At 43.5% G+C, this 72,089-nt stretch overlaps 1 protein-coding gene, 1 long non-coding RNA gene, 8 other non-coding genes and 2 pseudogenes across 11 annotated transcripts; all 12 read left to right on the top strand.

Annotated features, from left to right (window-relative positions):
- Nucleotides 1–31,391: 31,391 nt before the first annotated feature.
- LOC123108294 (transcription factor bHLH52-like) lies at nucleotides 31,392–32,745 on the top strand. Of its 2 annotated transcripts, none has more exons than XM_044530117.1 (2): nucleotides 31,392–32,149; nucleotides 32,219–32,745. In XM_044530117.1, exons 1-2 carry the CDS (start codon nucleotides 31,544–31,546, stop codon nucleotides 32,420–32,422), a joined length of 810 nt encoding a protein of 269 aa, XP_044386052.1. In that variant the 5' UTR covers nucleotides 31,392–31,543; the 3' UTR covers nucleotides 32,423–32,745. The 2 variants fall into 2 exon arrangements, with proteins under 2 accessions (XP_044386052.1, XP_044386051.1); XM_044530116.1 differs by having other exon boundaries at nucleotides 32,216–32,745.
- A 1,141-nt stretch (nucleotides 32,746–33,886) lies between these two features.
- Nucleotides 33,887–37,354, top strand: LOC123105795 (uncharacterized). The gene is made up of 2 exons (XR_006451004.1): nucleotides 33,887–34,614; nucleotides 34,697–37,354. It is a non-coding gene; the product is annotated as an uncharacterized lncRNA (long non-coding RNA).
- LOC123109189 (small nucleolar RNA Z103) lies at nucleotides 34,093–34,191 on the top strand. The gene has a single exon (XR_006452487.1). It is a non-coding gene; the product is annotated as a small nucleolar RNA Z103 (small nucleolar RNA).
- LOC123109195 (small nucleolar RNA Z103) lies at nucleotides 34,264–34,358 on the top strand. The gene has a single exon (XR_006452495.1). It is a non-coding gene; the product is annotated as a small nucleolar RNA Z103 (small nucleolar RNA).
- Nucleotides 34,424–34,518, top strand: LOC123109196 (small nucleolar RNA Z103). Its single transcript, XR_006452497.1, has one exon. It is a non-coding gene; the product is annotated as a small nucleolar RNA Z103 (small nucleolar RNA).
- On the top strand, nucleotides 34,559–34,647 carry LOC123109198 (uncharacterized; annotated as a pseudogene).
- LOC123109312 (small nucleolar RNA Z152/R70/R12) lies at nucleotides 36,103–36,197 on the top strand. The gene has a single exon (XR_006452556.1). It is a non-coding gene; the product is annotated as a small nucleolar RNA Z152/R70/R12 (small nucleolar RNA).
- LOC123109306 (small nucleolar RNA Z112) lies at nucleotides 36,237–36,417 on the top strand. Its single transcript, XR_006452551.1, has one exon. It is a non-coding gene; the product is annotated as a small nucleolar RNA Z112 (small nucleolar RNA).
- LOC123109392 (uncharacterized) lies at nucleotides 36,470–36,606 on the top strand (annotated as a pseudogene).
- Nucleotides 36,651–36,771, top strand: LOC123109117 (small nucleolar RNA SNORD14). Its single transcript, XR_006452411.1, has one exon. It is a non-coding gene; the product is annotated as a small nucleolar RNA SNORD14 (small nucleolar RNA).
- Nucleotides 37,067–37,156, top strand: LOC123109318 (small nucleolar RNA R44/J54/Z268 family). Its single transcript, XR_006452559.1, has one exon. It is a non-coding gene; the product is annotated as a small nucleolar RNA R44/J54/Z268 family (small nucleolar RNA).
- On the top strand, nucleotides 37,301–37,374 carry LOC123109309 (small nucleolar RNA Z267). The gene has a single exon (XR_006452554.1). It is a non-coding gene; the product is annotated as a small nucleolar RNA Z267 (small nucleolar RNA).
- The last annotated feature ends 34,715 nt before the right edge of the window (nucleotides 37,375–72,089 follow it).

Genomic DNA, 72,089 nt, shown 5'->3' with positions numbered 1-72,089 from the left:
CGAGGAATCACCCCCGGTGAATCCCACTCGATGTTATCATCAAGGTGAACGTAAGAGGATCCACCCTCGAGGTTCACATTTGATGGGTGCACGACAGAGCCGTAACGGAAGTGGTGAAGGAGGAAATCACCCTCGATGACCTCGACCGTATAGCTACACTACAGAGATCTCATCAGGAGTGATGTAAGAGGTTCCACCCTCGGCAATCGATGATAACTCCGCAGAGTCGTACAACTAGGGGTGTCGGGGATATACCCCGCGGCTTAAACCGACCGGAACTTTAACCGGCCGGACTTGGCGGTTTACTTGAGACCCGGCTGAAAACTTGATGATTCACTGGTGACCCGTTTGGACCTGGCGGTTTATGATTCATTGGTAATCCGGCAGGCGGGTCAGAGGAGCGACAAGACCCGGTGGCCCAACGGGCGGTTCATGAAGGCCGGTTCATACTATGGTGGGCCGGTTTAAGGAGAAAGGCATGACGAATATTTACGTTACAAGGAGTTAAGACCAGGACTTGTATCCGGTTATATTAGAGATAGACTAGTCCTAATCCTAATAGGACTCCACATGTAACCCGCCCCTTCAACATATATAAGGAGGGGCAGGGCTCCCAAAAGAGGACGGGCTACAAGCAAGAAACAATCTTAGGGCTAGACACAAAGAGGATGCCGGTTTACGGCGACTCCCTCGTGATGATAATGAGACCTAGCCTCAAACAACATGTAGGGTTGTTACCGGATGATGTTTCCCGGGGCCCGAAGCTGTCTAAATCCCTGTCTTGTGTTGCGTCTCTCGATTCCGCTCAACCCCTCTCAAGCTATCACATAGATGCGTTGGCCTCGTGACTAAGTCCTGACACTAAGGACATCTGCCGTGACAATTCCACGACAGTTGGCGCCCACTGTGGGGCCTGCGCACGGTGGTGATGAGTTCTTGAAGGGATCTCTTCAAAGGATCGAGAAATTAACGATCTGCCGGATCAGGAAGAACCGGCTCGAAAGTACATTGACTATGAGTTCATCAATCAAGATTGAAAGGTTAAACTTCAGTAGCAGTCACGATGACGTGAACAAGTTTTAAGTTCGATGGGATCTAGGGTTTGGATATTCTTCGGCTTATTGAGACGACCGTTTCGTTGAATCTGAATAAAGATCAGTTTTATGTGCTATTATTACGTGTCGCCGAGACCAAGATGAAGCTTTCCACTGTAGTTTTTCTTTCTCGCATTGCGGGACGGATATACCAAGGCCGACTCGAAGCAATCCTGCGCTATTGTCAAGTCGCCGTAGTCCTTTATATTTCTCCAGCAGGCCAAGCTAGGCACGTGTACAGGGGCCAGTCCTGCTGCGGTGTCTTCACGAGAAGCCTGAAGACGCCTCTGTTCGTACGAGGCAACAGTGACAATCAAACTGCTTCAATTAGTACTTTGCCACGCATTGGTCAGGTTGTTCTACAACTCCAAATTGTTTACTTACCAAAAGCTGCTGCATGGGGAGGCAACCAAGACAATCCATCATGGTGCTGGACTAGTAAAGTCAGATGATGGGATTTGATCTTCACAGCCTCGCCTTACCACCCGCTTCAGACCGTAAGGCCTCAAGTCTCTGTCTCGTTTTCTATGTCAAGTAGCCGCCGTTTGTCATCTCACCGAGCTACCGAAGAGCGATTTGTTTTTCCGTAGTTTCAACTCGGCCCCTATTGCCGCTGAGCTGCCTCAGCTGTCCCTGCGAGACCCTGCCGGGTTGCTTCCGGTTGTGTCCGGCCACGGGCCGCCCTGCTCTAGGCCCGCGCCGGTCGACGGTGTCACTCCCGCACTACTCCTCTGTGCGCTCAAATCCGCTCACCCACGGGCCTACGGATCTTCGAGGCGGCTTGTTACCGTGAGCTTTGACTCGGCTTCGCTGCCTCTACCTGAGCTGCTGTTCCTACGCCTGTGACTCGCCATCACTGAGCCGGCCAGTTTCGTCAAGTCACCACCATCACGCCCGTGAGCCGCCCTGAGTGCGTCCGCTACCGCGTCCGAGAACCGCCGCTGCTCATCTCCCACTTCCAAGCCGCCGCCGGACCGGTGCCGGGCCGCCCCGGACTCGCCTTTGTTGCCCTGAGACGCCTTGCTCCTCCGAGCCACCTCGAGTCGCTGTATACGCGGCCAAACCACCCCGGCCTCGCTCAAACCGGCTTCACCTTCACCTCCACCGTTGGGCCGCATGCTCGTCACTTAGCTGTCGCGCGCTGAACCACCATTGCGCTGCTACTTTGAACCAGATGAAAAATCCACGACAGTTGGCCTAGCCCTGCCTCCGGGCTACTGCCGTGGATCGACGGCCGGTTTGACCCCCGCTTGGCCTCTGTTTCTGGGTCGTTGCTGCAGCTTCGAAGCGCCTCTGTGGCTGCTATTCCTTCAAGCCACCTCGGTTCCGGGTCACTTTGCCTCCACACAGTGCTGCTAGTCGTCGTCATCGTCTTCATCTCCGAGCCGCCCTGGTCGCGCCCCGCGATTTGGTAGCGCTGCCTCTCCTACGCCGCCTCGCGCGGTTCTGCACCGCCGGGTCACGACCCGTGGCTCTCTCCATAAGCCGGTCATCCAGCAAAAACATCAGGTGATACCCATCTTATCTGTTTCATCTGTATACAGTATCTGTCTGCGAAACAGTTACTCTGTCTTGTAGTATTTTACGCAGGACAAAATCCACTACGAAGTGGTATTATGCCACAGAGATGGAGGCATGCCGACATCATTTCAGTACAGCTGGTTGTTGTTACTCAACGGACTCCCGCACCGGTTTACAACGCCGTGGCCGTCACTCGCGACCGCGCCGGTTTACAAACGCCGTGGCCGTCTGCCGCGGCTGACTCGGCCATGATTGATTTCAGCTTCACGACGGTGATCATCAACTCCACGGTGGATAACCCCTGGCATGATATATCAGGTGAAACCCATCCAATATATTTTATATTGCCTTCTTTAAAAGAGCAATTACTCCGGTTTGCAAAGTTGTTTAATGCAGGACCCTAAATCGCCATATTGGTGCAAATTTAAAGGCCGTCAGAAAATTTCCAGCTGAAAATGAAGATTCCGGTTTAAAATCCGGTTCAAGGGAAAGATGTCTCCCACAAAGTTTTGAAGCTCTCAATATCCGGTTCAAGATCCCGGTTCAAGAAGAATTTATCTCTTGCAAAAAGTTAAAAATTGCCAAAGAGGACCTGCTGCCATGATGCGCGGTTCAAACATGGGTATCCTGCCTTATTGGCTTATCATATTATTGATCACTTGGGGGCTTGGTTGTATCCTAACCATAGTCACACCTTTTGATCGGTTCAAAGCCAAATCAATCTGGGGCCAAAGAGAGTGTTGTAAAACAACAACTCAAACATAGGCACCCAATGAGCACAGCTCAAAACGTTACTTGGGGATTCTTTGCTATCGAAATGAACTTAGAATCTACACTTGTAATGGGCTATCAAGCCATGGCTTGGAAGCCTGGTGTATACACCTAAAACCCCGGGTTAACCTGCCTATTTAAGTAAGTCACTCCGCCCAGGTAAATCTGGTATGACCCTTCGAACTTTGACAAGTTACTCTAAAATGAAGACCCTGAACTTGTCAAGTTAAAACGATGATTGGTTAAGGATTGATGACCATCTTAAAAGGCTTTGCAAAAATGGTTTAACTCAGTGGCCTGGCAGCCCATGAAAAGCCTCGAATTTGGGGCCTGGCAGCCCGTGAAAAGCCTCAACTACAACGGTTTTATTTCTTTTTGCTAAGTTTTGCTTTCTTTTGATAAGATTTGTGATGCTTTAAAACCGGCGTTTATCAACCCGGTTAGGCTATCAACTACAAGTTGTCAGTACATGATCAAGTTATAATTCGGAGACTATCAACCCGGTCTGGTTTCACTACGAGTCGCCAGTATTATATGTGGTTAAACCGGTGTTTATCACAACCCGGTATGGTTTTATCTTAAACCGGCACAATATGGAAGGAGTTATCAGTACTCAAGATTGGGGTTATCACCTTTACTACAAAAAAGTTGGTAAAACCAACAATGTGATTCAATGTCACAGGTATGATATATTTCATATTTGATTATTCTTAAGTGCAGCCTTGGGTATAAACCCGGGGTATATGTTGGGCCTTATGACCCGTCCGGCGGTAAACCGCCAGGACACTTTAAACTTGTTGTATGCAGAAACAAGTTTGTTAAACCGGCCTGGCTTTGGACTATAAGTCGCCAGTATATATATTTGGATTGCGCCATTGGAATTATGCGCTTATAAATCATTGGGTTATATTATTCAAATAGCCAAACTTGGCTGAATTTTCATTATGATATTGAATGAATAAGGTTTTCATACCAGATTATATTATCTTTAATAGCCAACATGGCTGGATTTTTATGGTTATTAATAACCGGTATTATTGAATTTTCAAAGTCGCTTTAGCGCAATGGCTATTATTTTATCAAAGGATATGATTTATTCTATAATGGAAGGAATAGTCCCGAGTCGCTGCAGGCTTACAACCCGGCACTTGGGGGCTACATTATTCAAATTGAGATTACATGCAAGTCTCATGTCGCTGCAAGCATGCACCATGACACTTGGGGGCTAATGCAAAGTCATTTTTACTAGTCTTATTGAAGACCCGACTCATCATATTATAATGAGCCGGCCCTTGGGGGCTACCAATTGCTCCTGTCAACAATTCAAGGTACACAAGTTTTCGTCCATAATATTGAAGGATCCATTGCTCAGTTGGTAAAACACAAAGCTCTTAACCTTGTGGACGTGGGTTCAAGCCCTACAATGGAAGCTACATTATCAGATGTTATTTTCATTGAAGTATATATCAAGTCCCGGTTCATTATTATCTTACTAAGCCGGCCCTTGGGGGCTACACTGATTGAAGTTTTTATAAGCAATTGCAAGTCCCAGGTTGCTGCAAGCATGACAACCCGACACTTGGGGGCTACATATATGGAGTCTTCAGTTTTCACTAGTGACTGAGATGAGCAACATGGATTTCTTCAAAGTGGCAGTAATTATATGGAAGCAAGTCTCAAATCATCACTTTGTTCTGTTCAAAACTTGGGGGCTACAAGTAATATGGATATAAGGGGGAAATATCTTCTAAATTTCAGTTTTGAGCTAACCAGATTGACCTGGTGTCTGCAACAATCATGAACCAGTGTTGGCAACAATCATGAACCGGCGTTGGAAACAATCATGACCCGAAATTATCAGTTTTTATAACCCGACAATTTTGGTAATATTAAACCGGCAAGTTTTAGATCTTCAAACCGGCTGAATATCAGATGAGTATTTCAAGACCTATATTTCTTAAACCGGCGCTTTGGAAGCCGACTCAAGTGGATTATTCTTCACAATATTTTCCTATGAGAAACCAACGTCAGCAATTTGAGTATGAGGCTGGTTATTGATCCGAATTTTCTAGAAGGAGAAAATGACAAGGATTTAAGGATGATCAGGTGCCGGTCTACAAGAATTCTTAATCCGGGGCACAACCTGTCAAGTTGGTTCTTGTGTGTATTTTGCAGCATAAGTTTACCATGGATAAATCCAAGCTAAACTTGGGGGCTAATGTCGGGGATATACCCCGCGGCGTAAACCGGCCGGAACTTTAACCCGGCCGGACTTGGCGGTTTACTTGAGACCCGGCTGAAACTTGACGATTCACTGGTGACCCGTTTGGACCTGGCGGTTTATGATTCATTGGTAATCTGGCAGGCGGTTCAGAGGAGCGACAAGACCGGTGGCCCAACGGGCGGTTCATGAAGGTCGGTTCATACTATGGTGGGCTGGTTTAAGGAGAAAGGCATGACGAATATGTTGGGTTTCGTAGTAATTTCAAAAAAAATCCTACACACACGCAGGATCATGGTGATGCATAGCAACGAGAGGGGGAGAGTGTGATCTACGTACCCTTGTAGATCGACAATGGAAGCGTTAACTTGGTTGATGTAGTCGTACGTCTTCACGACCCGAACGATCAAGCACCGAAACTACGGCACCTCCGAGTTCTAGCACACATTCAGCTCGATGACGATCCCCGGACTCCGATCCAGCAAAGTGTCGGGGAAGAGTTCCGTCAGCACGACGGCGTGGTGACGATCTTGATATACTACTGTCGCAGGGCTTCGCCTAAGCACCGCTACAATATTATCGAGGACTATGGTGGAAGGGGGCACCGCACACGGCTAAGAATATGATCACGTGGATCAACTTATCTCTAGGGGGTGCCCCTACCTCCGTATATAAAGGTTCAAGTGAGGGGGCCGGCCGGCCAGGAGAGGCACGCCAGGAGGAGTCCTACTCCCAGAGGGAGTAGGACTCCCCCCCTTTCCTAGTTGGAATAGGATTCGTGGGGTGGGAAAAGAGAGAGAGAGAAGGAGGGGGCGCCGGCCCTCTCTCTCCTTGTCCTATTCGGACTAGGGGTGGAGGGGCGCGCGGCCCAGCCCTGGCTGCCTCTTCTCTTCTTCCACTAAGGCCCACTAAGGCCCATATACCTCCGGGGGGGTTCCGGTAACCTCCCGGTATTCCGGTAAAATCCCGATTTCACCTGGAACACTTCCGATATCCAAACATAGGCTTCCAATATATCAATCTTTATGTCTCGACCATTTCGAGACTCCTCGTCATGTCCGTGATCATATCCGGGACTCCGAACAACCTTCGGTACATCAAAATGCATAAACTCATAATATAACTGTCATCGTAACCTTAAGCGTGCGGACCCTACGGGTTCGAGAACAATGTAGACATGACCGAGACACGTCTCCGGTCAATAACCAATAGCGGAACCTGGATGCTCATATTGGCTCCTACATATTCTACGAAGATCTTTTATCGGTCAAACTGCATAACAACATACGTTGTTCCTTTTGTCATCGGTATGTTACTTGCCCGAGATTCGATCGTCGGTATCCCATACCTAGTTCAATCTCGTTACCAGCAAGTATCTTTACTCGTTCTGTAATACATCATCCCGCAACTAACTCATTAGTTGCAATGCTTGCAAGGCTTAAGTGATGTGCATTACCGAGAGGGCCCAGAGATACCTCTCCGACAATCAAAGTGACAAATCCTAATCTCAAAATACGCCAACCCAACATGTACCTTTGGAGACACCTGTAGAGCTCCTTTATAATCACCCAGTTACACTGTGACGTTTGGTAGCACACAAAGTGTTCCTCTGGCAAACGGGAGTTGCATAATCTCATAGTCATAGGAACATGTATAAGTCATGAAGAAAGCAATAGCAACATACTAAACGATTGGGTGCTAAGCTAATGGAACGGGTCATGTCAATCAGATCATTCAACTAATGATGTGATCCCGTTAATCAAATAACAACTCTTTGTCCATGGTTAGGAAACATAACCATCTTTGATTAACGAGCTAGTCAAGTAGAGGCATACTAGTGACACTCTGTTTGTCTATGTATTCACACATGTATTATGTTTCCGGTTAATACAATTCTAGCATGAATAATAAACTTTTATCATGATATAAGGAAATAAATAATAACTTTATTATTGCCTCTAGGGCATATTTCCTTCAGAATATTTACCTTACAAGGAGTTAAGACCAGGACTTGTATCCGGTTTATATTAGAGATAGACTAGTCCTAATCCTAATAGGACTCCACATGTAACCCGCCCCTTCAACATATATAAGGAGGGGCAGGGCTCCCAAAAGAGGACGGGCTACAAGCAAGAAACAATCTTAGGGCTAGACACAAAGAGGATGCCGGTTTACGGCGACTCCCTCGTGATGATAATGAGACCTAGCCTCAAATAGCATGTAGGGTTGTTACCGGATGATGTTTCCCGGGGCCCGAAGCTGTCTAAATCCCTGTCTTGTGTTGCGTCTCTTGATTCCGCTCAACCCCTCTCAAGCTACCACATAGATGCGTTGGCCTCGCGACTAAGTCCTGACACTAAGGACATCTGCCGTGACAATTCCATGACAAGGGGGTGATGTGCGGCGTCGGGGCCTGGACATCGATCCCGTTGATCGGGTCTTTGATGATGAAGCAGGGAAACAAGGACAAGGTGGGGGTCACTGATGGATCACTAACCAACCTATACTAAGAAGTTTAGGATAAGCATGTAAGGTATGAAAGCAGGTAACAACAATAGGCTATGCATCAGAGTGGGATCATACAGAAAGCAGTAGCAGTTCTAATGCAAGCATGAGAGGGAAAGAAATAGGCGATATCGGAATGCTCAAGGGGGGTTTGCTTGCCTGTTTGCTCTGGCAAGGAGGGGTCGTCGTCTACGTAGTCGATCACAGGGGCGACATCGGTCTCGGGGTCTACCGGAGAGAAGAGGGGGAAGAAACAGTAATTACAGAGCAAACAATGCATCACAAGGCATAACATGACGATAGGCAGAGCTAGGGTTGCCCTAACGTAGTACTACACGTTGCAGAGAGAGGGGATAAACATCCGAGGATGAATTCCCAACGTTAGTTGGATTCCGGACAGAGGAAAAGAGGGGGAAAGTTCCATGTTCAGCATGCTAGGGGTATGTGATAGATGAACTGACCGCGTATTCAAATTCGTTGTATTTTTCTGAGCAACTTTCATGTAGAAAATATTTTCATCGGAGTTACGGATTATTTTCTATGTTTTTTCAAAGATTAAAGCAATATTCTGGAATTATTTATATTAACAGAAAATGAATTATGACGTCAGCAAAGTGTCAGCATGACATCAGCAGGTCAACAGACCCGCTGACTGGTCAAACTGACTAGTGGGTCCCTACATGTCATAGACACAGGGCTAAAAGTGGGTTATTTTAATTAAACATGGTTAATTAGCAGCTGGGCCCCACATGTCAGTGAGTGATTAGTTTAACTAATTAGTTTTAATTATAAAATGTTTTAATTATCTTAATTATGCGGTGGGGCCCGCTTGTCAGGGACACGGGTCTGCCCAGTCAACTAGGGCCCATGGGGCCCACTAGTAGTGGCACTGGGGTGGCCCCGGGCCAACCACGTAGGTGGCGGCCGGCGTTTCGCCGCCGGCGACGTCAGAACGCGGCGGGGGGCACCCGGGCCTCGTCGGGATTTCGCTACACGGTGTCGTTCGTCGTGCGGCTTGGTCCATTCGAACGGCCACTCGATGCCGCGTCGAGTGGTGGTGGTGGTATGGCCGGACTTTGCCGGAAATGGCGGCGGCGAGCGACGGAGCGGACGCCGGAGTTCGGGCGTCGTCGGATACGACGCTGCATGGCACGGGAGAGCGAGCTAGCTAGCGCTACGGGGCCCTACGCGCGTGCTGAGCACGACTGCGAGCTCGGACGAGCTCATCGGCGAGCGTGGCCACGACGAGGAGCTCGACGGCGGCGCTGTGTTCGGCCATAGCAGAAGCGACGAGCTACGGGCGCAACAAGCTAAAGGAGGAAAGGGAAGAGGTGACGGAGCTCACCGAGCGGCTCAAGGTGGCCCGTGGAAGCTTTGTAGCGCAGTGGAGACGACGAATCGACGGCGGCGATTTGCGGTGGCCGAATATGCAGACGAAGGGGGAAACGGCGCTGCTGCGCCTCCGAGCTCCAGCTGAGGCCACCGGTCGAAGGAGTCGACCCCCGCGGAGCTCACCGACAGGGTCAGCGGGCGCGGGGCCGTGGGTGGCCGCGACAACGACGGAGGACGGCGGCGACCGCGCTCGGGCGTGGATGGGGAAACGGGGGAGAGGAAGCGAGCGGGGAACTGGTGGAGAGACGGAGAGGCAGAGAGAGAGAGGGAGCAAGTGGGAGAGATGGGTGGAGGCCGAGGCGTCGGGGCGGCCTTGTCCTCTCCCGCGTCGTCGACGAGGTGATGCGGCGCCGACCGTGGGCGAGAGCGCCCTGTAGCAGCCGAGTCCGAGAAACAGGAAGGAGGGGGAGGCAACCGGTGCAGGGAGTTGGGCCGTCGGGGGTAGGTGGGCTGGCTCGGGTGGAGGGGGGGCCGAGGCTCAGGGGGAGTGAGGGGCCTTCTCTCTCTCTCCCTTTTCTTTTTTTTCAGCAGCTTTTGCATTTTCCTTTTTGCTAAAAATGACTTTGCAAAATTATGCCACTGGACAAAACAAATTCCTAGAATTAAAGTGCACTGCCACCAAAAGGTTGGGAGGCTTTTGGAATAGTTGCCAATTTTATAAATTAAAAAGGGCATTTAATTTATTGCTTAGGTCACTGTCTTAAGTAGTGTAGGCCACTCAAACCATTTGCAAAAATGTTGGTCCACCACCAATATTAGTTGTGGAATATTTGGCACATGATGGACATTTTAATTTTCATGTTTGAGCATTTTGAATTTCACTCATAATTTAAAAATGAATTCAACTGGAATTTGAAAGAGTGAGGAGACAAAGATGATCAAACACTTGTTTAGCAAAATGATTAACTTAACCCAGAGGTTACTGTAGCATCATTACACCGGGGTGTTACGTATGCTGAAGTGATGTCGATGAAAGATGTTACTGTGATATGTCTAACTTTTTGTCCCTTTCGAGCCTTGCTGGATATGTGCTAATACCATGGAAATATTTTGTACGTGTGGTGGTCGGACCACAAGCTTAAGAGACTATTTTTAGTTGTTCATGCCTTATAGTATAGCCCACGTATAAAAACATATACTTTCTTTGATCCATATTAATTGTTAATATAGAGCGAAGGGGGTATTTCCTCTTTATGTATGTTGTTATATGAATTATGTCATATGTTGCATGAACTATGTCCTACTACATATGTAATTTGAACTATGTCTTTGTGTGTGATCTACGTCCTATGCATATGCGCATTGCATGAAGGAAGGAGAAATGGGGATTGCCGAGAGGAGAAATGAAGCTCACCCTCTGCTTTCCACGGACATATTCGAACATGTCCGCAGACATACGTGGGAGAATATATTTTTTTGTGTGTGACACACCCTTGGAGATGCCTTTAACTACGCGACCGGATATTCAACTGAGTGGCGAGCATGCAGAATGCCCATGGATCACGTGAAGCTAGTTAGCCGGGGAACGCAAACCTTTCCATCAATCTACATCAACGTAGAAATAAACCGACCAAACGGTCGCCGGTGTTCACACACCACAACGAGGCCGTGACCCGTGAGGCGTACGTACATATGTAGGCTATAGGCCAACGACGGTCGTGAGTTGTATGCATCGTCGCAGGTCCGCAACACATGATGTATACTTGCGCTCGTGATGGTCAACAGTCTACTCTTCTCCTCGTACAGTGCTAGTCCGGTCCGTTGTTCTTCCAGGTCCGCCCGGCGCGTACCTACTTGCGTGGTTACGGTCGCCGTCGCCGTCGCTTCCGGTGTCCTTCCAAACTCCCCGGTCGCCGTCGCATGAGGCGACAGCAGCTCGGCGTCATGGGCTGCATTTGGAAGGCCCACTTTGGTCTGTCAATTGGAAGCCGAACAAGAGTGCATGGCCCACGAGCTGATGGGCCTGGTTGATTTACACCATTCTGTAAGGGTGTTCCGGAAAGTGTCTGGGATGAGATCAAGCAAACACTCCAAGTCCCTAATGAATCTCTAAATGAGAAATATTTGGGTGTGCCTTCAGATGTGGGATCTTCAAAGAACGGTGCTTTTAAGTTCTTGAAGGACAGATTATGGAGTAACATACAAAGTTGGGTTGAGAAGACTCTATCCATAGCAGGCAAGGAAGTATTGGTAAAATCAGTGGCGCAAGCTATTCCTGTTTTCTCAATGTCTTGCTTTAAACTTCCTCGGGGATTATGTGAACATCTCAACATGCTGATAAGGAAGTTCTGGTGGGGTAGCAAAGAGGGGCACCGGAAGCCTAGCTGGGTTTCTTGGGAGGCGATGACACAACCCAAGGCTATGGGTGGATTAGGTTTCAAGGACTTTGAACTTTTTAATCTCGCAATGTTAGCTAAACAGGGCTGGAGGATCTTGCAACAGCCACACTCGTTGAGTGCTCGGATTCTAAAAAGTGTGTACTTCCCAAATTCAACAATACTTCAAGCCGAGCTGGGCTCTCGGCCAAGTCAAGTATGGAGAGCGCTTAAGGAAGGTGTTGATGTTTTGAAACTTGGACTGATAAAACGTATCGGTAATGGTAACGATACCGATGTATGGCTGGACAACTGGATACTCCGAGATGAAATGATGCGCTCTTATGGAAGCAAGATTGTTAATCCACCCAGGTTAGCTTCAGATTATTTCAACTTAAGCACGGCTTCATGGGATAAGCAAAAAGTTGAACAAACCTTTATGCCTATGGATATTGAAGCTATCCTAGCGATTCCTATATGCACCCGCAACTTTGATGATTACTGGGCTTGGCACTTTGAAATGAATGGTAAGTTCACAGTCCGGTCAGCGTATAGAATGATGGTGGCCATACGGAACAGAAGGGGCGCTTGGCTTGAAGGAGCGGCTGGACCCTCGACGGCATGTAATGAGGAGAAGTCATGGAAGCAGCTTTGGAATGTGTAGGTACCTGCAAAAATCAGGATGTTCCTATGGAGATTAGCAAGACAATCCCTCCCTACTGAGGATGTTCGAGCTCACCGCAATATGTCTACTACTAGCTCCTGTAGTTTCTGTGGCTCGCACGACTCGTGGAGACACTCCCTCCTTGAGTGTTCAGTAGCGCGGTGTGTATGGGCCTTGGAGGACGGCGAAACGGTGGATCGGATGATCTCTACGATGGAACCAAATGCAAAACAGTGGCTCTTTACTCTCATGGCATCCTTGAGTCATAGCAGCTTCGTTCGGGTGGCGGTGACTTTGTGGGCAATCTGGACGGCTCGGCGAAAATATATACACGAAGGAATCACCCAAAGCCCGCATGCTATCTTCTTGTTCGTCAGCAGTTTCATCCAAGAGCTAGAATTGGTTCAGGCAAAACCACAACGCAATTTACAGGGAACCCCTCGAACAATTCCAGTGGTACATGTAAGGCCAAAAGCACCTCCGGAGGGATTCGTGAAAATCCATGTGGACGGAGCGGTCTACCGAAATCGACGTGGGACGGCGGCGGCAGTATGCCGTGACCAGACAGGCAATTATCTGGGCAGTTCGGCGTTGGTCTTGCCAGGGATCACTGACCCACCCACATTGGAGGCGATTGCTTGCACAGAAGGATTGGCTTTGGCGGATGATTTTCTCTTGGGGAACCTAATAATCGCGTCCGACTGCAAGCAGGTTGTTGATGATATCAAGCTTCGTAACCAGGGTTCTTATGGTTCGGTGATTACAGAAATTTTACTTTGCTCTTCAGATTTTAATTGTAATTTCGTTTTTGAAAGCCGTTCTTCAAACGGTGACGCTCATAGGTTAGCTAAGCATGCACTGTCTCTCGGTGCGGGGCGCCACATTTGGTTGGCCAACTCTTACAATCCGAATTGTATACCACTCCATGTGGATTTTGATCAATAAAGCTTAGCTTTTGCCCTAAACAAAATTTACACCATTCTGTACAGTTTGTTTTGCCGATGGAGAAGAAAAAGGAACCCATAGCCGAAATACTCCTTTCAAAGATCACTCCCACATTTTCAGGTTGTGACAAGTGACACACTGCATGTGCTTCACTTCTCGCAATCTGGGAGTTTTCCCTTTTTTTTCATAGATTCCTTTATTCAAAACGTTTTATCTCATAAACCGTGCGTCTAAATCTTGAATCGTTTTTATCATTGGTTTATACGTGTCAAGATCTTCAAAACTAGATCCCATATTGGTAGGTTTTGACGAACTCTTTTCTATCAAACAAAACCGAATCGGGAGCACGTTTTTTCCCTTTCTGTAATTTCTGATACGCACGGCTGTTCCTCTCATCGAAGCTAAACTATGCCTCCCACTGAAAAAAGAATGAGAAAATATTTTTTTGTTTCCTTGAGGCACTGCCATGCGTCTGGTGGAAGCAAAACCATGCCTGGAAGCAAAACCGTGCCTCTCACGGCAGGGAAAAAAGAGTGAGAATTTTTTTTCCGAGAGGCACAGCCATGCCTCTCGCGAAAGCAAAACCATGTCTTTCATGGAAGCAAAATCATGCCTCTCACGAAAGGAAAAAAAGTAAATACATTTTTTTCGTTCTCGAGAGGCACGACCGTGCCTCTCGCAGAAGCAAAATCAGGCCTCTCACAGGAGGAAATAAACTTGTTTTTTCGCGCAAAAACAGTTTTTTTATAAAAAAATCATCAAAAAGCTAAGAAGGCCGATGAAAAACCGAAAAGCCGAAGAAACCCATCTAAAAATCCGAAAACACGTGAGAATAAAATCCAGAGGGAGCGCCCAGAGCATGATACATGGCGATGGCTGAGAGCGTGTCTAGCTCATGCGCAAGTAATCGTTGGAAGGCTTCTGAAGCAGCGCTCCTCCTTGATTAGTTGCTCTCACCCATAGCATATTTTTTCCTTGACTTCGGAGGAGAATGGCCAAGATATGGGCAGAGCTCCTATACGCTGCCCGTGTGCGTCCGATCGTCGCAGTTTCGCTGAATCAATGCGCACACGGGCCAGCGCAATTATCACGAGGCAAGCGAAAATTCCATAAAATAGAATTGCCCGCGTGGGATCGAACCACCGACCTCATGTTGGATTCTAACGAGGCTAGCTCGGCTAACGACCTTGAACGATATAAACGCAGTGCTAAGCTTAAAGTAGAAAGGACAACGGTAAGTCCTTAAAAAGACATTCAACGTTTTTATAAAATAGATTGAACAAATTTTCAAATTGAGTGAGTTTTTCTGTAAAAAAATACTAAACAAAATTCAAATACACAAATGAACATTTTATAGTAAACGTGGAACAATTTATTAATAAACGATGAAAAAAATTTAAATACACAATAAGCATTTTCTAATATATGTTGAACAATTTAATAATACATGATGAACATTTTTATAATGTAAGGTGAACTATTTCATAATATACAATGAACATTTTCTTAATACGATGGAGACTTTTGTAATACGATGTGAACTTTTTATACAATATGCAATAAAGAGAAGAAGAACATAAACAGAAAATAAAAAAAGGAAGGTAAAAGAAACAAGATGAAAGGAAAACAAAGAACCAAATCAAAAGAATGAAAAAACGAAACAAAACAACTGAAAATCGCCTAAAAGGCTAAAAAAAACTGGAATCAAAAAATACATAAAAGAAAAACGAAAAAAACACCCCGCAAGAGACAAGGAAATAACAGCGAACCAAATCCGCACGTGGGCCGGCCCAAGTGGTGACTCTCTTCAGCGAAGGCTCGTCCTTTTTTTTGAGCCAGGCATAACCCCTTTCCATTACTTAGCATAACGGAAATACAAATAGTTTTAAGAGTTCAAAAGGAGACCTAGAAAGGGAAGCGAGCTCAAAGCATCGCTGGGAAACCCACAATGAGCACTCGTCATCGAGCAGCTCACCATGGGGCGAAAACCCAACGACACCCTAAAACCAGCCGACTAACTCTAACCAGGAGAATTCCAACAAGTTTTAGGAGGGTTACTCCAGACATAAACCATGAGCCCACGCAGGGGCAAAAGGACTATTTTTCCAGATATAGTTAAGTACTCACGCAGGAGCAAACGAACTATCTTTCAGCAGCAAACGATTCAGCTCTCAGTTTGAGGTTCCCCTCGGCGCTGCACAGATCCGCATCATGTTCGACACATTGGTCCTCAGTATCTTGGCTCCGCGCTCCATCATCTCTCGATCATCTCCTGTCATCAAACCTGCCCAGTAGGTAAGAAAACCACATGCAGAGTAAACCACTTCAAAAGGCGACCTCATCTGTTTAGACTCAAAGGTAATACGGTTACGATTAATCCACATCGCCCAACAGAAACCTGCTAGACCAAAGGTATAAAATTTCTCCCCATCAGGTAAAAACATGTAAGCCCATGAATAGTACTGCCAAATGTTACTTGGACACAGATCCGTGCCCAGTACACAGCCTACAGTCCTCCAGAGGACTCTGGCCACAGGGCAAGTGAAGAAGAGATGCTGGGATGTTTCTCTCTCCGCACAGAAGGAGCAGGCAGGGTTTCCCAGCCACTTTCGTCTACTCATCACATCTCTAGTTAGGATAGAGTCCTGAAACAGTTGCCAAAGGAAAATTTGAATTTTAAGGGGAATTTTTGCTTTCCATATCCACTTGTAGTTTGCCCCCGCCACATTTCTTTCCAAATATTCATAAACAGATTTCGTAGTAAACCTACTTTTCTTCCCCAAGGTCCAGACCACTTGGTCGGCTTCGCCAGTCATCGGCCAAGTCCCCACTATAGATTTGATATTACTCCATTGCTCAAGCATGGGAGGGTGGAGTTGCCTTCTAAAAAAGTTTTTTTCCTCCACCCCTTCCCTGAACTTAGCAACCGTGATATCCTGATCATTGCAAATATCATAAATCATAGGAAACTGCAACTGGAGGGGAGGTTCATTGCCAACTGGATCAACCCACAGTCTAGCAAGATCTCCAGATTGTAAATTCACTTTTCTGCCAGCCAGGTAGTAATCTTTAGTTTTCATGATTGCTTTCCAGATTGGCGAGTCATTGAATTTAGTTTTGACAGAGGTCACCGTGTCTTGCTTAAAGTACTTGGCCCGGATCACATGTTGCCATAGCCCTTGTTTAGTTTCCAGCTTCCACCACCACTTGGTGAGGAGGCTTAAATTCTGTTTATGAAGATCCTTGACTCCCAGTCCCCCTTTCTCTTTGGATCTACAAATTCTATTCCATCTCACTAGATGGTATCGTTTACGCCCCTCATGTTCTTGCCAAAAGAACCGCTTACGGTGTTTATCCAGTTTCTCAATCACCCCTTTAGGAAGAAGGAACATAGACATGTAGTAAAAGACAATGCTAGTTAATGAGGAATTGAGAAGGATGAACCTCCCACCCGAAGATGCTGCATTAGCAATCCAGGATTCACGGCATTTAAGGAACCTCTCATCCATAAAATCCCAGTCTATGCTACGCAAAGAAGAGAAACTGACTGGGACTCCCAAGTATTTCATTGGGAAATGTCCAATACTACAATTAAAGAGATCAACATAAAAGGAAAGGGTACTATCATCTCCACCGACACAGAGGATTTCGCTTTTCATAAAATTGATCTTCAGTCCTGACATAAGTTCAAACAGGTACAATAGAAGCTTCAGATTCACAGCCGCTTCCTTATCATGTTCAAAACATATTACAGTGTCATCTGCATATTGCAGGATAGCCACACCCCCCTCAATCAAGTCAGGTGCTAAGCCCGTTAGCATTTTCTCTTTTTGTGCATTAAGAACCATTTTCGAGAGTGTCTCTACAGCCAGGTTAAAAAGGAAAGGAGAATGGGGATCGCCTTGCCGGACCCCCTTGTGACTTTGGAAATACGCACATGTTTCATTGTTCAGTTTAATGCTCACCGTGCCATTATGTAGGATTCGTTCGATCCATCCACACCAGGTTGCCCCAAAGCCACGATTACGATGACATTCTAGCAGGAAGTCCCAGTTTATCTTATCGTATACTTTTTCAAAGTCCAATTTTAATACAATCCCATATTTTTTCTTTTGATGAGTGTGATGCAACACCTCAGGTAGCGTGAGGATTCCATCCATTACATTTCTATGCTTGATAAAAGCATTCTGGTGCTTGCTAATCAGCTTATCAGCAAATACCGCAACCCTATTGTCCAGAACTTTCGTGATCAGTTTGTATGGGCATCGTAGGAGGCATATTGGGCGGTACTATTGTATTTTCTTTGCTCCATTCATCTTAGGAATCAGTGTTATGACACCATAGTTCAGGCGTGCCACATCCAAGGTATTGTTGTGGAATGCTTTGAATAGGTGCATAATATCATTTTTAACAAATTCCTAATAGTGTTTATAGAATTCCACAGGGATATTGTCAGGGCCGGGCGCTCTGTTACTTTCCATACTAAACAAGGCTTTTTTAACTTCCTCTTCTGTAAATTCACTTGTAAGGATCAGGTTATCTTCTTCCGTAAGTTTTTCTTCATCCATCCAAGTATCAGGGGCAAGGTGAAATAAGTTTCCACTAGCTGGTCCAAAAAGATTTTTATAGTAGGCAGTGGCATGGTCAAGGAGATTTTGAGTCCCTTCAATAATAACTTCTCCATCAGTAAAGGAGTGTATCGTGTTTTTTCTCTTTCTGCCATTGGCTATTCGATGAAAATAGGTTGTGTTTTGATCCCCTTTAAGTAACCAACGCTCATTAGAGTGTTGCAGCCAAAAAAGTTCCTCATCTGCAAGGATTTCATTAAGTTCTATATTTAGGGTTGTCCTCCTTTCATATGATTCCGGGTCGAGGGGGCCTTCTTCTTCCTGTTTTTCTATTTTTTTCCAACTCCTCTTAATCCATTTTTTACTCTTTCTAGCATGCCCAAAGGAATGTGCCCCCCACCCTTTATAATATTTCCTGAGGCGTTTCAACTTGATATTAAGGATATCGATAGGGTCATCAGAATGCACAGGTCTTTCCCAAATCTTTTTTGCCGTCCTAAAGAAATCCTCATTCTTAAGCCAGCTCAGCTCGAATTTGAATTCGCGCTACCGGGTGGGATTTTTTCTAATAGGGTTCGTCGACAGCAACAACGGGTTGTGGTCTGAGACATCTCGTACCAACTTACGAACTGTAACCATAGGGAATAGATCTTCCCAAGTAGGGTTCATAAGGATTCTATCCAGTTTCTCCAGCGTAGGGTGTTTTTGCTTATTGGACCAGGTGTATTTCCCCCCTCCCATATGAATCTCTCTAAGGTTCAGGGACTGACGTTGAAGCTATCTGTATTTTGGGAGTAGGTTAATTTTTTATTCTTGTCACCACTTTCACATAAGATATTAAAATCACCACCAACCACATAAGGAATACTAATCGTCGCACATGTCGTAGCCAATTCTGCAAGGAAATCATTTTTTCTCTCTTTTTGGGCTGCCCCATATACCACCACTAGGGTCCACACACATTTGAGGTTCACATCAAAGACAGTAGTGAAGGAAATATGCCCTAGAGGCAATAATAAAGTTATTATTTATTTCCTTATATCATGATAAATGTTTATTATTCATGCTAGAATTGTATTAACCGGAAACATAATACATGTGTGAATACATAGACAAACAGAGTGTCACTAGTATGCCTCTACTTGACTAGCTCGTTAATCGAAGATGGCTATGTTTCCTAACCATAAACAAAAGAGTTGTTATTTGATTAACGGGATCACATCATTAGGAGAATGATGTGATTGACATGACCCATTCCATTAGCTTAGCACCTGATCGTTTAGTATGTTGCTATTGCTTTCTTCATGACTTATACATGTTCCTATGACTATGAGATTATGCAACTCCCGTTTGCCGGAGGAACACTTTGTGTGCTACCAAACGTCACAACGTAACTGGGTGATTATAAAGGAGCTCTACAGGTGTCTCCAAAGGTACATGTTGAGTTGGCGTATTTCGAGATTAGGATTTGTCACTCCGATTGTCGGAGAGGTATCTCTGGGCCCTCTCGGTAATGCACATCACATAAGCCTTGCAAGCATTGCAACTAATGAGTTAGTTGTGAGATGATGTATTACGAAACGAGTAAAGAGACTTGCCGGTAACGAGATTGAACTAGGTATTGAGATACCGACGATCGAATCTCGGGCAAGTAACATACCGATGACAAAGGGAACAACGTATGTTGTTATGCGGTCTGACCGATAAAAGATCTTCATAGAATACGTAGGAGCCAATATGAGCATCTAGGTTCCGCTATTGGTTATTTACCGGAGACATGTCTCGGTCATGTCTATATTGTTCTCGAACCCGTAGGGTCCGCACGCTTAAGGTTTCGATGACAGTTATATTATGAGTTTATGCATTTTGATGTACCGAAGTTTGTTCGGAGTCCCGGATGTGATCACGGACATGACGAGGAGTCTCGAAATGGTCGATACATAAATATTGATATATTGGAAGCCTATATTTGGATATCGGAAGTGTTCCGGGTGAAATTGGGATTTTACCAGAGTACCGGAAGGTTACCGGAACCCCCCGGGAGGTATATGGGCCTTAGTGGGCTTTAGTGGAAGAGAGGAGAGGTGGCCAGGGCTAGGCCACGCGCCCCTCCCCCCTAGTCCGAATAGGACAAGGAGAGGGGGGCGGCGCCCCCCTTTTATTCTCTCTCTCCTCTTTCCCCTCCTGAATCCTATTCCAACTAGGAAAGGGGGGGGGAATCCTACTCCCGGTGGGAGTAGGACTCCTCCTGGCGCGCCCTCCTCCTGGCCGGCCGCACCCCCCCTTTGATCCTTTATATACGGGGGCAAGGGGCACCCCTAGACACACAAGTTGATCCGTGTGATCATATTCTTAACCGTGTGCGGTGCCCCCTTCCATCATAGTCCTCGATGATATTGTAGCGGTGCTTAGGCGAAGCCCTGCGACTGTAGTACATCAAGATCATCACCACGCCGTCGTGCTTACGGAACTCTTCCCCGACACTTTGCTGGATCGGAGTCTGGGGATCGTCATCGAGGTGAACGTGTGCTAGAACTCGGAGGTGCCGTAGTTTCGGTGCTTGATCGGTCGGGCCGTGAAGACGTACGACTACATCAACCGCGTTGTGCTAACACTTCCGCTGTCGGTCTACAAGGGTACGTAGATCACACTCTCCCCTCTCGTTGCTATGCATCACCATGATCTTGCGTGTGCGTAGGAATTTTTTTGAAATTACCACGTTCCCCAACAGTGGTATCAGAGCCTAGGTTTTATGTGTTGATGTTATATGCACGAGCAGAACACAAGTGAGTTGTGGGCGATATAAGTCATACTGCTTACCAGCATGTCATACTTTGGTTCGACGGTATTGTTGGATGAAGCGGCCCGGACCGACATTACGCGTATGCTTACGCGAGACCGGTTCTCCCGACGTGCTTTGCACAAAGGTGGCTAGCGGGTGACAGTTTCTCCAACTTTAGTTGAACCGAGTGTGGCTACGCCCGGTCCTTGCGAAGGTTAAAACAACATCAACATGACAAACTATCGTTGTGGTTTTGATGCGTAGGTAAGATTGGTTCTTGCTTAAGCCCGTAGCAGCCACGTAAAACTTGCAACAACAAAGTAGAGGACGTCTAACTTGTTTTTGCAGGGCATGTTGTGATGTGATATGGTCAAGACATGATGCTAAATTTTATTGTATGAGATGATCATGTTTTGTAACCGAGTTATCGGCAACTGGCAGGAGCCATATGGTTGTCGCTTTATTGTATGCAATGCAATCACGCTGTAATGCTTTACTTTATCACTAAGTGGTAGCGATAGTCGTGGAAGCATAAGATTGGCGAGACGACAACGATGCTACGATGGAGATCAAGGTGTCGCGCCGGTGACGATGGTGATCACGATGGTGCTTCGAAGATGGACATCACAAGCACAAGATGATGATGGTCATATCATATCACTTATATTGATTGCATGCGATGTTTATCTTTTATGCATCTTATCTTGCTTTGATTGACGGTAGCATTATAAGATGATCTCTCACTAATTATCAAGAAGTGTTCTCCCTGAGTATGCACTGTTGTGAAAGTTCTTCGTGCTGAGACACCACGTGATGATCGGGTGTGATAGGCTCTACGTTCAAATACAACGGGTGCAAAACAGTTGCGCACGCAGAATACTTAGGTTATACTTGACGAGCCAAGCATATACAGATATGGCCTCGGAACACGGAGAACGAAAGGTCGAGCGTGAATCATATAGTAGATATGATCAACATAGTGATGTTCACCAATGAAACTACTCCATCTCACGTGATGATTGGACATGGTTTAGTTGATTTGGATCACGTAATCACTTAGAGGATTAGAGGGATGTCTATCTAAGTGGGAGTTCTTAAGTAATATGATTAATTGAACTTAAATTTATCATGAACTTAGTCCTGGTAGTATTTTGCAAATTATGTTATAGATCAATAGCTCGCGTTGTTGCTTCCCTGTGTTTATTTTGATATGTTCCTAGAGAAAATTGTGTTGAAAGATGTTAGTACCAATGATGCGGATTGGATCCGTGATCTGAGGTTTATCCTCATTGCTGCACAGAAGAATTATGTCCTTGATGCACCGCTAGGTGACGGACCTATTGCAGGAGCAGATGCAGACGTTATGAACGTTTGGCTAGCTCAATATGATGACTACTTGATAGTTTAGTGCACCATACTTAATGGCTTTGAATCGGGACTTCAAAGACGTTTTGAACGTCATGGAGCATATGAGATGTTCCAGGAGTTGAAGTTAATATTTCAAGCAAATACCCGAGTTGAGAGATATGAAGTCTCCAACAAGTTCTATAGCTAAAAGATGGAGGAGAATCGCTCAACTAGTGAGCATGTGCTCAGATTGTCTGAGTACTACAATCGCTTGAATCAAGTGGGAGTTAATCTTCCAGATAAGATAGTGATTGACAGAATTCTCTAGTCACCATCACCAAGTTAGTAGAACTTCGTGATGAACTATGATATGCAAGGGATAACGGAAACGATTCCCAAGCTCTTCGTAATGCGGAAATTGACGAAGGTAGAAATCGAGAAAAACATCAAGTGTTGATGGTAGACAAGACCACTAGTTTCAAGAAAAGGGCAGAGGGAAGAAGGGGAACTTCAAGAAGAACAACAAGCAAGTTGCTGCTCAAGTGAAGAAGCCCAAGTCTGGTCCTAAGCCTGAGACTAAGAGTTTCTACTGCAAAGGGACTGGTCACTGGAAGCGGAACTACCCCAAGTGATTGGCAGATAAGAAGGATGGCAAAGTGAACATAAGTATATTTGATATACATGTTATTGATGTGTACTTTACTAGTGTTTATAGCAATCCCTCAGTATTTGATACTAGTTCAGTTGCTAAGATTAGTAACTCAAAACGGGAGTTGCAGAATAAACAGAGACTAGTTAAGGGTGAAGTGACGATGTGTGTTGGAAGTGGTTCCAAGATTGATATGATCATCATCACACACTCCCTATAATTTTGGGATTAGTGTTGAACCTAAATATGTGTTATTTGGTGTTTGCGTTGAGCATGAATATGATTTGATCATGTTTATTGTAATACAGTTATTCATTTAAGTAAGAGAATAAATTGTTGTTCTATTTACATGAATAAAACCTTATATGGTTACACACCCAATGAAAATAGTTTGTTGGATCTCGATCGTAGTGATACACATAATCATAATATTGAAACCAAAAGATGAAATGATAGTGCAACTTATTTGTGGCACTGCCGTTTAGGTCATATTGGTGTAAAGCGCATGTAGAAACTCCATACTAATGGGTTTTTGGAATGACTTGATTATGAATCAGTTGATGCTTGCGAACCATGCCTCATGGGCAAGATGACTAAAATGTCGTTCTCCGGAACTATGGAGCGAGCAACTGACTTATTGAAAATAATACATACTGATGTATGAGATTCAATGAGTGTTAAGGCTCGTGGCGGGTATCATTATTTTCTGACCTTCACAGATGATTTGAGCAGATATGGGTATATCTACTTAATGAAACACAAGTCTAAAATATTTGAAAAGTTCAAAGAATTTCGGAGTGAAGTGGAGAATCATCGTAACAAGAAAATAAAAGTTTCTACGATATGATCACAGAGGTAAAATATTTGAGTTACGAGTCTGGCCTTCAGTTAAAACAATGTGAAATAGTTTCACTACTCACGCCACCTGGAACACCACAGCATAATGGTGTGTCCAAACATCATAACCGTACTTTATTAGATATGGTGCGATCTATGATGTCTCTTACTGATCTACCACTATCGTTTTGGAGTTATGCATTAAAGACAACTGCATTCACGTTTAAAAGGGCACCATCTAAGTCCGTTGAGATGACACAATCTGAACTGTGGTTTGGCAAGAAACCAAAGTTGTCATTTCTGAAAGTTTGGGATTGTGATGCTTATATGAAAAAGTTTCATCCTGATAAGCTCAAACCCAAATCGGAGAAATATGTCTTCATAGGATACCCAAAGGAGACTATTGGGTACACCTTCTATCACAGATCCGAAGGCAAGACATTCGTTGCTAAGAATGGATCCTTTCTAGAGAAGGAGTTTCTCTTGAAAGAAGTGAGTGGGAGGAAACTAGAACTTGATAAGGTAATTGTACCTTCTCCCTTATTGAAAAGTAGTTCATCACAAGAAATCTGTTCCTGTGACTACTACACCAATTAGTGAGGAAGACTAATGATGATGATCATGTAACTTCAGATCAAGTTAATACCGAATCTCGTAGGTAAACCAGAGTGAGATCCGCATCAAAGTGGTACGGTAATCCTGTTCTGGAAGTCATGTTACTAGACCATGACGAACTTGCGAACTATGAGGAAGCGATGATGAGCCTAGATTCCACGAAATGGCTTGAGGCCATGAAATCTGAGATGAGATCCATGTATGAGAACAAAGTATGGACTTTGATTGACTTGCCCAATGATCGGCGAGCCATTGAGATTAAATGGATCTTCAAGAGGAAGACGGACGCTGATAGTAGTGTTACTATCTACAAAGCTAGAATTGTCGCAAAAAGGTTTTCGACAAGTTCAAGGTGTTGACTATGATGAGAGTTTCTCACTCGTATCTATGCTTAAATTTGTCCGAATCATGTTAGCAATTGTCACATTTTATGAAATCCAGCAAATGGATGTCAAAACTGCATTCCTGAATGGATTTCTGGAAGAAGAGTTGTATATGATGCAGCCGGAAGGTTTTGTCGATCCAAAAGGAGCTAACAAAGTGTGCAAGCTCCAGCGATCCATTTATGGACTGGTGCAAGCCTCTCGGAGTTGGAATAAACGCTTTGATAGTATGATCAAAGCATATAGTTTTATACAGATTTGCGATGAAGCCTGTATTTACAAGAAAGTGAGTGGGAGCACTACAACATTTCTGATAAGTATATGTGAATGACATATTGTTGATCGGAAATAATGTAGAATTATTCTGCAAAGCATAAAGGAGTGTTTTTAAAGAAGTTTTTCAAAGAAAGACCTCGGTGAAGCTGCTTACATATTAAGCATCAAAATCTATAGAGATAGATCAAGACGCTTGATAAGTTTTTTCAATGAGTACATACCTTGACAATATTTTGAAGTAGTTCAAAAATGGAACAGTCAAAGAAAGAGTTCTTGGCTGTGTTACAAGGTATGAAATTGAGTAAGACTCAAAGCCCGACCACGGCAGAAGATAGAGAGAGAATGAAAGTCATTCCCTATGCCTCAGCCATAGGTTCTATAAAGTATGCCATGATGTGTACCAGATCTATTGTATACCCTACACTGTGTTAAGCAAGCGAGTACAATAGTGATCTAAGAGTAGATCACTGGACATTGGTCAAAATTATCCTTAGTGGAATAAGGAAATATTTCTCGATTATGGAGGTGACAAAAGGTTCGTCGTAAAAAGTTATGTCGATGCAAGTTTTGACACAGATCTGGATGACTCTAAGTCTTGATCTAGAAACATATTGAAAGAGGGAGCAATTAGCTAGAGTAGCTCCGTGCAGAGCATTGTAGACATAGAATTCGTAAAATACTTACGGATCTGTATGTGACAGACCCGTTGACTAAAATTATCTCACAAGCAAAACATGATCACACCTTAGTACTCTTTGGGTGTTAATCACATAAATGATGTGAACTAGATTATTGACTCTAGTAAACCCTTTGGGTATAGGTCACATGACGATGTGAACTATGGGTGTTAATCACATGGTGATGTGAACTCTTAGTGTTGAATCACATGGCGATGTGAACTAGATTATTGACTCTAGTGCAAGTGGGAGACTGAAGGAAATATGCCCTAGAGGCAATAATAAAGTTATTATTTATTTCCTTATATCATGATAAATGTTTATTATTCATGCTAGAATTGTATTAACCGGAAACATAATACATGTGTGAATACATAGACAAACAGAGTGTCACTAGTATGCCTCTACTTGACTAGCTCGTTAATCGAAGATGGTTATGTTTCCTAACCATGAACAAAAGAGTTGTTATTTGATTAACGGGATCACATCATTAGGAGAATGATGTGATTGACATGACCCATTCCATTAGCTTAGCACCCGATCGTTTAGTATGTTGCTATTGCTTTCTTCATGACTTATACATGTTCCTATGACTATGAGATTATGCAACTCCCATTTGCCGGAGGAACACTTTGTGTGCTACCAAACGTCACAACGTAACTGGGTGATTATAAAGGAGCTCTACAGGTGTCTCCAAAGGTACATGTTGGGTTGGCGTATTTCGAGATTAGGATTTGTCACTCCGATTGTCGGAGAGGTATCTCTGGGTCCTCTCGGTAATGCACATCACATAAGCCTTGCAAGCATTGCAACTAATGAGTTAGTTGTGAGATGATGTATTACGAAACGAGTAAAGAGACTTGCTGGTAACGAGATTGAACTAGGTATTGAGATACCGACGATCGAATCTCGGGAAAGTAACATACCGATGACAGAGGGAACAACGTATGTTGCTATGCGGTCTGACCGATAAAAGATCTTCGTAGAATATGTAGGAGCCAATATGAGCATCCAGGTTCCGCTATTGGTTATTGACCGGAGACATGTCTCGGTCATGTCTACATTGTTCTCGAACCCGTAGGGTCCGCACGCTTAAGGTTTCGATGACAGTTATATTATGAGTTTATGCATTTTGATGTACCGAAGTTTGTTCGGAGTCCCGGATGTGATCACGGACATGACGAGGAGTCTCGAAATGGTCGAGACATAAAGATTGATATATTGGAAGCCTATATTTGGATATCGGAAGTGTTCCGGGTGAAATCAGGATTTTACCGGAGTACCGGGAGGTTACCGGAACCCCCCGGGAGGTATATGGGCCTTAGTGGGCTTTAGTGGAAGAGAGGAGAGGTGGCCAGGGCTGGGCCGCGCGCCCCTCCCCCCTAGTCCGAATAGGACAAGGAGAGGGGGGCGGCGCCCCCCCCTTTCTTCTCTCTCTCCTCTTTCCCCTCCCGAATCCTATTCCAACTAGGAAAGGGGGGAATCCTACTCCCGGTGGGAGTAGGACTCCTCCTGGCGCACCCTCCTCCGGGCCGGCCGCACCCCCACTTTGATCCTTTATATACGGGGGCAAGGGGCACCCCTAGACACACAAGTTGATCCGTGTGATCATATTCTTAACCGTGTGCGGTGCCCCCTTCCACCATAGTCCTCGATAATATTGTAGCGGTGCTTAGGCGAAGCACTGCGACGGTAGTACATCAAGATCGTCACCATGCCGTCGTGCTGACGGAACTCTTCCCCGACACTTTGCTGGATCGGAGTCCGGGGATCGTCATCGAGCTGAACGTGTGCTAGAACTCGGAGGTGCCGTAGTTTCGGTGCTTGATCGGTCGGGCCGTGAAGACGTACGACTACATCAACCGCGTTGTGCTAACGCTTCCGCTGTCGGTCTACAAGGGTACGTAGATCACACTCTCCCCTCTCGTTGCTATGCATCACCATGATCTTGCATGTGCGTAGGAAATTTTTTGAAATTACCACGTTCCCCAACAAGTAGTCTGCATAAGGAATTCACCCCCCGACCAGGAAATAATCTCCAAGGTTTCTCTCCTAGTCCCACACAATATGCCTCCAGACTTACCAATCGAAGGGATCCAGTTCCAATTGAACTTATCAAGAGGGTCAATTTTTCTAAGGAGTTTAGGGGTGAAATTCTTCTTCTTAGTTTCCTGGATACCAAGGAAGTCCAGGGAATGATCTTTTATTATATCAGCGGAGCAGGTAGTCATCCCTTTCTTACCTGCTCCCCTGCAGTTCCAAAATATACCGTTCATTTTTTCTTTTTGACACCCCCCTGCCTGGTGTTTCTACTAGGAAGCAGAGTAGATCCACCGGCAACATTTTGCAAGGAAGCCCCTCCCTTTTTGACTTCTAGTGCAAGGTCTAGCTATCACCACATTAATCTTTCTCTCTCTTTTCTTCCTAGATCGGACCACAACAAAGTTATCATTATCCACATCACTATTATCCTCCCAGTTCATATTAAGAGGAGTTTGGTCCCCTTTTGCATTAGTAATTACCAAATGTCCCCCACCCACATCAGGTTGAGTCTGTTTGTCCTTAACAATTTCCACATTTCTACATTTTTCTAATTCTCTAATGATATCAACATTAGTAAAATCAGCATCTGGGATGTTTACCCCCATTTTCACAGCTCTGAGAATAAGTTCAGGATTAGATAGCGTATCAAAAGAGTTGGGGACTCGAGGAGTACCTTCGATGTCTCTCTTTTTTGCAGCTGCCCTGGCCTTTTCGTCAACCCTCTCCATCTTGTTATGTCCATTCCTCAGACTGAACCGAAGATTTTCTTCAATGACCAGGGGAGGAGCAGGGATCATTTCAATATCCCCCTCCATATCAGGAAACTCCACTCTGTATTCATTATTTTTGGCCGTCTTGGCCTCCCCAACCACCTTCTCAACCTGCTGATTTTTTTCACAATATCAGAGTAAGATTTTTTGTTTTTTTGCATACTTATAACAGCAGAATTTTCATTTTGTTCTCTTACTTTTTCATCCATTGTCTCCTGATTGAAGGAATCTAAAAACAAGGTCGTGTGCAGTGACTCATCAGATTCCACACTCTCCTGCGACTCCCCAATAGGGTCCTGTTTTTCCCCCTGGGGAATGCAGGGAGATTTCCCTCCAAGCCCAGTGGAAAAACTACCCAGGTTAGCTCCAGGAGTTGACAGCAAGGAATTTTCCATCTCCATATTTTTTTCACCAGGATTAGAGGAAGCTTGAACAACTTTTTTCTCTCTATTAGGATCCCTCACCAGAATCTGATCCACTTCATAAAAGAAATCATAAAAATGATCACCAAGCATAGCCTCTGCGACTGCAGGAATCTCCTCCACATTTCTACAACCAATCCGGACCCTGACAGATGCCGGACGGTGCAAGGTAGCAGCATCTACTTCCAAAGGAACACCCACCAGCGAGGCAACATAAGCCAGATTCCTATTACTCCTTTTGTCCAGAGGGATATTGCTAATTTTGACCCAAGCTATTTCCATAACCCCTTTAGCCCCAACAGCAGATGACCATTTAGTAACATGAATAACAGCCCCGCTAGTTTTAAGAGTGATTTTCCCCACATAGCAAATTTGGGCCACTGCTCGAGGATTAGGAAAGCGCACTACAAAGGTTCCTGGTCCTATTGCATGAGCTGAACAACGCCAATCAGTAGCTAAGTAAGCAGATAAATCAAGTTCCATTTGTCTAGTAGATGTTTCTCCCTCTACAATCGTGACCACAATGTTATTAGCCCTCTCTTTAAGCTGGTTGGCGGAGCAAGAGTCATGAATATAGTAAAACCCTTGCCCTTTGCCCTGGAACGCACACCTCCGTGCCACACATTCCCATGGCAGAAATTCAGTACAAACAGAAGCAAGGTGTCCTAATTTGCCGCATCTTTCACAATATGCTTGAGGGCATCGAATAAGAGGATGTTCATAAGACTTGCAAATGGGGCAGGCAATGGATTTTTTGGACGGAGGCACCTGAGCAGGGTTTTGTATTCCCTGTATGTGGCACCGAGGTGAAGCAGATTGATGCCCGATGGAGATGCCGCCAGATTCGGACGATTCCTTGGCCTTCTGCACCCAGATCCCGCCGTCTTGGTCGCGATGCTTGGGCGCCGCCGCCTCGTCCCACCGCGAGGCGCCCTCCAAGGCCGGCGCGATTGTGGAGGATGTAGAGTTGGTGTGGTCGCTTCCCTCGTCCCGCTTCCATGAGAACTTGTTGCGGTCGCCTCCGCGGCCGTTGCCACGGCCAGGTTGCCGCCCTCCTCCGCGGTTCGCATGTCCCGCTCCGCCCCCTCCACGGTTCCCGCGCCCCGCCTCGGTCGCCATGGGAGGAGGTGGTACCTTAGCGGTCGCGACCTCCGCAAAGGATCTGGGATCCCCTCCGACCTTGCCCTTCCACCACTCGAACGACTCCGAATTTCTCGATCTAGGGTTTTTCTCCACCGCCCAGAAGTGGGAGAATGATTCCTCTAGGTCAAGGATTGGGCGAGGCGGGGGCTTTATACCAGTGTTTCCCACCTGCCGATGGGGATGGATGGCCGGATCAACTCCCACGTGGCTTGCATCCGCCATTGGCGGGCGGTGAGTGGGGCTTGGGTCCGTTTCGCCTGGACTTGGCCCACGCACACGCAGCCCCGTGCCCTTCCCGTGTATCACATTGCCACGTCCCTCGCCCCGCGCCTCCTTCGTCGGCGTAGCGCTCGCCGCCGGTAGTCGATCTCGAATCTTCGCGAAATGACACGGGAAGGAAACAATCTCGCCGATGTCGACGATTTCCCCCGAACGGAGAAACCGCGCGTCCACCGTAACTTCGCGCCTGTCCGAGAGAACGAGGCGGAGAGCGTCTCGCCGTAGCGTGAGCACGCCGTCGGAGAAGGAGACTGTGCGTGTGATGAGATCGGCGGCGAAGGAAACCCGCCATCGCACATCCTGTTCGTCGCCAGTCGTGTTGCTACTCGAGCACGCCATCCCGGCGGTTTTCTGATGAGCTCGTGGCCGCGAGGCCGGGGGCGCAGCCAGCGGAGGTGGCACGGCGCGGGGTCGTGACAGAACCGGTGTGCAGCTCAGGAGGCCGGGGCGGTTTGCAAGAGGGAGCAGGTGTGGAGACCCCGAAGGCTCGTCCTTTGACGCTTGCGGGCTTCAAATAGGATCCCGCATATATGGGCGCCTCCACTGTCGTGGTGGAGGGGCTTGTTGACCCGACATCCCTTGAAGCACGAGCGTGCATTGAAGCACCCGCTCTGGCCGTGGACCTTCACTTGGATTTCATCCGTGTCGCATCAAAGTGATGAGAAACATTGATTCTGGAGCGCCTTGTCGATGTGTCACAACTCTGCGAGAGCTCAAAGACCGAAGAAACATGTTTTGAGACGTGCTTTTCATTCATGAAGGACATCAGCATAATGGAGAGGGTCATATGCTTGCCAAAGCGCCGAGTTCTCTTCCCACCGGGCGCCATGTTCTGCTAGGTTCTACTCCTGATATAATGTGTATGCCGATGAATATTGAAAAAACTTGGAGGAGGATGGGCACGAGACAAAAAAAAAAGAGAACAGAGATGCAGTCCGCACGGCGGCGGAAACGAAGGGTGCGCGCGGCCATGGCCCACCTCGATGCCGCCTTCTCGCCCTTGCGTGCAGCTGGGCCGCGGTGCGTGGCGAGGCTGGGCCTTTGGCGCGCGCTTGTGAGGGGGAAACGGCGCGGTGGTGGTGGCGAGAAAATTGGTGAGGGCGGTTGCGAAGAGAGCGGGGAGAAGTGCGGATCGTGCGAGGCGGATAGGGCCCACCTGCCGGCGCCGCTAATTGCCGGCAGTTGCTAACACACAGCGTACGGTTCCCTCTTCTGTCCAAGGCGGTTCAGTTGACGCTCTGCTCTCCGTGTAGGCTGTAGGCTGCAAGCCAGCGCGCGACAGCAACCGACCGCCCACGCTCCAGTACGCGCGCGCGCGTCGTCCATGGCGGTGAGCTTCCACCCGGCATTTCCATTGGCAACCGCGCCGCCGCTGCCCCACCACCTCGACGCCGCCGCCGACCCGGAGGTCGCCGACGCGCTCCTCGGCTTCCTCTGCGACCCGATCGACCCCGCCATGGACGCCGGCATCGACGGCTTCCTCGACCTCAGCCCCGTCGACCCCGACGATGGCGCCGACGTCGACGACCTGCAGCCGTGCGCCAAGAGGCCGCGAGCCGGCTGCGGCGGCGGCGACGACGGCCACGCGTGGCTCGACTTCGAGGGCGTCGATGGCCAGCCATGGAGGCCGGAGTTCGCGACCGAGTTCGTCCTGCCACTGCCCCCGCCCCCGCCGCAGACGCCTCACGCGGGGTTCGTGCGCGGAGCGGACGCGAGGAGAACCGAGGGCAACGGGCGCGTGGGCCAGACCGCGCCAAGCGCGGCGGCGAGGGAGCGCCGGAGGCGGATCAGCGAGAAGACGGCGGAGCTGTCGCGCCTGGTCCCCGGCGGCCACAGGCTGAACACCGCCGAGATGCTGCAGGAGGCCGGCCGCCACGTGAAGCTCCTCCAGGCCCAGGTCGGCGTGCTCGCGCTCATGCGCACCCTCGAGGTAACGATCAGCAGCAACCGCCGCGACATTCCTCTGTTCTTGTGCGCTTAACTGATTGAATTCCAGCAGGAGAAGATCGTACCGCCCGTGGCGAGAGAGCGAATGCACGCGCTGCTGACCTGCGGCGGCGTGCAAGAGCGGCTGGCGGCGGAGGGCAAGTGTCTGGTGCCGAGGAACCTGGTGGAGGCCATGGCCGAGGACAAGGCCGTCAGGTCCAACGCACCGCTGATCAGAGACCTCACCCGGTTCAACGAGTCGCTGCCGGAGCAATAGCTGCCGGACGCGGAGTCTCCGACCACGGCAGCAACGCGCGCGCTGCGCATCCGTGACCGTGTGCGTCTCGACCATGCACGCACGGTGGGTCGTTGTCGGTTTTTGAAGACAACAATCGTCGTGCATGCGCCGCCGCTGCTATCCCTGTGTTTTTTTGGTTCTGATAAGATGCATCCATGTGTGTGCATAGCTAATCGATAGGTTAATTAGGTGTAGGCATCACGGTTAATTTAGATCTGTTTGATTCAAGCTAAATGTAGTAACACCGCATGACACCGTCTGAACACCGCTCGATTTTGTAAGGGCATGTATGGGACGATGGATCGCATCATATGAATATATGATTATCGATAGATTTGGTGACTTTTAGTTCAAATATATTTTGTGATGTCGTTCTCCCCGTAGCCACCAAGAACCAATTTAGATAGAGGAGAGAGAAGGAGGGCCGAAAACCAGCGCACCCGGTTTCTTTCCCTTGGGCGGCGTCGGGAGGCAGGGCAACGCGAGCCCTTCGTTCCATGTGTATTCAGTAGTACACTTTTTTTAGCAAGGGTTTTGATTGCCCATGACTTTGGCTCGGGCTTGGTCGAGTAAGTTTCCTCTATATCTTCATTCGAAGCTTTGGTTATCCCAACACCTATTGGAGTGTCCTTAGGATTTGTGCAGGGACATTCGCGTCTTTTTGTTGTGGTACTAGTGGCCGCACGCATCTTCCTTGATGATAGGTGGCTATGATTGGATCTTAACATGTTGATGGTTGGGACAGTGGTCGTGGATGGTCTTCGTCTTCGTGCTCTTTGAGTTGTTGTTGAGGGTAGTTAGTGGAGTCAATAGTGGAAGTTTGACACTTAGGGACCGAGTTGACGTCCCATCATCCATTTTTGCGGCATCGACGAGGATTTGGCATCCTTTCCTCCCCATGAATGCCTTTCTAGTGCATCAGGTCATTTTTCGTGCTTCATGCTCCTCCCCCATCTTCGTGGTGTCCCCTTCGTCGTTGTTGTGGAATTGGCGAAAGTTGTGTTCAGGAGGTGCTTCTACATTGGTTTATCCGTGCATTAGCATGGTAACTTCCTGATTGCAGGATACACTGCAAGGTTGGCTCCTGCAATGGAAAATCAAGCGGGCGTAGCGACGGGAATTTTTTTTGAGATAACGGTTGGAAAATTAACTTTTTTCAGCGATCGATGGGAAAGTTAATTATTTATTTTTCGAGCTACGGGAAAGTTAATTAATACAGGCCCAGATTATACGATGGGCCGGGTTATAGCAAGGCCCGAACAACTCCCGACGCCGTCGCTAGTACCACCAGGAGGGAACGCAAAAAAAAAAAAAAACTAATCCAACGCGCAGACGTGGCGGTTCCTCCCCCGTTCGATGCGATGCGAGCTAGGGTTTAGGATTCCTGCGCCCACAACCCCCATATATAGCGCAGTCCTCCAGCCTCCCATGGTCCTCCCATGGTCTTCCGGCGGCCGCCCGGTCGTCTTGTTCTTGCTTTGCGTAGATCTTTTAGCTTTTTTTCTACCGGTCTTATCTTCTTGGCAGTTCGATTCGTTTCGTTCGTCTGATGCATCCCCCGTCAGATCTGTCACTTTCGTTTTATTATGTGATTGATGTTGCTGCCCTGTTCTATTCTCTTGGGCTTCTCTGTTGAATTCTTGATGTAGATGGAAGTGAGGATCCTTTCCCCAGCTGATCGACTATGATTATACTGTGCGCAAATGTAATCCTTTATCAGAGGATTCCAAGCCAGAAATCTGATCCATCTCATCGAACTGTCTCTGCTCCTCCCTTTGTTGTATTTTCTTTCTTATTTATTTGTCGTGAAATCAAATTGAATGGACGTGAGGATCCTTTCCCCAAATGATCGACTATGATTATACTGTGCGCAACTGTAATCCCATCAGGATTCCAAGCCAGAAATCTGATCCATGGTTCTTCCATATTTTATTCCTGTTCTTCGATTTTTGTTTATTGTTATTATCGTTCTAAATTTGGATGGACGTGAGGATCCTTTCCCCAAATGATCGACTATGATTATACTATGCGCAAATGTAATCCCATCAGGATTCCAAGCCAGAAATCTGATCCATCCACTTTATTATTATTTTCCCCAAACTAATTTTTCTCTTAATGGAAGTGAGGATTCTATCCTCAAATGATTGACTATGATTATACTGCGCGCACATGTAATCCTTTATCAAGCCACAGGTCTGATCGATTTAAATTTTTGCCACTTGCTATTCACTTGCTTATGTTTCTTTGCGACAGCTAATGTGAAGCGCTGCACAATGAGAGTTCTCAATCTCATGCTTTGATGCTACAGAATGATTCATCGAGCATCGAAATTACTTAATTGATTCAAAAGCTAATGGAAAATCTCAGGAAAAGCAGCTCTAATGTGTTGTATCCAGTTTGTTGACCTTGAGTCATGTTGAACCTTAGAGTTGTACGAAATGATCCGACTGATGGAAACTAGTTTACTTCAGTGGGTGCACGGTTTTGCTAAATCAGTTTATTTCGGTTTGCATCCATTCAGGTTTGGATACAGGAATTGTTCTCACTGTGATTCTGCACTCAAATTGTATGCACAGTAGTTGTTTTAAGGTTGACCATGTGTATTATACACTAATAAACTGTAACAAGTAATTATATTTCCATGAATCATTATTTTCCAAGGGATGTACTCCCTCCGGTCCTTTTTAGTTCGCATATAAGATTTAACCTCGTAAACTTTGACCAAGTTTATAGAAAAATATACTAGCATTCATAATGCGAAATCAACAACATTAGATGCGTCATGACTTTAATTTTCATATTGTATAAATTTAGAAATTTAGATGTTAATATTTTTTCATATAAATATGGTCAAACTTCACTTCAGACAATTCTTATATGCAAAGTAAAAAGGACCGGAGGGAGTGTTATCTTACTTTATTCTGGTGAGGTCGATTTGACCGCTGGATATTGATTCATGGTGTTAGCACTGATGCCTTTTCTTTCATTCTCTTCTGTTGAATTCATTATTGTTTATTGTCATTCTTGTGATGTGATGGTGATTCATATAGGTTTTTGGCAGTGGTGGCATTTGTCACCGTTAGCTTTTACTTATCTTTCCACTGAGCAGTGCTTCCAGATTTCATAATTTTTATTGTTTATTTTGTCTCTGTTTTTCTCTAATGTTACTTTGTCTGCTGTGCTGCGATTCAGTCAATAGACAGAGCTTACTTAACTATAATATTTGCTGTGGATGTTTGGGGAAATCAATTGTGATTATGATAGAACCAAGGCTTGTTTCTCGAAACATTTGCAGATGCCGCCTTCAGGGTTTTCACCCTGCCAGGCTTTAGAGATGATGATCCTTTCTGGTGCCTCTATCTTTTTGCACACAAACATTTTCACAAGTGCTGGAGTACAATGTACTAGACATGTTTAGCAGAATGATAGTTTCCCTATCCAAATTAATCTATTTTTTTGTTGCTTATTTTTCCTTTCTTTCTGTCGTGTGAATAGAATTGGATATTGTTGACTGGTGGTGATTCAGGTCCGAAAGGATCTTAGCATATTTCTGTGACGCGGATTCATCCGCCATTTATCGATTCATGTTTTTACACAGACTGAAGCCTTTACCTTCCATCATCTTCTGTTTATTTCATTTCCGTTTCCTCTGATTTTGTGATGTGGTGATGATTCATATAGGTATTTGGCAGTGGTGGCATCTGTCACCATGAGCCTCCAAACCAAAAAACGACTTCTCTTTCCACTGAGCACTGCTTGAAGTTGTCATTCTTTCCTTTTTGTACTACATCTTGTCCCTGGGAAGAGCACTAGACCAGGAAGTGCCGTATGACACTGTAAACAGCAGCCGCTTCTCTGCTTCTGCAAGTGTCCATTCCTGTATCATAACCTCTGTGGTTTGCTCTGGGATGGAATACCATTTGCACCGGCCTGATTCAGCTGTGTGTGTGATTTGAAACGGGTCTCTGAGGGACTAAGCAATGATGTCTGTTCTCTTTCAACCTTTCTTTTTTTCCTGTTTTCTTGGGCCCGATGCCACGTCTCAGGTAGCAACATGCCTTTACCGGAGATGCTACATTGTGCCAACAAAGATTTTCACATTTGATAGGAACCTGTGGCTGTGATTCAGTAGGTACACAGAGCCGTTTTTTGTGATTACACGTATTGCCTCGCTGTAATAATTTTTGTAGTTTTTCTAGGAAATCAATGGCAATGATGATAGAACTAAGGCTTGTTTCCCAAAACATTCGCAGATGCCGCCTAAGAGCTTTCGCCCTGTCAGGCTTGAGAGCTAATGCTGCTAATTCCTTCCTTGGATGTCTGAGCCATGATGATTTCCCTAGTTTATTTTGTTGTTTTTGTTGCATCTGATCTTTCTTGCCGATATATTTCACTCTCTCAGGGAACTGGTTGACAAATGGTTGGCCTTACCTTTGGAATGTTAATACGGTATAATAATTATCTCATGATGGTCTATCATTTACTGTGGTAAATATAAGCTGAATTTTAGATTCTTTTGATGTTAAACATTATTAATCTTAAATAGGGTGGCAACTGTTGTCTCTCTATTCATTGTTCTTTCTTTGTTAGTTGTCTAATTCGGATCTTGGATGGAAATCCATGGAAGCAGGTGATGACACCAAGACAGGGACATCAGAACCATGTAATGGGTATGATAGACCAAGTCTATAATGGGAATCTCTCTGATGTTATCCGTTTTCCAAGCCTATGCGAATTTTAGTTATTTTCTTGCGTCTGCTTTGATTGTCAGCACCAGTGAGGCAGCTTTTCTTAGTTTATCATTTTGTTTGGGATTTTGTTGGTGCTATCAGCTTGGTTTAGTAAGTTGGTTGGAGCAAACTGCCGGTGATGGTGTTAAATATACTTTGCAGCGTTTTGCTTTGAAATGAACCTACAATCTGAGGCATTTGCAATCAATCCACTGTTGCCATTGTATGAAGTTAGCACAGACAGATCCACATTTCTCTATTTTTGTTTTGATCTATCAATTCAGAAATCCACTGTTTTGATTTTTACACAGGACCTGAATCGATTTTGGCGCCAAAAACTGACCATCCGTTCAGTATCTGAGCATGCGCAGATGCGGTTACTGGTGCCCCCATCCTCTCCCTCAGATGAGGTTGTTGCCCATGGCGTCACGGGCGTCCTCGCACAACCCCCAGCCCTCCGTCCCCATCCCTCCCTCGAGCGTCCATAGAAATTGTCTGATGACTCCGCCAGGAGTGGAGTGGACTGGCGCCCCCATCCTCTCCCTCAAGTGTCCTCGCACAACCCCATCCCACCGCCCCCATCCCTCCCTCGAGTGTGCATTGAAGCCGTCTGATTACTCCGCTAGTACTGGCTTCTCCGTGTCGCCGGCTGGCACCATCGAGAGGGCGGCAGGCATCTTTTAAATTCGCTGGCCGCGCAGGTGGGATCTCCGCATGGGAATTGGGATATGGGACTCGCGGTAGTTAAGGGCTCCTTTGATTCAAAGGAATTGCATAGGATTTTTGGTGGATTTAAACCCTTGAGAATTTTTCCTGTGATGCTCGTTTGATTTGTAGGATTGGTATCCTTAGGAATTTTTCCATATGATCCATTGGCATCCTTTGGATAATAAGTTGCAAGCTCATTATCCTGAAAGTCGAATTAAATCAATTCAAATGGACAATGCTGCAGAATTTTCCTCACGTGCTTTCAATGATTATTGCATGGCTTTGGGGATTGAAGTTCAGCCATATGTCCATACACAAAATGGTTTGGCTGAAGCATTGATTAAGAGGATCGAACTCATTGTAGGACCTTTGTTGATGAATTGCAACTTGCCAACTTCTTGTTGGGGTCACACTGTTTTACACACTATTGACTTGATACAATTGAGGCCAACTGCATATCACAGTTCTTTCCCTCTGGAATTGGTATGTGGAAATCCTCAAGGCATTTCCCATCTACGTAAGTTTGGATGTGTTGCGTACATCCCAATCTCATCACCACAGCGGACATTTATGGGCCCACACAGGAAGTTGGGGATCTATGTGGGGTACAAATCACCGTCGATTATTAAGTACCTGGAACCCCTGATTGGGGATCTGTTCACATGCCGTCACGCTGATTGCATATTTAATGAGGAACATTTTTCGGCATTAGGGGGAGATTTCAAGTACCAGAAAGAATGCCCAAAAATTGATTGGAATGCTCATTCCATTTCATCTTCTGATCCACGTACCCATGAGACCGAACTTCAAGTTCGGAAGATCTTTAATTTGCAACATCTTGCAAATAATTTGCCAGATTCATTTACTGATTTGAAAGGTGTTACAAAATCCTTAAACCCGGCCAGAAAAGCGCCAGAAAGAGTGGAGGTACCAATAAAAACCACTCAACTCCCTATTCCTAAAAAGAGGGGGAGTAGTATGGCCTCTGACCCGGAGCATGCTTCTAGCAAGCAGCAAAGGAAATCAAGGAGAAAAACCTTGGAGTCAGTAAATGCAGGTCAACTCAACGTTGACAAACACTTGATGGGTAGTTTACACCCAGTGGAAGGGCAACCTCCACAACCTAGTTCTAGTGTGCACAAACTGACTGGGACATCGGAACACCCAGACTCGATCGTATTGGGAAATCACGAAGAGTCACTAGGGGAGCAGGAAATTTCCATCAACTATGTTGATTTTGGAGAATCATTTGACCGTAAGACTACGACTGTCGACATATATTTTGCTGAAAAGATTGTAGATACCCTTCTCACTGATCATGATCCAAGGTCTATCGTTGAGTGCCAAAAGCGCTCCGACTGGCCTAAATGGAAGGATGCAAAGCAGAAATTGCCTCGCTTAACAAAAGAAAGATATTCATTGAAGCAATACCAACACCCTCCAGTGTTTTCCTTGTGGAATTCAAATGGGTTTTTCTGCGGAAACAGAATGAGAACAATGAGGTGGTGAGATATAAAGCAAGGCTTGTAGCACAAGGTTTCACGCAGAAACCCGACATTGATTTCACTAAAGCATATTCTTCAGTAATGAGTGCAACTACTTTTCGATATCTTATATCTTTGGCAGTGCAAAATCGTCTATCTATGCAGTTGATGGACGTCGTGACCGCATATCTTTACGGGTCACTAGATTCGGACATATATATGAAGGTTCCTGATGGAATCTTTGTTCTGAATAAAAATGCAAAACGCAACATGTATTGTGTAAAGCTGAATAAGTCATTATATGGCTTAAGACAGTCGGGACGGATATGGTACAACCGACTCAGTGAGTTCCTTCTTCAGAAAGTTTACTGATACGTCTCCGTTGTAGAATTGTTTTCCAAACACTTTTGCCCTTGTATGATTTGAATGGAACTAACACGGACTGACGCTGTTTTCAGTAGAATTGTCATGATGTTGTTTTAAGTGCAGAAAACAAATATTCTCAGAATGACCTAAAACTCCACGGAACATCTTAGAAAAAATAATAAAAAATCCTCGTCAAAGATGAAGACCAGAGGGCCCACACCTTGTCCACGAGGGTGGGGGGCGCGCCACCCCTCCAGGGCGCGCCTCCCTACCTCGTGGGCCCCCTGGATGCCCTCCGACGCCAACTTTAACTCTATATATTTGCTTTCGGAGAAAAAAATCAGAGAGAAAAAATCATCGCGTTTTACGACACGGAGCCGCTGCCAAGCCCTAAAACCTCTTGGGAGGGCTGATACGTCTCCAACATATCTATAATTTTTGATTGCTCCATGCTATATTATCTACTGTTTTGGACTCTATTGGGCTTTATTTTCCACTTTTATATTATTTTTAGGACTAACTTATTAACCGGAGGCCCAACACAGAATTGCTGTTTTTTGCCTATTATAGTGTTTCGGATAAACAGAATATCAAACGGAGTCCAAACGGAATAAAATCTTCGGGAACGTGATTTTCTCACGGAACGTGATCTAGGAGCCCTATTGCAAGGGATCAAATAGGAGGTCACGAGGGTGGGGGGTGCCCCCCTAGGACGCGCCTTCTGCCTCGTGGGCCTCTCGGTGCTCCACCGACGTACTCCTTCCTCTTATATATACACACGTACCCCCAAACGATCAAAACAGGAGCCAAAAACCTAATTCCACCGCCGGAACTCTCTGTATCCACGAGATCCCATCTTGGGCCTGTTCCGGAGCTCCGCCGGAAGAGGGCCATCATCACGGAGGGCTTCTACATCATCATAGCCTCTCCGATGAAGTGTGAGTAGTTTACCTCAGACCTTCGGTTCCATAGTTAGTAGCTGGATGGCTTCTTCTCTTTCTTTGAATCTCAATACAAAGTTCTCCCCCCCTCTCTTGTGGAGATCTATTCGATGTAATCTTCTTTTTGCGGTGTGTTTGTTGAGATCGATGAATTGTGGGTTTATGATCAAGTCTATCTATGAATAATATTTGAATCTTCTCTGAATTCTTTTATGTATGATTGGTTATCTTTACAAGTCTTTTCGAATTATCCGTTTGGTTTGGCCAACTAGATTGGTAGTTCTTGCCATGGGAGAAGTGCTTAGCTTTGAGTTCGATCTTGCGGTGTCCCTACCCAGTGACAGAAGGGGCAGCAAGGCACGTATTGTATCGTTGCCATCGAGAATTTATCTCTCTACAAGATGGGGTTTATTTCATATTGCATGAATTTATCTCTGTACATCATGTCATCTTGCTTAAGGCGTTATTTTGTTTTTAACTTAATACTCTAGATGCATGCTGGATAGCGGTCGATGAGTGGAGTAATAGTAGTAGATGCAAAATCGTTTCGATCTACTTGTCACGGACGTGATGCCTATATACATGATCATGCCTAGATATTCTCATAACTATGCTCAATTCTATCAATTTCTCAACAGTAATTTGTTCACCCACCGTAGAATACTTATGCTCTTGAGAGAAGCCACTAGTGAAACCTATGGCCCCCGGGTCTATTCTCATCATATCAATCTCCATCACTTTAATATTGTTTTGCTTTTTACTTTGCTTTTACTTTTTACTTTGCTTATACGAAAAATACCAAAAAATATTATATCTATCAGATCTCACTCTCGTAAGTGACCGTGAAGGGCTTGACAACCCCTAATCGCGTTGGTTACGAGTAGCTATCGCTTTGTGCAGGTATGAGGGACTTGAGCGTGGGCTCCTGCTGGATTGATACCTTGGTTCTAAAAAACTAAGGGAAATACTTACGCTACTCTGCTGCATCATCCCTTCCTCTTCGGGGAAAACCAACGCAAGCTCAAGACGTAGCAAGAAGGATTTCTGGCGCCGTTGCCGGGGAGTCTACGCAAAAAGTCTCTATCTCTCGCATTACATTATTTGCCATGTTGCTCTTGTTTTCCTCTCCCCCCAATTCACCCTTGCCGTTTTATTCGCCCTCTCTCTCTATCCTCCCTCTCTATTTGCCTTTTTTTTGTCCGCTTGCTTTTTGTTTGCTCGTGTGTTAGATTGCTTGTTTGTCGCGATGGCTCAAGATACTACCAAATTGTGTGACTTCACCAATACCAATAATAATGATTTTGTTAGCACTTCGATTGCTCCTCTTACAGATACTGAATCTTGTGAAATTAATACTGCTTTGTTAAATCTTGTTATGAAAGATCAATTCGCCGGCCTTCCTAGTGAAGACGCCGCTACTCATCTGAATAGCTTCGTTGATTTATGTGATATGCAAAAGAAAAAAGATGTCAATAATGATGTCGTTAAATTGAAGCTATTTTCTTTTTCACTTAGAGATCGTGCTAAAGCTTGGTTTTCGTCTTTGCCTAAGAATAGTATTGATTCATGTAACAAGTGCAAAGATGCTTTTATCTATAAGTATTTTCCTCCCGCTAAGATCATCTCTCTTAGAAACGATATAATGAACTTTAAACAACTTGATCATGAACATGTTGCACAAGCTTGGGAGAGAATGGAATTAATGATACGTAATTGCCCTACTCATGGTTTGAATTTGTGGATGATTATACAAAAAATTTATGTCGGATTGAATTTTGCTTCTAGAAATCTTTTAGATTCGGCCGCGGGAGGCACTTTTATGGAAATCACTTTAGGAGATGCTACTAAACTCCTAGATAATATTATGGCTAATTATTCTTAATGGCATACTGAAAGAACTTCTAATAAAAAAGTGCATGCGATAGAAGAAATTAATGTGTTGAGTGGAAAGATGGATGAACTTATGAAATTATTTGCTACTAAGTGTGTTTCTTCTGATCCTAATGATATGCCTTTGTCTACTTTGATTGAGAATAACAATGAATATATGGATGCGAATTTTGTTGGTAGGAATAATTTTGGTAACAACGCTTATAGAGGGAATTTTAATCCTAGGCCATATCCTAGTAATCCTTCTAATAATTATGGGGATTCCTACAACAACTCTTATGGAAATTATAATAAGATGCCCGCTGATTTTGAATCTAATATTAAAGAATTTATTTCTTCGCAAAAGAATTTTAATGCTATGATTGAAGAAAAATTGCTTAAGATTGATGATTTGGCTAGGAACGTTGATAGAATTGCTCTTGATGTTGATGCTTTGAAACTTAGATCTATTCCACCTAAGCATGATATTAATGAGTCTCTAAAATCGATGAGAATTTCAATTGATGAGTGTAAAGAAAGAACCGCTAGGATGCGTGCTTCCAATTCCTATGAAAATCAAGATGAAGATCTAAAAGTTATTGATGTGTCTCCAATTAAATCTTTATTTTGCAATATGAATCTTGATGAAACTGAATATGATCTTCCTTTACCTAGAAGGCGTTCTAAAAATTCGGAGTGTTTAGATCTTAATGATGAAATTGATGAAGGTGGGATTGAAAGAAATAAAAATCTAGATGTTGCTAAACCCACTATATTGGATTTCAAGGAATTTAATTACGAAAGTTGCTCTTTAATTGATTGTATTTCCTTGTTGCAATCCGTGCTAAATTCTCCACATGCTTATAGTCAAAATAAAGCCTTCGCCGAACATATTGTTGATGCCTCGATGCAATCTTATGAAGAAAAACTTGAGTTGAAAGTTTCTATCCCTAGAAAACTCTATGATGAGTGGGAACCAACTATTAAAATTAAAATTAAAGATCCTGAGTTTTATGCTTTGCATGATTTGGGTGCTAGTGTCTCTACTATTCCCAAGACTTTGTGTGATTTACTAGATTTCCGTAATTTTGATGATTGCTCTCTAAACTTGCATCTTGCGGATTCCACTATTAAGAAACCTATGGGAAGAATTAATGATGTTCTTATTGTTGCAAATAGGAATTATGTGCCCGTAGATTTCGTTGTTCTTGATATAGATTGCAATCCTTCTTGCCCTATTATTCTTGATAGACCTTTCCTTAGAACGGTTGGTGCGATTATTGATATGAAGGAAGGGAATATTAGATTTCAATTTCCATTAAAAAGGCATGGAACACTTTCTAAGAAAGAAAATAAAATTACCATATGAAACTATCATGAGAGCCACTTATGGATTGCCTACCAAAGATGGCAATATCTAGATCTATCCTCGCTTTTATGCCTAGCTAGGGGCGTTAAACAATAACGCTTGTTGGAAGGCAACCCAATTTTATTTTTATTCCTTGCCTTTTGCTCCTGTTTAGTAATTAATAAATTATTTAGCCTCTGTTTTGGTTTTTTTGTGTTTAATTAGTGTTTGTGCCAAGTAGAACCGTTGGGAAGACTTGGGGAAAGTCTTGTTGAACTTGCTGTAAAAAACAGAAACTTTAGCGCTCACGAGAACTGCTGTCATTTTTATTTGAAGAGTGATATTTAGTTAATTCTTTTTTAAGATGATTAATAGATAAATTCCTCACGTCCATCAATTTATTTTAGAATTTTTGGGGTTCCAGATCTTGCGCTAGCTACAGATTACTACAGACTGTTCTGTTTTTGACAGATTCTGTTTTTGTGTGTTGTTTGCTTATTTTGATGAATCTATGGTTAGTAAAATAGTTTATAATCCATAGAGAAGTTGGAATAAAGTAGGTTTAACACCAATATAAATAAATAATGAGTTCATTACAGTACCTTGAAGTGGTCTTTTGTTTTCTTTCGCTAACGGAACTCACGAGTTTTCTATTTTGAGTTTTGTGTTGTGAAGTTTTCAAGTTTTGGGTGAATTCTTTTGATGGATCATGGAACAAGGAGTGGCAAGAGCCTAAGCTTGGGGATGCCCATGGCACCCCCAAGATAATCCAAGGACACCAAAAAGTCAAAGCTTGGGGATGCCCCGGAAGGCATCCCCTCTTTTCGTCCACTTCCATCGGTAATTTACTTGGAGCTATATTTTTATTCACCAACATGATATGTGTTTTGCTTGGAGCGTCTTGTATTATTTGTGTCTTTGTGTCTTAGTATGCCACAATAATCCTTGCTGTACACACCTTTTGAGAGATCCATATATGAATTAAAATTTGATAGAATACTCTATGTGCTTCACTTATATCTTTTGAGCTAGATAATTTTGCTCTATGTGCTTCACTTATATCCTTTGAGCTAGATAATTTTGCTCTATGTGCTTCACTTAAATCTTTTAGATCACGGTGGTGGATTTGTTTTAAAGAAACTATTGATCTCTCATGCTTCACTTAAATTAATTTGAGAGTCTCTTAATAGCATGGTAATTTGCCTAATAATAATATGCTTGGTATTCAAGATTTGTGAAACTTTCTTTTGAGTGTGTTGAATACTAAGAAAATATTGAAGCATGATAATTGTTTTGAGATATGGAGGTGATAATATTAAAGTCATGCTAGTTGAGTAGTTGTGAATTTAAAGAATACTTGTGTTGAAGTTTGTGATTCCCGTAGCATGCACGTATGGTGAACCGTTATGTGATGAAGTCGGAGCATGATTTATTTATTGATTGTCTTCCTTATGAGTGGCGGTCGGGAACGAGCGATGGTCTTTTCCTACCAATCTATCCCCCTAGGAGCATGTGTGTAATACTTTGCTTTGATAACTTATAAATTTTTGCAATAAGTATATGAGTTCTTTATGACTAATGTTGAGTCCATGGATTATACGCACTCCCACCCTTCCACCCTTGCTAGCCTCTCTAATACCGCGCAACTTTCGCCGGTATCATACACCTACCATATACCTTCCTCAAAACAGCCACCATACCTACCTATTATGGCATTTCCATAGCCATTCCGAGATATATTGCCATGCAACTTTCCACCATCTAGTTCATCATGACACATCCATCATTGTCATATTGCTTAGCATGATCATGTAGTTGACATAGTATTTGTGGAAAGCCACCGTTCATAATTCTTTCATACTTGTCACTCTTGATTCATTGCATATCTCGGTACACCGCCGGAGGCATTCATATAGAGTCATACTTTGTTTTAGTATCGAATTGTAATCATTGAGTTGTAAATAAATAGAAGTGTGATGATCATCATTCAATAGAGCATTGTCCCCAAAAAAAGGGGCAATGCTACTATCCTTTTTTTCCACACTTGTTCTTCAAAGTAGCACCATGATATAGCAAGTCTCATATATTGTGCTTCCAAGTAGCACCATGTTCTTCATATAGAGAGTCTCATATGTTGTCACTTTCATATACTAGTGGGAATTTTACGTTATAGAACTTGGCTTGTATATTCCAATGATGGGCTTCCTCAAATTGCCCTAGGTCTTCGTGAGCAAGCAAGTTGGATGCACACCCACTAGTTTCTTTTGTTGAGCTTTCATACATTTATAGCTCTAGTGCATCCGTTGCATGGCAATCCCTACTCACTCACATTGATATCTATTGATGGGCATCTCCATAGCCCGTTGATACGCCTAGTTGATGTGAGACTATCTTCTCCTTTTTGTCTTCTCCACAACCACCATTCTATTCCACCTATAGTGCTATATCCATGGCTCACGCTCATGTATTGCGTGAAAATTGAAAAAGTTTTGAAAAAGTTAGAGTATGAAACAATTGCTTGGCTTTTCATCGGGGTTGTGCATGATTTAAATACTTTGTGTGGGGAAGATGGAGCATAGCTAGACTATATGATTTTGTAGGGATAACTTTCTTTGGCCATGTTATTTTGAGAAGACATAATTGCTTTGTTAGTATGCTTGAAGTATTTTTTTATGTCAATATAAACTTTTGTCTTGAATCTTTCTAATCTGAATATTCATACCACAATTAAGAAGATTTGCATTGAAATTATGCCAAGTAGCACTCCACATCAAAAAATCCCTTTTTATCATTTACCTACTCGAGGACGAGCAAGAATTAAGCTTGGGGATGCCTGATACGTCTCCAACGTATCTATAATTTTTGATTGCTCCATGCTATATTATCTACTGTTTTGGACTATATTAGGCTTTATTTTCCAATTTTATATTATTTTTGGGACTAACCTATTAACCGGAGGCCCAGCCCAGAATTGCTGTTTTTTGCCTATTTCAGTGTTTTGGATAAAGAGAATATCAAACGGAGTCCAAACGGAATAAAATCTTCGGGAACGTGATTTTCTCACCGAACGTGATCCAGGAGACTTGAACCCTACTGCAAGGGATCAAAGAGGAGGTCACGAGGGTGGCCCCCCTAGGGCGCGCCCTCCTGCCTCGTTGGCCCCTCGGTGCTCCACCGATGTACTCCTTCCTCCTATATATACACACGTACCCCCAAACGATCAGAACAGGAGCCAAAAACCTAATTCCACCGCCGCAACTTTCTGTATCCATGAGATCCCATCTTGGGGCCTGTTCCGAAGCTCCGCCGGAAAAGGGCCGTCATCACGGAGGGCTTCTACATCATCATAGCCTTTCCGATGAAGTGTGAGTAGTTTACCTCAGACCTTCGGGTCCATAGTTAGTAGCTAGATGGCTTCTTCTCTCTCTTTGAATCTCAATACAAAGTTCTCCCCCTCTCTTGTGGAGATCTATTCGATGTAATCTTCTTTTTGCGGTGTGTTTGTTGAGACCGATGAATTGTGGGTTTATGATCAAGTCTATCTATGAATAATATTTGAATCTTCTCTGAATTCTTTTATGTATGATTGGTTATCTTTGCAAGTCTCTTCGAATTATCCGTTTGGTTTGGCCAACTAGATTGGTAGTTCTTGCCATGGGAGAAGTGCTTAGCTTTGGGTTCGATCTTGCGGTGTCCTTACCCAGTGACAGAAGGGGCAGCAAGGCACGTATTGTATCGTTGCCATCGAGGATAACAAGATGGGGTTTATTTCATATTGCATGAATTTATCTCTCTACATCATGTCATCTTGCTTAAGGCGTTACTCTGTTTTTAACTTAATACTCTAGATGCATGATGGATAGCAGTTGATCTCTACTACACAACCTTCTTCTTGTAGACATTGTTGGGCCTCCAAGTGCAGAGGTTTGTAGGACAATAGCAAATTTCCCTCAAGTGGATGACCTAAGGTTTATCAATCCATAGGAGGCGTAGGATGAAGATGGTCTCTCTCACGCAACCCTGCAACCAAATAACAACGAGTCTCTTGTGTCCCCAACACACCCAATACAATGGTAAATTGTATAGGTGCACTAGTTCGGCGAAGAGATGGTGATACAAGTGCAATATGGATAGTAGATAATAGTTTTTGTAATCTGAAATAATAAAAACAGCAAGGTAGCAAGTGATAAAAGTGAGCGTAAACGGTATTGCAATGATGGTAAACAAGGCCTAGGGTTCATACTTTCGCTAGTGTAAGTTCCCTCAACAATACTAACATAATTGGATCACATAACTATCCCTCAACATGCAACAAAGAGTCACTCCAAAGTCACTAATAGCAGAGAACGAACGAAGAGATTATGGTAGGGTACGAAACCACCTCAAAGTTATTCTTTCCAATCAATCCGATGGGCTATTCCTATAATTGTCACAAACAGCCCTAGAGTTCGTACTAGAATAACACCTTAAGATACAAATCAACCAAAACCCTAATGTCACCTAGATACTCCATTGTCACCTCAAGTATACGTGGGCATGATTATACGATATGCATCACACAATCTCAGATTCATCTATTCAACCAACACATAGGACCTCAAAGAGTGCCCCAAAGTTTCTACCGGAGAATCATGACGAAAACGTGTGCCAACCCCTATGCATAGGTTCATGAATCCGCAAGTTGGTCACCAAAACATACATCAAGTGGCACGTGGTATCCCATTGTCACTACAGATATCTACGGCAAGACATACATCAAGTGTTCTCAAGTCTTTAAAGACTCAATCCGATAAGATTACTTCAAAGGGGAAACTCAATTCATTACAAGAGAGAAGAGGGGAAGGAGAAACATAAGATCCAACTATAATAGCAAAGCTCGCTATACATCAAGGTCGTATCATCTCAAGAACACGAGAGAGAGAGAGATCAAACACATAGCTACTGGTACATACCCTCAGCCCCGAGGAAGAACTACTCCCTCCTCGTCATGGAGAGCACCAGGATGATGAAGTTGGCCACCGGAGAAGGATTTCCCCCTCCGGTAGGGTGCCGGAACGGGTCTAGATTGGTTTTCGGTGGCTACGGAGGCTTCTGGCGGCGGAACTCCCGATCTATTGTGTGTTCTGGAAGTTTTAGGTCACGTGGGTATATATGGGTGCAGAAGGTACGTCAGGGGAGCGACGAGGGTCCCACGAGACAGGGGGCGCGCCCTAGGGGGGGCGCCCCCCACCCTTGAGAGCACCTCGTTCCTTCCTTGACGTAGGGTCCAAGTCCATCGGGTGTGTTTCCTTCCAAAAATAACTTCTCCAGTTGATTTCGTTCCGTTTCGACTCCGTCTGATATTCCTTTTCTTCAAAACACTGAAATAGGCATAAAACAGCAAATCTGGGCTGGGCCTCCGGTTAATAGGTTAGTCCCAAAAATAATATAAAAGTGGATATTAAAGCCCAATATTGCCCAAACTAGTAGATAATATAGCATGGAGCAATCAAAAATTATAGATACGTTGGAGATGTATCAAGCATCCCCAAGCTTAATTCCTGCTCGTCCTCGAGTAGGTAAATGATAAAAAGATAGTTTTTGATGTGGAATGCTAGTGGGCATAATTCCAATGTAATTCTTCTTAATTGTGGCATGAATATTCAGATCCATAAGATTCAAGACAAAAGTTCATATTGACATAGAAATAATAATACTTCAAACATACTAACAAAGCAATTATGTCTTCTCAAAATAACATGGCCAAAGAAAGTTATCCCTACAAAATCATATAGTCTGGCTATGCTCCATCTTCCCCACACAAAGTATTTAAATCATGCACAACCCCGATGACAAGCCAAGCAATTGTTTCATACTCTAACTTTTTCAAAACTTTTTCAATCTTCACGCAATACATGAGCGTGAGCCATGGATATAGCACTATAGGTGGAATAGAATGGTGGTTGTGGAGAAGATAAAAAAGGAGAAGATAGTCTCACATCAACTAGGCGTATCAACGGGCTATGGATATGCCCATCAATAGATATCAATGTGAGTGAGTAGGGATTGCCATGCAACGGATGCACTAGAGCTATAAGTATATGAAAGCTCAACAAAAGAAACTAGTGGGTGTGCATCCAACTCGCTTGCTCACGAAGACCTAGGGCATTTTGAGGAAGCCCATCATTGGAATATACAAGCCAAGTTCTATAATGAAAGATTCCCACTAGTATATGAAAGTGACAACATAGGAGACTCTGTATCATGAAGATCATGGTGCTACTTTGAAGCACAAGTGTGGTAAAAGGATAGTAGCATTGTCCCTTCTCTCTTTTTCTCTCATTTTTTTATTTTTATATTTTTTATTTGGGCCTTCTCTTTTTTTATGGCCTCTTTTCTCTTTTTTTATTTGGGCTTCTTTGGCCTCTTTTATTTATTTATTTTCGTCCGGAGTCTCATCCCGACTTGTGGGGGAATCATAGTCTCCATCATCCTTTCCTCACTGGGACAATGCTCTAATAATGATGATCATCACACTTTTATTTACTTACAACTCAAGAATTACAACTCGATACTTAGAACAAGATATGACTCTATACGAATGCCTCCGGCGGTGTACCGGGATGTGCAATGGTGCATGAGTGACATGTATGAAAGAATTATGAACGGTGGCTTTACCACAAATACGATGTCAACTACATGATCATGCAAAGCAATATGACAATGATGAAGTGTGTCATAATAAACGGAATGGTGGAAAGTTGCATGGCAATATATCTCGGAATGGCTATGGAAATGCCATAATAGGTAGGTATGGTGGCTGTTTTGAGGAAGGTATATGGTGGGTTTATGGTACCGGCGAAAGTTGCGCGGTACTAGAGAGGCTAGCAAAGGTGGAAGGGTGAGAGTGCGTATAATCCATGGACTCAACATTAGTCATAAAGAACTCACATACTTATTGCAAAAATCTACAAGTTATCAAAGCAAAGTATTACGCGCATGCTCCTACGGGGATAGATTGGTAGGAAAAGACCATCGCTCGTCCCCGACCGCCACTCATAAGGAAGACAATCAATAAATAAATCATGCTCCGACTTCATCACATAACAGTTCACCATACGTGCATGCTACGGGAATCACAAACTTCAACACAAGTATTTCTCAAATTCACAACTACTCAACTAGCATGACTCTAATATCACCATCTCCATATCTCAAAACAATCATCAAGTATCAAACTTCTCTTAGTATTCAACACACTCATAAGAGAATTTTATTATTAATCTTGTATACCTAGCATATTAGGATTTTAAGCAAATTATCATGCAATTTAAGACTCTCAAAATAATCTAAGTGAAGCATGAGAGTTCATCTATTTCTTCAAAATAAAACTACGACCATTCTCTAAAAGATATAAGTGAAGCACTAGAGCAAATGACAAACTACCCCGAAAGATATAAGTGAAGATCAATGAGTAGTCGAATAATTATGCAACTATGTGAAGACTCTCTAACATTTAATAATTTCAGATCTTGGTACTCTAATCAAACAGAAAGCAAAGCAAAATAAAATGAGATCTAAGAATAGCAAACATCATGTGAAGAAGCAAAAACTTAGGATCAACCGATACTAACCGATAATTGTTGAAGAAGAAAGGTGGGATGCCAACCGAGGCATCCCCAAGCTTAGATGCTTGAGACTTCTTGAAATATTATCTTGGGGTGCCTTGGGCATCCCCAAGCTTGAGCTTTTGTGTCTCCTTAATTCCTCTCATATCACGGTCTCCCTAAATCTCAAAAGCTTCATCCACACAAAACTCAACAAGGACTCGTGAGATAAGTTAGTATAAACCATTGCCAAGACCTTATCATACTCTACTGTAGCAAATCACTAAAATTAGTATTCAACATTGCATACTAAATGTCTCTGTATATTTAATAGTCCTATCCTCAAATAGAATCATTAAAGAAGCAAACATATGCAAACATAACAGCAATCTGCCTAAACAGGATAGTCTGTAAAGAATGCTGCAACATCCATACTTCCCTAGCTCAAAAAATTATGAAATAAAACTACCACTGTAGAAAATTTATCAGAGATTAATATGCAAAAGGTTTCAGCATTTTATCACATTCTGACTTTTCTAGGGAATTATTGCAACAGCGGTAAACTTTCTGTTTTCAAACAGCAACATGTATACTTGTAACATAGGCATAGTAAAGGCTATCAATGCCACTTTTATTGAAATGAAAGATGCAAAACATTGTTCTAAATAACAGCAAGCAAATCCTAACAAAATAAATTGTCGCTCCAAGCAAAACACATATCATATGGCGAATAAAAATATAGCTCCAAGTAAAGTTACCGATGAACGAAGACGAAAGAGGGGATGCCTTCCGGGGCATCCCCAAGCTTAGGATCTTGGCTATCCTTGAATATTACCTTGGGGTGACTTGGGAATCCCCAAGCTTAGACTCTTTCCACTCCTTATTCCATAGTCTATCGAATCCTTACCCAAAACTTGAAAACTTCACAACACAAAACTTAACAGAAAACTCGTAAGCTCCGTTAGTATAAGGAAATAAATCACCACTTCAAGGGACTGTAATGAACTCATTCTTTATTTATATTGGTGTTAAACCTACTGTATTCCAACTTCTCTATGGTTTATAAACTCTTTTACTAGCCATAGATTCATCAAAATAAGCAAACAACACATAGAAAACAGAATCTATAAAAAATAGAACAGTCTGTAGTAATCTGGACCAAACGTATACTTCTGGAACTCATAAAATTCTCAAATAAATTTATGGACCTGGGGAATTTATCTATTAATCATATACGAAAATAATTAACTAAATATCACTCTCCAAATAAAAATGGCAGCAATTCTCGTGAGCGCTAAAGTTTCTGTTTTTTACAGCATGATCGCAAAGACTTTCCCCAAGTCTTCCCAACGGTTCTACTTGGCACAAACACTAATTAAACAACTAAAACCACATCTAAACAGAGGCTAGATGAATTATTTATTACTAAACAGGAACAAAAATCAAGGAATAAAAATAAAATTGGGTTGCCTCCCAACAAGCGCTATCATTTAATGCCCCTAGCTAGGCATGATGATTTCAACGATGCTCACATAAAAGATAAGAATTGTAACATAAAAAGAGCATCATGAAGAATATGACTAGCACATTTAAGTCTAACATACTTCCTATGCATAGGGATTTTGTGAGCAAACAACTTATGGGAACAATAATCAACTAGCATAGGAGGGCAAAACAAACATAACTTCGAAATTTTAAGCACATAGAGAGGAAACTTGATATTATTGCAATTCCTACAAGCATATGTTCCTCCCTCATAATAATTTTCAGTAGCATCATGAATGAATTCAACAATATAACCAGCACCTAAAGCATTCTTTTCATGATCTACAAGCATAGAAAATTTACTACTCTCCACATAAGCAAGATTCTTCTCATGAATAATAGTGGGAGGAAACTCAACAAAATAACTATCATGTGATTGAAAATTAAGATCAAGATGACAAGTTTCATGGTTATCATTATTATTTAAAGCATACATGTCATCACAATAATCATCATAGATAGGAGGCATGCTTTCATCATAGTAAATTTGCTCATCAAAGCTTGGGGGACAAAAAATATCATCTTCATCAAACATAGCTTCCCCAAGCTTGTGGCTTTGCATATCATTAGCATCATGGATATTCAAGGAATTCGTACTAACAACATTGCAATCATGCTCATCATTCAAAGATTTAGTGCCAAACATTTTATAGATTTCTTCTTCTAGCACTTGAGCACAATTTTCCTTTCCATCATACTTACGAAAGATATTAAAAAGGTGAAGCGTATGAGACAAACTCAATTCCATTTTTTATAGTTTTCTTTTATAAACTAAACTAGTGATAAAACAAGAAACTAAAAGACTCGATTGCAAGATCTAAAGATATACCTTCAAGCGCTAACCTCCCCGGCAACGGCGCTAGAAAAGAGCTTAGTTGACAGGGTGTTAGTGCCGCTTTCCTCGCCTCCCCAGCAACGGCGCCAGAAAAGAGCTTGATGTCTACTACACAACCTTCTTCTTGTAGACATTGTTGGGCCTCCAAGTGCAGAGGTTTGTAGGACAGTAGCAAATTTCCCTCAAGTGGATGACCTAAGGTTTATCAATCCGTAGGAGGCGTAGGATGAAGATGGTCTCTCTCAAGCAACCCTGCAACCAAATAACAAAGAGTCTCTTGTGTCCCCAACACACCCAATACAATGGTAAATTGTATAGGTGCACTAGTTCGGCGAAGAGATGGTGATACAAGTGCAATATGGATAGTAGATAATAGTTTTTGTAATCTGAAATAATAAAAACAGCAAGGTAGCAAGTGATAAAAGTGAGCGTAAACGGTATTGCAATGATGGTAAACAAGGCCTAGGGTTCATACTTTTGCTAGTGTAAGTTCCCTCAACAATACTAACATAATTGGATCACATAACTATCCCTCAACATGCAACAAAGAGTCACTCGAAAGTCACTAATAGTGGAGAACGAACGAAGAGATTATGGTAGGGTACGAAACCACCTCAAAGTTTTTCTTTCCAATCAATCCGGTGGGCTATTCCTATAATTGTCACAAACAACCCTAGAGTTCGTACTAGAATAACACCTTAAGATACAAATCAACCAAAACCCTAATGTCACCTAGATACTCCATTGTCACCTCAAGTATCCGTGGGCATGATTATACGATATGCATCACACAATCTCAGATTCATCTATTCAACCAACACATAGGACCTCAAAGAGTGCCCCAAAGTTTCTACCAGAGAATCACGACGAAAACGTGTGCCAACCCCTATGCATAGGTTCATGAACCCGCAAGTTGGTCACCAAAACATACATCAAGTGGCACGTGGTATCCCATTGTCACTACAGATATCTACGACAAGACATACATCAAGTGTTCTCAAATCTTTAAAGACTCAATCCGATAAGATTACTTCAAAGGGGAAACTCAATTCATTACAAGAGAGAAGAGGGGGAGGAGAAACATAAGATCCAACTACAATAGCAAAGCTCGCGATACATCAAGGTCGTATCATCTCAAGAACACGAGAGAGAGAGAGATCAAACACATAGCTACTGGTACATACCCTCAGCCCCGAGGGAGAACTACTCCCTCCTCGTCATGGAGAGCACCAGGATGATGAAGTTGGCCACCGGAGAAGGATTGCCCCTCCGGCAGGGTGTTGAAACGGGTCTAGATTGGTTTTCGTTGGCTACGGAGGCTTCTGGCGGCGGAACTCCCGATCTATTGTGTGTTCTGGAAATTTTAGGTCACGTGGGTATATATGGGTGCAGGAGGTACGTCAGGGGAGTCACGAGGGTCCCACGAGACAGGGGTGCACGCCCTAGGGGGGGCACCCTTGTGAGCACCTCGTTCCTTCCTTGACGTAGGGTCCAAGTCCATCGGGTGTGTTTTCTTCCAAAAATAACTTCTCCAGTTGATTTCGTTCCGTTTCGACTCCGTCTGATATTCCTTTTCTTCAAAACACTGAAATAGGCATAAAACAACAAATCTGGGCTGGGCCTTCGGTTAATAGGTTAGTCCCAAAAATAATATAAAAGTGGATATTAAAGCCCAATATTGCCCAAAACAGTAGATAATATAGCATGGAGCAATCGAAAATTATAGATACGTTGGAGACGTATCAGCGGTCGATGAGAGGAGTAATAGTAGTAGATGCAGAATCGTTTCGATCTACTTTTCACGCACGTGATGCCTATATACATGATCATGCCTAGATATTCTCATAACTATGCTCAATTCTATCAATTGCTCAACAGTAATTTGTTCACCCGCCGTAGAATACTTATGCTCTTGAGAGAAGCCACTAGTGAAACCTATGGCCCCCGGGTCTATTCTCATCATATCAATCTCCATCACTTTAATATTGTTTTGCTTTTTTACTTTGCTTTTACTTTTTACTTTGCATCTTTATACCAAAAATACCAAAAAATATTATATCTATCAGATCTCACTCTCGTAAGTGACCGTGAAGGGCTTGACAACCCCTAATCGCGTTGGTTGCGAGTAGCTATCGCTTTGTGCAGGTATGAGGGACTTGAGCGTGGGCCCCTACTGGATTGATACCTTGGTTCTCAAAAACTGAGGGAAATACTTACGCTACTCTGCTGCATCATCCCTTCCTCTTCGGGGAAAACCAACGCAAGCTCAAGATGTAGCAAGGGCTGATCTGGAGTCCGTTCGGGGCTCCGGGAGAGGGGGATTCATCGTCGTTGTCATCATCAACCATCCTCCATTACCAATTTCATGATGCTCACCACCGTGCGTGAGTAATTCCATCGTAGGCTTGCTGGACGGTGATGGGTTGGATGAGATTTATCATGTAATCGAGTTAGTTTTGTTAGGGTTTGATCCCTAGTATCCACTATGTTCTGAGATTGATGTTGCTATGACTTTGCTATGCTTAATGCTTGTCACTAGGGCCCGACTTCCATGATTTCAGATCTGAACCTATTATGTTTTCATGAATATATGTGAGTTCTTGATCCTATCTTGCAAGTCTATAGTGACCTACTATGTGTTATGATCCGGCAACCCCGAAGTGACAATAATCGGGACCACTCCCGGTGATGACCATAGTTTGAGGAGTTCATGTATTCACTATGTGCTAATGCTTTGTTCCGGTTCTCTATTAAAAGGAGGCCTTAATATCCCTTAGTTTCCGATAGGACCCCGTTGCCATGGGAGGGTAGGACAAAAGATGTCATGCAAGTTCTTTTCCATAAGCACGTATGACTATATACGGAATACATGCCTACATTACATTGTTGAATTGGAGCTAGTTCTGTGTCACCCTATGTTATGACTGTTACATGATGAACCGCATCCGGCATAATTATCCATCACTGATCTGGTGCCTACGAGTTTTCCATATACTGGTTTACGCTTATTTACTTTCCCGCTGCTACTGTTACAATCACTACAAAATACCAAAAAATATTACTTTTGCTGTCTTTACTTTTGTTGCTGCTACCACCACTATCATATTACTGTGCTACTAAACACTTTGCTGCAGATACTAAGTTTCCAGGTGTGGTTGAATTGACAACTCAGCTGCTAATACTTGAGAATATTCTTTGGCTCCCCTTGCATTGTGTCGAATCAATAATTTTGGGTTGAATACTCTACCCTCAAAAGCTGTTGCGATCCCCTACACTTGTGGGTTATCAAGACTAATTTCTGGCGCCATTGCCGGGGAGCATAGCTCTATTCTTTGAGTCACTTGGGATTTATATCTGCTGGACACTATGAAGAACTTGAAAGACGCTAAGACAACAATTTATCCCTCAACTACAAGGGGAGGTAAGGAATTGCCATCTAGCTCTGCACTTGATTCACCTTCTGTTATGAGTAAGCTAGCGACACCTAAACCTGCTTATGTTATTCGTTCCGATATGTCGCATGTTATTGATGATGCCACTTCTGCTATGCATGATACTTATGATGAAACTGCTTCTATGCCTAATACTACTATGCCCCTTGGTGAATTTCTTGATGAACAAATTGCTAGGGCTAGAGAAAATGAAATTATTGAATCTGAATACGATGATAATAGTGATGATGAAAATATGCATGTTATTTCTGAGGGTTATGTTTTTGATAAAGAATCTTCTTTAGCTATTTTAGCTTGCAGGGATAGATGTGAGCTTAAGAGGTTATTAGTTAAATGGAACAAATAATCACTTAGAGATAAAATGAAACCCGACCCTGCTTTTGCTACTTCACCTATATGTGTTCCTGATAAGGATTATGAATTCTCTGTTGATCCTGATATAATTACTTTGGTTGAATCTGATCCGTTTTATGGCTATGAATCTGAAACTGTTGTGGCACATCTTACTAAGTTAAATGATATAGCCGCCCTGTTTACTAATGATGAGAGATCGCGTTACTTTTATATACTCAAAATATTTCCGTTCTCATTAAAGGGTGATGCTAAGATATGGTTTAATTCTCTTGATCCTGGTTGTGTGCGTAGTCCCCAGGATATGATTTATTACTTCTCTGCTAAATATTTCCCTGCTCATAAGAAACAAGCTGCTTTGAGGGAAATATACAACTTCATGCAAATTAAAGAAGAGAGTCTCCCACAAGCTTGGGGGAGGCTTCTCAAGTTACTTAATGCTTTGCCTGATCATCCTCTTAAGAAACCTGAAATACTTGATATCTTTTATAATGGACTAACCGATGCTTCCAGAGATTACCTGATAGTTGTGCTGGTTCTCTTTTCAGGGAAAGAACACCGGATGAAGCTGAAATTCTATTGAATAATATGTTGACAAATGAAAATAATTGGGCACCTCCTGAGCCAGCTCCTGCTCCAATTACTGAGTCTATTCCTAAACCAACTCCGAAGAAGAGAGGTGTTCTATTCCTCAGTCCCGAAGATATGCAAGAGGCAAAGAAATCTATGAAAGAAAAAGGTATTAAAGCTGAAGATGTTAAGAATTTACCTCCTATTGAAGAAATACATGGTCTTAATATACCGCCTGTTGAAGAAACATATGATCTCAATTCTTTATTTACTGAAGAACCTCCTGATCCCGATATCCCGACACAGGTAGTAAAGGTAAATTCTCTCTATAGATATGATAAAGCTGAAGTCCCTCCTACTAAAATTGCTAGTCAGTGCTTGGATGAGTTTGATAACTTTATGTTTAAGCAAGACGACTTCAATGCTTATTTTGGTAGACAATTAAAAGAAAATGCTTATATGATTAGACGCTTGGGTGATTATATGGCTAATATTAAAGGTGAACTTAAACTTGTTAGCAAACATGCTTCTATGGTTACCACTCAAGTAGAACAAGTACTTAAGGCTCAAAAAGAAGTGCTTGATGAAATGAATAGTAAGAAAAATGATTATGCTGTTAGAGTGGCTACTAGAACTGGTAGAATGACTCAGGAACCTTTGTATCCTGAAGGCCACCCTAAGAGAATCGAGCAAGATTCTCAAAGAAATAATATTGATGTTCCTAGTTCTTCTAAAAAGAAGAAGAAGAAAAATGATAGAACTGTGCAAACTTCTAGTGAACCTATTGCTGAACCACCTGATAATCCAAATGATATCTCTATGTCTGATGCTGAAACACAATCTGGTAATGAACATGAACCTAATGAAAATATTAATGATGATGTTCATGATGATGCTCAACCTAGTAATGATAATGATGTAGAAATTGAACCTGCTGTTGATCTTGATAACCCACAATCAAAGAATCAACGTTATGATAAAAGAGACTTTGTTGCTAGGAAACATGGTAAAGAAAGGGAACCTTGGGTTCAGAAACCCATGCCTTTTCCTCCGAAACCATCCAAGAAAAAGGATGATGAGGATTTTGAGCGCTTTGCTGAAATGATTAGGCCTATCTTTTTGCGTATGCGATTAACTGATGTGCTCAAAACAAATCCTTATGCTAAATATATGAAGGATATCATTACTAATAAAAGAAAGATACCGGAAGCTGAAATTTCCACCATGCTTGCTAATTATACTTTTAAGGGTGGAATACCAAAGAAACTTGGAGACCCCGGAGTACCTACTATACCTTGCTCCATTAAAAGAAATTATATTAAAACTGCTTTATGTGATCTTGGAGCCGGTGTTAGTGTTATGCCTCTCTCTTTATATCGTAGACTTGACTTGAATAAGTTGACACCTACTGAAATATCTTTGCAAATGGCTGATAAATCAACTGCTATACCTGTCGGTATCTGTGAGGATGTGCCTGTTGTGGTTGCAAACGTTACTATTTTAACGGACTTTGTTATTCTTGATATTCCCGAGGATGATAGTATGTCTATTATTCTTGGAAGACCTTTTCTTAATACTGCAGGGGCTGTTATTGATTGCAACAAAGGCAATGTCACTTTTCATGTTAATGGTAATGAGCATACGGTACACTTTCCGAGGAAACAACCTCAAGTTCATAGTATCAACTCCATTGGAAAAATTCCATCGATTATAATTGGAGGTTTTGAATTTCCTCTTCCTACTGTCAAAAAGAAATATGATATACTTATTATTGGGGATGTGCATATCCCCGTTGAGGTAACTTAGTGTTATTCGAAATTTCTCCGGTTTCATGATTATCGGAATGAGTTTGTTAACAAGACTTGATCAACCTTGTTAGTGGATTCTTTTTGATGAGCATGAGATGGATGAAACTAGAAGCACAAACTTCTGTACCCTCTCTATACTTTCTGTTAATTAGTAGAAATAAAGTAAAAATAGTATTTTTCTGTCTGTTTCCTGGCTTATCCGTGCAATATAAAAATATCCCGAAAATAAAAGTCCTCAGAATGCCATGCCAATTTAATATGATTTTTTCGGGAATATTTGAGGATTTACTGTGCAAAAATTACCGCGAGAGGAGCTGCCACCTGGCCACGAGGGTGGTGGGCGCCCCCCCTTAGGGTGCGCCCCCTGCCTCATGGGCCCATGGTGGCCCTCCTCCACTTATCACAGCACCCATCTTCTTCCTCTGTCTCACACAAACCCGAAAAACCAACTCAAGCACGAGTTCCAGCCACTTTTGCTGTGATTTTCGATCTCCTTGCTCAAAGCACCTCTCGCAAAACTGCTTGGGGAGATTGTTCCTTGGTATGTGACTCCTCCATTGGTCCAATTAGTTTTTGTTCTAGTGCTTTATTCTTTGCAAATTTGTGCTGCATAGGTGACCATGTTCTTGAGCTTGCATGCCAAATTTATATGGTTCCAAGTAGTTCTAATGCTTGATATAGGCTCTAGGCACTAGTAGGAGTAGTTGCTATCAGTTTTATTGAAGTTGGTTCACTTTTGTTTGAAGTTACTAAAAATTTCAGATTATTTCAGAAAAATAATGAGGAGACTTTTGAGGGGTTCATCGAGCCGAAGCTCAAAGGATAAACAAAATGAAGAAGCTCAGAGGCCCAAATATAATTTGCCTCGTACCGCGGAGATCCGGACGTGTGAATGGCCTTCTGATAATTTCTTGAGAGAGGCCGGGATTTATGAGGATTTCTATTCATTGATTAAGAATGCTGGCCTCACCGACTTCGTCCGCGACCAACGTCCACAGTATCTCTTACTCACAAATACTTTTGTGCAAAACTTCTACTTTTTCCCTAAAGAGTCACCTTCTTCAGTAGAGTTTCATTTATATGACGTTGTGAAGAAAATGCCATTGTCTGAATTTTGCGCAGTCTGCAACATACCTCCTGATGGTATCTTAGAGGAACCACCTCGTAAAGAGTTGGAACCATTTATTAACCTTATCTCTGTGGGAGAAACCAGGAAGGTTTCTGATGCAAGAATCACTAGCATACATTTTCCTGTGTTACGCTATTTTGCTTTATTGCTAGTCGATGCTTGATTGGTCGTGGGAACTGTGGGAACCTTAGTGTTCCTGATATTATTATTCTGTTCCATGGTTTATACCGCGACAACACTGTCAGTATGGGCGGAATTATTGCTAGGCGGTTGAGTCTGAACCGTACTAAAGGCCCCATCTTTGGAGGCATTTATGCTTCTCGCCTTGCTGCACACTTTAACATAGCTATTAGGCATTATGAGAAAGAAGAAAAATTGCTGCCTAATGCTTATCTAGACTATAAGAGCATGATAGCCCATGATTTTCTTGTTAAGGACAGGAATGGAGAGCTCAAATATAAGTTATACTTTGATAAACATTATCCTGAAACTATTACGTTGCCTGCTCCTTCTTTGTTTAATTTTGTAGGACCCTACCTCGTTACGTGGGCTGCCGTCCAAGCTTACAAGAATCCTGCACCAGCCCCGGAACAGGAACCACAAGATGAGCCTCCACGACAATCTGTTTATTCTTGGGATCCAGAGATGACTGTCAGCCAGTGGCAGTCAGAGTCTTCTTCTTCATCACAGTATGATCCCAACTATTCTTCGTCGCAGTACGACCCCAGCTACACTTACGGGTATCCTCCAGGCTATCCCTGGCAATAGACCAACTTAGGCCAAAAGCCTAAGCTTGGGGGAGTACGTATTTCTCACCGACATTACATTTATGTTCACATACACTCATTGCTAGATGTCGGTGCTCATACTCTTTCACTGTAATATCCATGCTAGTTTATTTTCTTTTTCCTGCTTTCTTCTTGTGTGTTTGTTAAACCTTAAGAAAAACCAAAAAATTAGTAGTAGTTTATTTTTCTGCTGTAGTAGTAATAATTAAAAAGAAAACCCAAAAATATTTCCCGTTCTTCTTTTGCTTGTTGGGAGCTTTCCCGTGTAAATAGTTTTATTTCTTTTCTTTTCTTTGGGGGTCAGTAGGAGAAGACCATAATTAAATTGTTGAAGTGGCTCTTATATGCATTATTGTTGAATTAACCCAGAGCCCATATTGCCTCGTCTTCTCCTATTTATTGTATGCTCGCAGATTCCAGCTTAGTCCAATGCACGTGCACTCTTATTATTATTCACATCGTTCGGTCGTGCAAGTGAAAGGCAATTATGATGATATATGATGGGCTGACTGAGATGAGAAAAGCTGGTATGAACTCGACCTCTTTTGTTTTTGTAAATATGATGAGCCCCTCGTTCTTGATTCAGCTTATTATGAATAAACATGTTTGCAATGACAATTAGAGATCATAGTTGCTTGTGCCATGCTTGATTAGCTATGAGTTATAATGGTTTACCTTGTGTGCCAACATGCTATTGAGATGGTTATGATGTGGTATGATGGGGTGGTATCCTCCTTTGAATGATTTAAGTGACTTGACTTGGCACATGTTCACGCATGTAGTTGAAACAAAATCAACATAGCCTTCACGATATTTATGTTCATGGTGGATTATATCCTACTCATGCTTGCATCCAATGTTTATTAATTTTAATGCATGTACATGGCTGTTGTCGCTCTCTAGTTGGTCGCTTCCCAGTCTTTTGCTAGCCTTCACTTGTACTAAGCGGGAATACTGCTTGTGCATCCAATCCCTTAAACCCCAAAGTTATTCTAGATGAGTCCACTATACCTTCCTATATGCGGTATCTACCTGCCGTTCCAAGTAAATTTGTATGTGCCAAACTCTAAACCTTCAAATAAACATTCTGTTTTGTATGCTCGAATAGCTCATGTATCAACCAAGGCTGTCCTTATCTTCCGTGTTAGGCGGGTTATTCTCAAGAGGAGTGGACTCCGCTCCTCACTCACGAGAAAATGGCTGGTCACCGGGATGCCCAGTCCCATGCTTTATGCAAACTAAATCAAAATTAATTGCAAACAAAACTCCCCCTGGGACCTGATGTATGTTGGAGACACTCGTTGTTTCGAGCAAATCATGGATTGATGCTTGTTGGTGGAGGGGGGGGGGGTATAAACTTTACCATTCTGTTTGAGAACCGCCTATAATGTGTTTAGCATGGAAGATATCGCCATCTCTTAGTTGTTACGTTGACAATGAAAGTATACCGCTCAAAATACAATTTATCTATATTTCAAAACCGAGCTCTGGCACCTCTACAAATCCCTGCTTCCCTCTGCGAAGGGCCTATCCATTTACTTTTATGTTGAGTCATCACCCTCTTATTAAAAAGCACTAGCTGGAGAGCACAGCTGTCATTTGCATTCATCACTATTAATCTATGTTGGGTGTGACTATGATTGGATCTCTTTTACCATGAATTACAATGTCTAGTCAGTCCTTGATCTTTAAAGGTGCTCTGCATTTATGTTTTGCGGTCTCAGAAAGGGCTAGTGAGATACCATCTTGTTATATCATATTATGATTGTTTTGAGAAAGTGTTGTCATTCGAGATTTATTATTATGGCTTGCTAGTTGATTATACTATTGATATGAGTAATTATGAGACCTGAGAATTATTGCAAATGTGGTTAGTTATGATCTCTGCTGAAAACTTGAATACTGGCTTGACATAGTTACAACAACAAGAGCAAACAGAGTTTGTAAAAGTTTTTCTTTCTTTCTTTCAGTTTGTCAACTGAATTGCTTGAGGACAAGCAAGGGTTTAAGCTTGGGGGAGTTGATACGTCTCCGTCGTATCTACTTTTCCAAACACTTTTGCCCTTGTTTTGGACTCTAACTTGTATGATTTGAATGGAACTAACTCGGACTGACGTTGTTTTTAGCAGAATTGCCATGATGTTGTTTTATATGCAGAAAACAAATATTCTTAGAATAACATGAAACTCCACGGAACATCTTAGAAAAAATAATAAAAAATCCTCGTTAAAGATGAAGACTAGGGGGCCCACACCCTGTCCACGAGGGTGGGGGGCGCGCCCCCTACCTCGTAGGCCCCCTGGATGCCCTCCGACACCAACTCCAACTCTATATATTTGCTTTCGGAGAGAAAAAAATCAGAGAGAAGAAATCATCGCGTTTTACGATACGGAGCCGCTGCCAAGCCCTAAAACCTCCCGGAAGGGCTGATCTGGAGTCCGTTCGGGGCTCCGGAGAGGGGGATTCGTCGCTGTCGTCATCATCAACCATCATCCATCACCAATTTCATGATGCTCACCGCCGTGTGTGAGGAATTCCATCGTAGGCTTGCTGGACGGTGATGGGTTGGATGAGATTTATCATGTAATTGAGTTAGTTTTGTTAGGGTTTGATCCCTAGTATCCACTATGTTCTGAGATTGATGTTGCTATGACTTTGCTATGCTTAATGCTTGTCACTAGGGCCTGAGTGCCATGATTTCAGATCTGAACCTATTATGTTTTCATGAATATATGTGAGTTCTTGATCCTATCTTGCAAGTCTATAGTCACCTACTATGTGTTATGATCCGGCAATCCCGAAGTGACAATAATCGGGACCACTCTCGGTGATGACCATAGTTTGAGGAGTTCATGTATTCACTATGTGCTAATGCTTTGTTCCGGTTCTCTATTAAAAGGAGGCCTTAATATCCCTTAGTTTTCGATAGGACCCCGCTGCCACGGGAGGGTAGGACAAAAGATGTCATGCAAGTTCTTTTCCATAAGCACGTATGACTATATACAGAATACATGCCTACATTGCATTGATGAATTGGAGCTAGTTCCGTGTCACCCTATGTTATGACTGTTACATGATGAACCGCATCCGGCATAATTATCCATCACTGATCCGGTGCCTACGAGTTTTCCATATACTGGTTTACGCTTATTTACTTTCCCGCTGCTATTGTTCCAATCACTACAAAATACCAAAAACATTACTTTTGCTGTCTTTACTTTTGTTGCTGCTACCACCACTATCATATTACTGTGCTACTAAACACTTTGCTGCAGATACTAAGTTTCCAGGTATGGTTGAATTGACAACTCAGCTGCTAATACTTGAGAATATTCTTTGCCTCCCCTTGTGTCAAATCAATAAATTTGGGTTGAATACTCTACCCTCGAAAGCTGTTGCGATCCCCTATACTTGTGGGTTATCAGTTACTCCAATAGTGCTGATTGCCCATGTGTTTTCATCAAGAAGTCCTCTACATGATTTTGCATCATTTCTGTGTATGTTGATGATCTCAACATCATCGGCAGCACACCAGACACTGATGAAGCACGCAATCACCTAAAGATGGAATTTGAGATGAAGGATTTGGGTAAAACCAAATTTTGCTTAGGTATTCAACTTGAGCACGTTCCCTCAGGAATCATCGTACACCAATCTGCCTATATCCAGAAAATATTGGAGAAATTCAATATGGACAATTCCTATCCATCTAAAACTCCTATGGTGGTTCGATCTCTAGACATAGAGAAAGATCTGTTCAGACCAATGGATGATGGAGAAGAGGTGTTAGGACCTAAAGTTCCATACCTTAGTGCTGTTGGAGCGCTTATGTATCTTGCAAATTGCACAAGATCTGATATTGCATTTGCAGTGAATCTACTTGCTAGACATAGCGCAGCTCCCACCAAACGTCATTGGTCTGGAGTGAAGAATATCTTTCGATATCTCCAAGGCACAAAGGATGTTGGCCTATTTTTCCAGTTCCAGAAAAATCAGGACTCTGATGTGATTGGATATGCAGATGCCGGCTATTTGTATGATCCCTATAATGCCAGATCTCAGACCGGCTTCGTGTTCCTACATGGTGGCACTGCTATATCATGGAAGTCTTTGAAACAGACTCTGGTGGCAACATCTACCAACCATTCTAAAATAATTTCATTATTTGAAGCAACATGCGAATGTGTATGGCTTCGCAGAATGATAAACCACATATAATAGTCATGTGGAATGGGTTCGATAAAATCACCTACCATTATCTATGAAGATAATGCGGCCTGTGTTGCGCAGATGCAAACGGGATACATCAAGAGTAATATCACCAAGCATATTTCTCCTAAATGGTTTCCCCCCCATAATCTTCAGAAAAGCAGGGAAATAAGCATTCTGTAAGTCAAATCATGCGACAACCTTGCTGATTTATTTACCAAGTCTCTACCAAATTCTACATTCCAGAAATGTGTTCATGGAATTGGTATGCGAAGACTTAGGGACTTGCAGGTGTCAGGGGGAGTCTCTTCTTGAGATATACTCATTTTAATGACATCACATTATGCTATCTTTCTTTGTGAGTATATGTTTCAGGGTCTCATCAAAGATTTTATGAAAAACTTTTGAGATGATAGAGCTTTCCGGACAATCGTGAAGATGATCTACATGGTCAAGCGTAGATTAGGGGGAGTGTTAAAAATAATTCTGTAATTAGGGGAAAATCTCCCCTTGCCCAAACCGTCGTTGCGGTTTGTCCTGCAACCGACGCCTCCCTTCGATCTCTTGGAACCGACGCCTCCTTGAGGGATCGTCGTGTCTCTTCGGGACATATAAAAGGGGGCTTGTAACCATCGATCAGGAGATTAGATCATTCTAATTCAAACAAAGTTCATTGCACGAATACCCCTTCACTACTTCCTCCTACGACCTCTTAGCTAGGGTTTCATTGCCTCTCGACGGCGCCGCCGTTGGTCCGCCTCGTCTCCTATGGTCCTTGGATCATGGAGACGCAGTGGATCTTGGCCTTTGTTGGCGGGATGGCTTCGTTTTTAGGTGTTTTTTGGAGTTTTGTTAGGGTTTATGCCATGCTCAGAAAGACGAGGCGGAGGCGCCTTCTTGAAGATGGAATAAGGTCCTCTCCGCCTAGCCCTCGTGTCTGCGATGCTTCTAGCGTCGTCGGAGGGTGTGTGGAGGTGTGTCCCCGGCGGATCTCGTGGGATCCGATCATCGTTTTTCTTTAGTGGATCCGCTTCGATACGGTCTTTATTCGTCTGCGTCTATGTGTTTACAGGTTGGATTCTTCCAATCTAGGCTTCTTTTCAATGTTGGTGGTTGTTGTTCTGGTGCGCTGATGCTATGAGGCCTTAACACGACGACTTTCCGATTGTCTGTTACAACAATGTTTGCTCGGCTACAATGAGGGAGAGACAATGACAACGGCGCTCCAATGCCTTTGGCTTTCCAGTGCTTGTAGTCATCGCTAGGTGGTCTATGGACCTGGATGTAATTTTTTGTTGTTGTTCTTTGTTACCTTGATAGTTAATGAATATATCGGAAGTTTTATAAAAAAAGTTCATTGCACGAATCTTGTTGAAATACTGCTCTATTCGGTCAACATTTCACATTACTAGCGGTGTAGGAAAATATGACTCAAAATAACATGGGCTACTATTTCATCCTTATGTTGTGGACTTGTCATATTTTGCGGACTGTGAATTTTCATAGGGCATATATAGGATTAATATCAGAGTACTTCTATACAAATTTGTTTTTTTCATTTATCATGATTTTTTATCATGGGGGAGTTGGTATTTTTTTCAAGTTCGGCGGGAAGATGGAATGCTAATGACCTTTTTTTGCATGTTAATACGTGTCTCATTCATATCATAAAGATAGTACAAGTCACATAGCGACCGGCATGATAATATTGAAAAGATAGCAGAACATCTCTGAGCTTGACACCAACGCCCGTCATGTGCCTCCAGCACCACCACAACAGCCACCGAAGAAAAGAATGACAAATAACCTCCTAACCTGAGCTCGACTTGGCTCCATCACTGATATGCAGCTTTGCGGACCTCCAAGCTGGCTCACCAAAAGTGAAACCCTTGTCGTTGAACGAATCAGACTGGGGCAACACCCCAGACACGCCATCGAACTCCAGATCTGGCACCCCACCACGACAAAGATGTCGAAAGAAGAAACAATACCTGCCATCCACGAACCACGAACCAACACATGTTCCATCTTCCAGATGTCGTCGATGTAGACCACAATCTACATCCACTCTTGGACTACCTCCCAAGCTTCGCGCCGACACTGGAGCAAATGCCGTCACAATGGCGGAGCCCGAGTGCATAGGTCCATCACAAGGATGTCGCCGCTGCCACGCCATCCTTGCTTGAACAATCTGGAATCCAAATTTATCCCTAACCATAGGACCGATGGCCTCGTCAGAAAAGGATCCGAAGAATCTTTATTCAGTGTCCTCATCGTCGCCGCCGAAGCCAAGACGATGAACAATCTAAAAACCTAGACTACGAGGGAGTAGAAACGATCCACACACGTGGATCCGGAGACTTTCTCACCACCAACGACCGAGGGCGCCGGAGGAGAGGAGCCGCCGGAGGACGGCGCTGGAAGACTGGCCTCTTGGTGGCGGCTAGGGTTCTAGTCGCCAGGATGAGAGGAAAACGATCTAAGCACGTACGGCGCATACCGCTTGAATGCTAATGACCTTGCAAAAGATATACTTGCTAGAAATCTTTTATTTGGTGTATGTGACTTTAGTTTCTTGGTACACAGCCATGTGAGGCACATCCACACGAGTTTCATCTGATATAATAATATGTCAGAGGTACTTCATTCCCTTTGGTTTCAATGATCCAAGAAATCTTGCAAATTATGGATTGTGTTGTGCTAATTTCTGATAATTCATACAAGGAAAATACTTTGCAATAGAGATAACCCGATCCGATTTTGTGTGTACCTTCACCTCTGATTCTTTGCCTTGTCACAACATCCCCTACCTATCTTTCATTGCTTATCTTCTGAATAGTAAAATATCTATTGCTCGCTGGCGCAGTCCATCGTGTTTCTCCAAACCATTTTAAAGGATAACACATCACCCCATTCCACCATCTTCTACATTGTGTCTTTGTAAATCTTCATGTCCAACCTACATTGTCAAACAAGGCTCTCCTTGGATGGCAATATCAATGGTAGAAGAGCTACTATGGAGTCATTTACACACTTTTTTGCATGTTAATTGCAAATGTTCGAGAATCTTTGGCCCTTTCCGTAAAACCTAACTCCCCAAACCATCTCCTCAACTGAACTCCCTAAAATTTGTGGGGTCCGCTTTGAAACAAAAAATTTAAAAATTTAGGGGCCTTCCCACCTTCTTCTAGGTAGAATCAGGCTCAAACGGAAATATCACATGGTCAAATGGGAGGCCATGTGCAAGTCTAAGGAGCTTGGTGGTTTGTGAATCACTAACTCCAAGGTGATGGATAAGGCTCTCTTCCTTAAGTGGGTATGGGAAATTGCTTCCGACCAGCAAAGGCCTTTGGGCAATATGCTTCGAGCTTAATACCCGCAGGATCGTGACATTATTTTGTTGATATAGTGATTTGGGGCTCCCATTTTGTAAATGGGGCCCAAAGCATATTAAACACTTCTTTATATCGGGGACTAAGCACATCAATGGATCTATGGATTACTGGCTGGCCTTATGGGTTGGGGATGTCTAGGCGACTCGCTCAAGGACAGTTTCCAGTTGTTCTTCGGCATCACTGCGTACCCCCAGGTGGACGAGATAGCCTTGCCAGATGGGTGGAATATTCATTTCAGGAGCTCCCTGGTCATATCAGAGTCGGTTGTGTGGGATACGAAAGTGTACCCTAATCTCCTAGGTAGATTCGGTAATTAATATCAACGTCTCAAGGGACTAATTGACGAGGAAACGATCATCATGTCCCCGTGTCCTTGGGTTCCATAAGGACCACCACTATCGGGCTAACCCCAAGAGTTGGGAAGACCTAGGTATGCTATGGAGATTGGATAGCAGAGCCAGCAGGAGAGGAACCAGGGTCGAGGCGGACTAGTGGAGAAAGCCCACCACGACATGTCCCAAGTAATGTAAGCTTAGCAGCGTCGAGTATATAAGGCCAGCAAGGGAGCATACAGGGGATCCAATACATGCTTGAAACCGAGATGTGACACCCCAGATTTTGAGCAAACCTGACGATGCTACCACACCACTCTAAATTTCGGTAGCATTTCCTTTATTTCTAAGAAAAATCATGAATGTCTCTAACCACAACATGAGATTTCTGTAATGAAATAAATCTTTTCATGAAACCAAAGAGACAATCTTGATAACTTGTTATAGTTCTAGCTGGCAATTAAATACAAGTTCTAGCATGTAGCATCTCTTCCAAGTAGGAAAGGGCAACTTAAGCATAAAGTGGGGAAATACAATGCTCTTATCCTATATACTTAGAAGTTCATCCCCACTATCATATTTATCTCAACATGCGGCCCATCCACCTTAACAAGCATGCCATGTCATAAATTCAGAACCTACATGCATGCCATGTCATGCGTTCAGTTTACAGTCACCCACAACCAACAGAAGACAAATCACAAACCCTCTCGTGCATTTTCTTTCCAGCCGTATAAACCACCGATAGCCACAGCGTTTCCTGTCCCCACATGCCCGCTCCTCTCCCCTCCTGGGCCTTTTAGTATGGCTTTTAAGTTTTAAAAGGGGAAGAGGCGAGTACATATATACAGGAGCCCAAAGGAATAGCAACTGCAGATCGGAATAGAGCACAGATTGTTTCGCTTTGTTTCCCTCCCACATATACTCCCTCCGTTCCTAAATATAAGGTGTATTAGTTTTTCAAAAAGTCAACTATTGTATATGTTTGACCAATTTTACAGCAAAATATATGTGGAGGTAAGTTCTAGGACTGAAACAGTTCTCCACCATTATTTATTGGAGGTAAGTTATCCGCTGCTATTCAATCCATCTGCTACTGCGCACTTCCGCTTCAACTTCTAGATCATCCAACTCCTTAAATTGCGGCGTGCAGCACTAGGTAGAAGCGCATGCGCAGTTGATGGACATCCCCGCAAGCAACGCCCTAGCGCGGCTATCCATTAGCGTCTAGCAGGGTGAGCAGTTGATGGATTTCAATTGGCTGCTTGAGATTCAGCAGGGTGAGCATGACGCGCTAGCGCGGCTATCCATTAGCGTCTTCTGCGATCCCCGGAGGCAGAGGTCCGTGCGGGCCTCGGCGGTGAAAGTGGCAACCTCAACAACCATCATGAGGGAGGTCAGCGGAGCGCAGCTGGAGGACGGGCCAGAGACTTGAGCGATCTGAGCGAACGGCGGGGCGGTGGTCGCGGGATTGTCACCTCGCCGGCGCCGACCGTGCTGTCGAATCGGCCATCGCTGGTAGCCACTGTATCCAGCTTCAGCGCCTGTATGATGCGTGTAAACGTGGATTTTTAAAGCTCGGGTTTCTGGACACCCTTATCCTTACACTCCAACATTGTTTTGAGATCCGTACTAGACAACTAACTTGGTACATCAGATTTTTTTCTTTTTTATTTCTTCAAAATAAAACAACATATAAATTTCAAACTTTGCATGACACCAAAACATTCTAACTAGAATATGGGAAAAAACTTTCAGATTTTTTTGTCGAACATAAATATACGAAATTAGATTTTTTGTATTAAAAAATGTACTTTTTAGTATTTATATTGCACGAAAAATTCCGAAAGTTTTTTCTCACATTCTAGTAAGAATGTTTTGTTGAGTTGCCAAGTTTGAAGTTCATATGTTGTTTTATATGGGAGAAAAAAAAAGACAAATGTACTTGCACGAATCGCGATGTAAAAATGAATGGCTAGATAAGAGGGTGTCCCAAAGCCTATGCTCTAGAACATGTTTACCATGTAACCAAGGTCCAAGGAGGACCGGTGTGGTATGGTGTGATGGTAGGGATGGGTAGTTCTAGGACTCCCAGGCTCCCAGACCATCATGGTACAGAAGTCTACCATCTTGGTCCTCAATTAACAAGAAAGGCATGTGAATTCACTATGCATCACGAGGTAGGTAAAAGAGTCTCTTA

The sequence above is a fragment of the Triticum aestivum genome, chromosome 5A (assembly GCF_018294505.1).
Source record: "Triticum aestivum cultivar Chinese Spring chromosome 5A, IWGSC CS RefSeq v2.1, whole genome shotgun sequence".
NCBI lineage: Eukaryota > Viridiplantae > Streptophyta > Magnoliopsida > Poales > Poaceae > Triticum > Triticum aestivum.
Note: the sequence above shows the minus strand (reverse complement) of the source record. Positions and strands in the feature narration are given on the sequence as shown.

Bases quoted from the DNA above. Each gene is read 5' to 3' on its own strand.
- LOC123108294 (XM_044530116.1), top strand. From the start codon at position 31,544: ATGGCGGTGAGCTTCCACCCGGCATTTCCATTGGCAACCGCGCCGCCG. The intron at 32,150-32,215 runs GTAACGATCAGC...ATTGAATTCCAG, and splicing joins CGCTCATGCGCACCCTCGAG to CAGGAGAAGATCGTACCGCC.